At 52.3% G+C, this 68,105-nt stretch overlaps 6 protein-coding genes across 17 annotated transcripts; 1 reads left to right on the top strand and 5 right to left on the bottom strand.

Annotated features, from left to right (window-relative positions):
- Window positions 1-6,163: 6,163 nt before the first annotated feature.
- C7H6orf15 (chromosome 7 C6orf15 homolog) lies at window positions 6,164-7,443 on the bottom strand. The gene is given in 3 exon segments (XM_027601062.2): window positions 6,164-6,898; window positions 6,901-7,167; window positions 7,374-7,443. Coding segments are annotated over 3 exon segments (918 nt in total). The 3' UTR covers window positions 6,164-6,317.
- A 3,022-nt stretch (window positions 7,444-10,465) lies between these two features.
- Window positions 10,466-14,306, bottom strand: CDSN (corneodesmosin). Its single transcript, XM_027603498.1, has 2 exons — window positions 14,222-14,306; window positions 10,466-12,343 (listed from the first exon to the last, which is right to left on the bottom strand). Exons 1-2 carry the CDS (start codon window positions 14,304-14,306, stop codon window positions 10,923-10,925), a joined length of 1,506 nt encoding a protein of 501 aa, XP_027459299.1. The 3' UTR covers window positions 10,466-10,922.
- Window positions 14,307-27,735: 13,429 nt separating this feature from the next.
- Window positions 27,736-29,947, bottom strand: PSORS1C2 (psoriasis susceptibility 1 candidate 2). Its single transcript, XM_027603395.2, is given in 3 exon segments — window positions 27,736-28,437; window positions 28,440-28,493; window positions 29,117-29,947. Coding segments are annotated over 3 exon segments (408 nt in total). The 5' UTR covers window positions 29,172-29,947; the 3' UTR covers window positions 27,736-28,138.
- Window positions 29,948-30,958: 1,011 nt separating this feature from the next.
- On the bottom strand, window positions 30,959-44,300 carry CCHCR1 (coiled-coil alpha-helical rod protein 1). 12 transcript variants are annotated; one of them, XM_027603397.2, is made up of 18 exons: window positions 43,365-44,031; window positions 43,061-43,127; window positions 42,769-42,982; window positions 41,211-41,514; window positions 38,450-38,613; window positions 38,211-38,346; window positions 37,911-38,021; window positions 37,560-37,709; window positions 36,900-37,010; window positions 36,680-36,786; window positions 34,268-34,380; window positions 34,051-34,096; window positions 33,775-33,911; window positions 33,462-33,650; window positions 33,257-33,358; window positions 31,746-31,897; window positions 31,465-31,594; window positions 30,959-31,221 (listed from the first exon to the last, which is right to left on the bottom strand). In XM_027603397.2, exons 1-18 carry the CDS (start codon window positions 43,605-43,607, stop codon window positions 31,109-31,111), a joined length of 2,589 nt encoding a protein of 862 aa, XP_027459198.1. In that variant the 5' UTR covers window positions 43,608-44,031; the 3' UTR covers window positions 30,959-31,108. The 12 variants fall into 12 exon arrangements, 9 of the variants coding, with proteins under 9 accessions (XP_027459198.1, XP_027459203.1, XP_027459200.1 ...); XM_027603402.1 differs by lacking the exon at window positions 43,365-44,031 and adding an exon at window positions 44,185-44,300 and having other exon boundaries at window positions 30,961-31,221; window positions 31,465-31,636; window positions 43,061-43,193; XM_027603399.1 differs by lacking the exon at window positions 43,365-44,031 and adding an exon at window positions 44,185-44,299 and having other exon boundaries at window positions 30,961-31,221; window positions 31,465-31,636.
- A 202-nt stretch (window positions 44,301-44,502) lies between these two features.
- On the top strand, window positions 44,503-48,673 carry TCF19 (transcription factor 19). The gene is made up of 4 exons (XM_027600842.2): window positions 44,503-44,752; window positions 45,163-45,779; window positions 47,054-47,612; window positions 47,894-48,673. The coding sequence occupies exons 2-4, from the start codon at window positions 45,542-45,544 to the stop codon at window positions 48,132-48,134; spliced, it is 1,038 nt and encodes a 345-aa protein (XP_027456643.1). The 5' UTR covers window positions 44,503-44,752; window positions 45,163-45,541; the 3' UTR covers window positions 48,135-48,673.
- Window positions 48,674-49,886: 1,213 nt separating this feature from the next.
- Window positions 49,887-54,909, bottom strand: POU5F1 (POU class 5 homeobox 1). Its single transcript, XM_035728617.1, has 5 exons — window positions 54,505-54,909; window positions 51,523-51,643; window positions 51,066-51,196; window positions 50,579-50,737; window positions 49,887-50,395 (listed from the first exon to the last, which is right to left on the bottom strand). The coding sequence occupies exons 1-5, from the start codon at window positions 54,907-54,909 to the stop codon at window positions 50,129-50,131; spliced, it is 1,083 nt and encodes a 360-aa protein (XP_035584510.1). The 3' UTR covers window positions 49,887-50,128.
- Between the last annotated feature and the right edge of the window lie 13,196 nt (window positions 54,910-68,105).

Below are 68,105 nucleotides of genomic sequence, written 5' to 3'. Positions count from 1 at the left end.
GGGAAAACCGGACAGCAACATGCAAAAGAATAAAACTGGATCACTTTCTCACACCATGCACAAAAATAAGCAGAAAATGGAAGTGTAAAACTCCTGGAAGAAAATGTAGGCAGTAACCCAAAGAAAACGAAACCTCTAACTTGAAAAGATACATGTGCCCCTGTGTTTACCACAGCATTCTTTACAATAGCCAAGATATGGAAGCAACCTAAGTGTCCATCAGTAGATGAATGGTTAAAGAAGAGGCACACACACACACACACACACACACACACACACACACATGCAATGGAATGTCAGCCATAAAAAACATTGAAGTCTTGCATTTGTAATAACATGGATGGATCTAGAGGGTATAATGCTTAGTGAAATAAGTCAGAGACAAATACTGTATGATTTCACTCATATGTGGAATTTAAGAAACAAAACAAATGAGTAAACAGAAAAATAGAGGACAAACCAAGAGAAAGACTCTTAACTATAGAGAACAAATTGATGGTTACCAGAGGGCAAGGGGGTGGGGGGATGGGTGAAACAAGTGAAGGGGATTAAGAGTACACTTGTCATGATGAGTACTAATGTATGGAATTGTTGAATCACTATATTTTACACCTGAAACTAGTATAACACTATGTTAATTATACTTGAATTTTTAAAAGAGGTTAAATAAATAAATAGAAAGGACAAAGGAGCCAGCTTTGTCCTGAAGACTTTCCACCTGAAGACAGTTGAACATGAGAAGAGAGAGGATGAGGGGAAGAATGATAATTAGGGTTCGTTGAAGTAAATGAGGCTGTAGAAGGCCATGAGATCATTACAATACTCAAAGGATAAAAGTTAATATAAAGTGCACAAAAGATGGCTTGTAATAGAAACGAATGATGTTCTTAAAAATTTATTTTAATAAAAAGGGAATTGTTCATTTTGTTTCTTCTGTCAATTATGTGTCTGCTTATGAAGCAGAGAGAGGTGTGCTTTCATCTATGTAAGTAGAAAAGAATTCTCAGAAAGCCAAGAAGCCCCACTGTAAATATGGGCTTTAGCAGAAATGAGAAAGTATGACAAGGGGCGAGGTCAGACGCAACAATGAAAGAGAAGGTGGTTTCAGTAGGAGATACAAAGACAATAATTTAACCAAAACATCACTGAAAAAGAGAGCTAATAAAGTCAACCCAGATAGTTCCTCATCTCCTAGAAGATTCTAGATTGCCCTACTAATTATAATAAAACATAAGTAAGGATTGCATCAGATTTAATAATGCTAATAGATCTAGTCAGTATGTCATAATGAGAGAAAATGTATTATGCGACACTGGGCAAGAGGGATTTTTTGAGTATGTTATGTTAAGGGGACAAAATGGGTTGCAAAATTCTAAAATCTATGCCCTTTAAAAGTTTTATTCTCCAGTGAGATACAATTTCACATCCACAGTCCTGGCTATATAAAGTAATACCAAGTGCTGACAAGAACACGGAAAACTTGGAGGCTTCATACACAGCTGGGGGAACGCGAAACAGTGCAGCGGGTTTGCAGGACATCAGGCAGCTCCTCAGGAGGGGAAGGAGGCGAGCAGAAAGAGTAGCAGCTCATGCGGGTCACTAGCAGCCCAGATTTGAATTGTAAACTATGCAGCCAGCCTCACTTCCAGCCCAAACTCAGGTGGCCCAAATGCAGATCCTAAGATTACTGAAACCTCAGGATGGTATACAAATAAAACATACTGACATCCTAGAAAGGGAGCCCAACAGTGGAAGACGAAAGAGGAGAAGAATGAAGAAGTTTAAATCCATGAAACTAGCTTTCTGATTTTTAGTGGAAATGAAGTGATCAGTTTTATAATCGTTATAACTTGTGCATTTGTTTGTCTCGTTGGGGGTTTAAGATGTTTAAGAGCATCTTGCATATCAGACTTGTGATCGTCATTAAATGCATAAATTAGTCTAAATGTGAACCAATATTTAATGTTTGCATAAATTTGGTTTATTAAACCCATAAGTTTTTTACAGTAGTTGTGTAAGTAGTATGTAAATAGAGGAATGTTGGTTTAATGCTTAAATGTTAATTGTTTAATAAATTCATAAGGATAACAAACTTTAAACAGAAGTGCCTTACAGTCCTTTAGACAAGGGCAGTCCCAAGAGAGGAGAACCTAAGTTTGAAGGCTGGGACACAGGCAGCTAAGGGTCCACTAACATAGTAGATTGGTTTTATCTTTCTAAATTCATCACCTTTGCCCCTGTCCATCACGAACAGAGTTTAGCTCTTCTGAGTTCCGCATATTACAACGTCACAGTGAACGGGGAGCCCCAAAGCACTGGGTATAAGGAGAGGGGGGCAGGGGTGGGGTGAGGCAAGGGGCAAAGCCCAGCACATGGGACGGGCGGTCAGATGCAGCCAGAGGCGAACACCGACGGGTGGTCCTGGGTAGCCAGGGAGTGGTTCGAGCACAGGAAAGGAGACAGTGAGGCAACAGGAAAGATGGTACAGAAAACAGCTTCCACTCCATCAGTAATGACTGCCATGCTGAGGCCAAGAAGGACTAAATGGCCTGGAAACTATTTCACAATTTGTTTCTCCCACATTTCCCCGGGGGGCTTGCCTAGATGGGCCATCTGAGATCAAAACGTATTGCACATTGGCCCAATCTGCTCCTTTAGAACAAACAACACCTATATCCCCAGCTTAACTACCAGCCTGGGATAAACCACATCCACCCTCTTGATCTCTGTCTCCGCGGGGCCCTGGATCAACCCGTAGAGCACCATTGCTGCTGGCAGGATGCAGACGGCTGTCCCTGAGCGGCCGCGGCCACCCCTCTCCTCCCACGACCCCTTCCCTGGACTGTACCGGCCTCCATGACCAGGATGCTCTGCACATGGAAAGCCGGCTGTGACCATATTCCTGACGGTCCGTGTGCTCACTCTCACGTGTGACAATATGGGTTAGTAAGGGTGTCTCCAGGGTGTGTGCACCAGTCTCCTGACAGCAAAAGGGAAATGCTGACCTAGAAAGAGGTAGGGGAAAGACAACAGGGGACATTTTTCCAACTGAGTAAGGGGAACCCAAGAGGTAAGGATTTGGTCCAGAGAGAGAAAGAAAACCAGAACCTGACTTCTGGTCTTCAGTGGATTTGTTGGCGAAAGGACCGAAGGTGGCCGTGAAGCTGTGGGGGCTGCAGCATCTCTCACCTGCTCTGCGCAGTCTGCCCAGCCATGTTCGCAGTTTCCAAATGGTACCATAACCAAGCTCCACTGCCTACGGGCTGTGTGGCCTTGGGCAAATTACCTACCCTTGCTGAGCCTCGGGTTCTTTGTCCGAAAGATGGAAATAAAACCTTACTTTTTATGTACTTATTTATCTAAGTACATCCTGGAATTTTTGGAATGGAAATAACCCTGTAACACATTCCGTCTGTGGTAAATACACGAAAAAGACGTTACCACCAAAGGTATGTGTGTAAGTAAAGAACATCTGACTGAACACAGTTTGGGGAATGAAATACTTAAATGAGAAGCCAACTCTGCTTTCCGGATCTTGGAATAATTCTCCAGTGTAATTCCTATTGGGGAGCATCATGGGAGCATCACGCCAGCCTCAGCAGTCACCCGTGAAGTCAACTACGGCCAGAGCAGCCTCCTGCTGGGGGCTCAGAACCATCCTTCTGTGTGGCCCCGCCTGACTGCCTTGGGGGGACCCCGTACTGCATTGTCATCAATCCCTTGCAGGGCTTGGAGTTTTTCAGCCTCTAATGCGCTTTGTCCTGGTCTTAATTAAACTGTGAGACAGACAGGATATCTGCTTTCATCCCATTTTACAGATGAGAAAACTCAGGTCCACAGAGGTAGGTGACTAGCTCACACTGGCACAGCAGAGAGGCCATGTGGGCACACGGAAGGGAACCCCGGCCTTCTGACTCTCGACGAGTGCGCTTCGTACCCTCCCTGACACCTTCCCTCCTAGGAGCAGAGAAATGACTCCTGCTACCCCAGCCACCACTTCCACCGAAGAACCACTAAGAGACACAGAAGAATCAGTACACCAGCAGCACATGCCCCCGAAAACCTTGGGACCTTTATCATGTCGCCAATCACTGACCTATCCCTGCTTCGTTGTTTGTTTGGGTGGTTTTTTTTTTAGCAACACCTGACCTTAAGGCGGAGACCGCTCTGGTGGGGCTGGCCACAGGTACCCAGGACCCTCCATCAGCAGCTAGTGCCTGATGAATTTCACTCCCTTGGCTCGGTGTTACCTCTGTGCAAGCCTTGACTCACTTCCCTCTCTGGGCCTCAGTATCTCCACCTCTATAGTGGGTCCAGCAGTGCCGACCTGATGGAATTGTAGGGATTAGCTGGAAGGGTGGTGTGTGTGAGAGCACCCTATCCAGAGTCTGACACATAGTAAGTAGGTACTCAGTAAAAATTAGGTGGGTTTCTGTTAATTGCATATTGTACTTGAACACTGCCCGCACAGATAATGAGAAAAATTTGGTTTGAGTCACTGACTCTGTCACTTGTTAGCTATGTAGCCTTGTGTAAATTGCTGAAGCTCTCTGGGCCTCAGTTTCTTCATCTTATGATACCTTCCTCACAGGTAGTAATGAGGGTAAAATGATGGAGTATTCAGAGCATTTTATGAGCTGAGAAGGGCTGTGTGGGGTTTGTAAGAAAATGTCAGTGAGGCTCCGGGAAGCCCAGAAAGGAATACCGATTAGACTCAGTGTGCAGTCGTGTGGCTCAGGAATAAGGTAGAAGAAGAGAGAGAACAGGGAGTCAGAGAGGGTTCCTTGATCCGACCTTGGTCCAGACTTGCTGCTAGGGGTGCGACAGTGAACAAAATAGACACTTGGTGCTTACACTCTAGGGAGTATGGGAGCAGAAGAGGAGGGTGCTGACTTGGAAGTTAGAAGTGCAAATTGTCAACCATAAAGAGGGACAGAGAACTGAGACCCCAAGCCCGAGAGAATGAACTTGGGCTTGTGGGAGAGACAGGTGCTGAAAGCAGAACCACCTGCCCCAGAACAGGGAAAAACCAAGAGTCCAAGGTGGGAAAGAAATCGGGGAGCGAGGTTGAGGTGATACAGAAAGGAGTGTGGTTGGTGATTGGAAGGTGTCCTAAGAAGGAATTCTTGGCGTAGGGTGGAGTTTTGTGGCAGACACTGGGACGGGAGAAGTATCTCTGAGAACACCCACCTCACGGGCAGGGGGCTCCCGTCCCTCCAATTCTGATGTTTAGTCTTCTCCTACTTCCTCCGCACAACCTAACCAACTCCTAGAACTTGCGGTGATTCCCATGCTCTCTGACGGTACACAGGCCTGGATCACTCTGTGAAGTACACACATGGTACCGGGAAAGACACAGCATGGCCACCAGGATTGTGCCCTTCTGGAAACCCCGTCACCCCCAGCTGGCTCCTGCTAACTTCCATCTGCACTTCCTACAATGACCCTCCCCACTTCACTCCAACTTTGTGCAGGATGCTGAACTCCAGGGAAACCAAAGGGCGGCAGAGAGACAACTGCGTGACCAAAACAAGAGACTGTGCCATCGCTTGGGAATAAAGTGGCAAAGCAGCTGCAGGTGAGATTGTTGACTCCAAGGTTTTTCTTTCCCTTTTCTTTCTCCCTTTACTTTCTTTCCTCATTGAGGTCTACTATTCATTCGGCAAATGTTCAAAGTCTTGGTTCTCTAGGGCACAATGTGCCAAGTGATGCGTGTAAGGGAGGAGATCAACGCATTCCCCCTCTGTTTCCAAGGAGCTTGCATTTTGGGGAAGAAAAGAGAAGCAGAAACAAAATGACTTTCTCTGACTCTCCGTTTCTCTATGAATCAAAGGGTATTCATTGCCCACTTGGCCCTGGTACTAACTTCTTGGATCTCATCCTTCCCTCTTGCCACAGGTGCCGTCTCTATTGGTCCTGCTGCCCCTCCTCCCCCTTCAGATTTCAGGACAATTCTGGAACCAGCTCTCCCACCTGGCTAGGGTGAGACCATGAAGCTCCACCCTCAAACACCTGGGCTTTGATCTTTTGCAAAGGATAGGGGACAGTAAGAGAGCATCTAGAGACCCTAGAGAGACACGGGGCTGGCTAGAGAATGAGGATGGACAAAACTCACTTCACTTTGCACCCAGAAACAAAGACACTGCAAAGGAGCAAATTTAATAACTCCTTGTGTTTTATTGGAGATCGGCATGGGAGGAGCAGGAGAGGCCGTGAAAAGTAGAGAGAATGCTAGAAAACACACTCATCGAGTCTTCATTCAGCTAACATGCCATTCTTTTGACTTCCAACTTAGGGCTTTCCCCTCTGTCATTCTCCTAACCCCACTGTGACCCAGGGTTTGGAGGACTGGGGAGGCCAGCTGGAATGTTCCAAGAAGAGCCAGTAGGACGGAGAACTCTGGAAGGAAATTGATTATTAATACCTGGTCGTAGGTGAATATTCCCCCAGCTGCCTCCTGGATACCGGTTAATATCCCCCCAGCTAGTACTTGGGTATTGATTATTGATACCCCAGATTCCCACAGGGTGTGGCATGGGCCTCATTCCCCATCCAGTTCCAGGACCTCCACCTCCCCAGGACACTCCTGGATTCAGGGTTCCCCAGGGGTGTCCAGGCAGAAGTGGCTGCCGAATCCTGTTAATAAAAGAGGGTGGGTATTGGACAAGGATGTCTCTCTGGGCTCCCAGCACATTAGAATGAGGCGACCGTCTAGACTTGGAGTCCTGGTAAAGGGGTGCAGCCTCAGGTATGGGGCTTGTGGATCGTGCAGAGGGCCCTGCAGGCAAAGGACTGCTGCCCAGAGGGAGGGCGACAACACCAGAAAGGTAAGACCACTTTTCAGGCAGCACATCCCCCACGTGGTCCTCAGCGGCAGCAGCCATCATCTGCCATTCCCAGAGGCCCAGGAATCCAGGGAGGGCAGCCCCTCAGTTGGGGGCCATCTCTGAGCCCCAGAACCACCTGCAGGTTGGAAGCCAGCTGATGGAGAAGCATTGGGCTTCAAAGGAACCCTTGTTAAATCATTTGGCCCAGGGTCCGGTTTGGGCTGAGGAAGTTCAGAGTTGGAGTGGCTGGGCAAGGAAGGTTGTTCAAGCAGAGGCAAGTTGGCGCCCAAGTGTTGGAGAACTTTCCCCTCCACGGCACCAATGCTTCGGGCAAAGAAGGCTGAGGAAAAGGAAAGATGAGGCAGCAAATGGACTGGATATTTTGTTCCAATGCCTGCCTTCCCTGATTCCCTGATGCTCTTTGCTCCAAGTCCCTTCATTTTCCCCAGGGACCCAAGGGACCCTCCTGCCTCTACCCCTTCCCTGAATCCCAGTTCCCCTGGGGCCCCAGTCTACCTGTGCAAAGGTTGAGCACAACCTCCATACCTGGGAGATGAAGACAGATCAGAAGAAGCAGACCCAGAGGAACCCTGCTCCCCACCGTGCAGCCCTGCATCTTGCTCAGCTCTAACATCTCTCTCTGCCCCAAGACAGCCAGCCCTTTATCCTCTTGGTGGGGTGGGGGACAGCAGAAACAAGCTGAACCAGTGGTTGTGCAGATAAGTCTGTACATTCCACTCTCATTCCTAATTCAGGCTGTGGCAACAGGTGGCACTTGAATGTCCCAGGGAAGCTGGGTGTTTCCGTCCCTGGTTCCTTTCCTAAAGTTCCCCACCCCTTCCTGACCCAGGTGTCCTGGTTCACAGCTCGTCACTGATTGCCAGTCCTGCCCTGCCCTGGCTCCCTACACCAAGCATAGGAGGACCTTCGCCCTTGGGGTCCCAATCTCTTCATTGCCTTCTCAGCAATAGAAACACTCACTTCTCTTCACTTTCTCTTTGGGATCCTGATCATTCTCTTCCAGCACCCTTCATGCACCCCCATAGCTCCTTTACCTTGACCACAACCTATAGGAGTTCCGGAGTGCAGAAGTGCCCCCATTGAAGAGGCTGCTCCTAGATGAGACCTTTTATGTAAGGAAATAGACCTGGTTCCCATCCTTAAAAGATGACGGTGTATTAATTTCCCACCACTGCTGTAATAAAAATAGTCACAAACTTAGTAGCTTACAACAATACAAGTTTATTATCTTACAGTTTTGAAGATCAGAAGTCCGACATAGTTCTCACTGGGTTAAAATCCCGAGTCACCAGGGTTGTGTTTCTTTCTAGAGGCTCTAGTGGAGAATCCATTTACTTGCGTTTTCCAGCTTCTAGAGGCCTAGAGGCCACCTGCCTTCCTTGGCAGTGGTCCCCTTCCTCCATGTTCAAAGCCAGAAACCAAGGATCTTCTTAGTTACATCACTCTGACCTTTTCTTCTTTTTCCCTCTTCCACATTTAAAGACCCTTATGATTACACGTTGACCCACCCAAACAATTCAGGATAATCTCTCTACTTTAAGGTCAGCTAACAACCTTAATTCCATCTGCAACCTTAATTTCCCTTCACTATGTAACCTAACATATTCACAGTTTCCAGGGATGATGTGGACATCTTTGGAGGTGATGGGGAGGACAGCATTCAGTCTACCACAGAGGGTCAAACGGGTCCACAGAATATAAGAAATACTGAGAGGGAGTAGATGTTCCCAACTAACAGCAGAGGAGGGTGTTTAAATGCTGTTGTCAAATGGCCATGAATTGATAATTTTTGAAGCTGAGTTGTGGGGGCACAGGGATTCATTAATTCTTTTGTCCACTCTTAAATATGTTGGAAATTTTTACAATAAAGAGTGTTTAAATGCCTTCATTTTTTTCTGTTGCTTCCAGGAGGTACCCAGACTAGGCGTCCCTGGTTACATGAAGTCTAAAATAAGCTGTTAGATTTTTCTTTTCCATCCTCATCCTCAGCGCCTGATCACTAGCTACTGGATGAGTGGGGAGCTCCTCTTTGGAACTGGCCAGTGGAGGGCAGCGTCCTTTTTGAATGACATCCACCACATTTACAAAAGCTTTTGACCTTGACCATACCACAGCCTAGAGGAGTCCTCACATCAGAGTCTGTATCCCTCCTGCATTTGTGGTGTGTGGAACCTCTAAGAGACTTGATGCCTGTCATTGGCTGCAGTCCAGGGCCAGATGCTGGGCCAAGTGTGACTCACCAATGATGACAAAAACAGGACTATTCTGCAGCCTTTCTCTGCCTTCAGTCAACCCCGCAGGTTGGCTCAGCTGCCAGGTCATTTCTGATCAACAATAGCCCTAAAATTGGGACCAATTAACACCATCCAATAGGAAGGAATGGATTAGATCCTAGGGTAGGGATAAATTCCTTTGTAGTCAAGCAGAGGTTCTGAGAGGTGACCTGTGCTTTGGGGTGAGGCCCTTCCTAAAGGGACAAGCATAGCCCACTCTCCCCTTCTTGGGCTTTGAGAACTTCCTTGGCCACAGCCTCAGTCTCCAGAATGCAGTTGTCTGGCCCTCCCCACACTCTGCTTTCTCTCACCCATGGAGGCAACTCCCCTCCTCCACTATAGTGCTCTGCTCTCTCACCTCCCATAGAGCTCTCTCTAGAACTGCAGCAGAGGTGGCTAGAATGTGGAGGTGGAGAGGACACTTGGCTCTGTTCTGCCATGGGCTGGGGCATTTTTATGTAGGCTAGTGAGTCACTATGCTTGGCGGCGCTCCTTGTCATGCTCCCATCCTCTCTTTTACTCTCTCCACCCCTAGTTCCCAGAACAACACCCACCTGGGCTCCCACTCAGTCACCAGGAATCTGATCTAGTTGTTGTATTCCAGCCTTCCCAAGGTCCCAAATGTCCCAGAAACCCAGGAAATCAATGCTCAGATTCCTAGAGAGGATGGCATCTAGTAAATGAGGCAAACTAATGGTAGAGAAGAAGGAGCCTGCATGGGGTGGGGAAGGGAAAAATTAGGGCCCCATACAGGGAGAGGTGAAGACCCCAGGTGAATGGGGAGTAGCGAGAGATTTCCTGGAGCAGTGAGAGAGGAAAGAAATGGGAGGAAGAATCTTGGAGACCAACCTCTGCTTTCAGTTCAACAAATATTTATTGTTTTCCTCCTTTGCGGGAGGAGCTATAAAGTAGAGAAATACTGTTCCAACTTATGAGTGAAAATGGGGGACATAGGGATCTCTAGAGGTATAGGAGAGCACCACGCAGGTCCTAAGAGGAGACCCAGCAAGCCAAGATGGCAAAAGTTTGCATCTAGTTCACACAGTTTATTGAATCATCTGTCCAGGGTGCAGAGAGAGCAGGGAAACTACTCTCGTGTCCGGGGGCACCCTGGTGTCTCCCTCACACAGGGAAGCATCTGAGCATTGAGGGAAGTGGCAGCCAGGAAGGGGGACTGAGAAGAGACCTTGAGAGGCAAAAAGGAATGTTGGGAACTCACAGAGGGTGTGGTGAGCTCTATAGCGGAGGGTGGAAGTGGAATTGGGAGTGTGAGAAACCCATGGCGTGTCATGGTGGTTGACCAGATGGCAAAGAAGGTCAGTGAAAAGTGGTCATTGCTTTCAGGCAACAGTTTGGACAATGCTTTATTTGACAAATAGGGAAAAGGGGAGATGACTTGTCCAGGAACCAGAGTTACTATGGGACATTTCAGGGGTTTCCCAGTCAAGAATCTGAATAGGTAGGGTTAGCTAATGGATTGTACCATCTCAAAGAAATGACAGAGGAAATTTTAGGGAATGGTTATCTGGCAGGGAGGGCACTGCAGTACAAGGCGAATCTAAGCAGGAGAGAATGAGGAAAGGAATTTGGAGTCTACAATTTGGGGAGATGAAGAAAAAAGAGGTGATAAGGGGAGTCTGCCATATTGGAGCAATGGAGGAAACAGATCAGCTCTCTTGGGAAGGAAGAGGGAAACTGAGCTAACGCCATACCTGGGCCTCTGGACTTCTCCCAAATGAGAGATGGTGTGTGTGTGTGTGTACATGTATATGTCCACACATGCACTTATGCAAAAGCGCACTTATGGACTGTCAAGTGACTCTCCCTGGGGTAGGAAAACTTCAGGGTCAGCTAGCTGGGGCCCCAGAGGCTTTACTTGGGTCAGGATGTCCCGGATGGAGCGGCAGGGGAGCTTTCCGGAGCTGTTGGAGCCACAAGGCCTGGCACCAGCTGAAGGATCAGGTTGGGGAGAGCCATCAGGACCCCCACTCAATGTGGAGGAGGAGACAGAAATGCAACGGTGACCAGAAGAGCTGGACTTGCTACCACAAGGCTGAAGGATGATTTTGCCGCTGGCTTGGGAGCTGGAGGTGCCGCTGAAGGAGCCAGTGCCCGGTGGGGAACAGGGCCCCTGTGAAACACCACCACAGGGATGGAAGGATGAACTACTGGAGATGCTAGAACTGCTGTGGGCTCCAGAACTCGAGAGGGAGCAGGGCCCCTTAGAGCCAACTCCGCAGGGCTGGACCCCACCAGAGCCCACTGGCTGGAACACAATGGCTGAGGAAGCTCCCGACTGGTAGATGTTGGAACTAGAAGAGCTGTGGCTGGGGATGATGGGGTTGCTGGAGAAGTATTTGCCCTCCGAGATGGGGGGCCCAGCTGCAAAGGAAGGGACACCTGGAGAGCCTTTGACAGGGTTATCTTTGGTGAAGTAGCCCACAGGGTAGATTTTGCCCCCACTGTAGGTCATGCCTGGGACCAGATAACTGTCAGAAGAGCCACCCACCACTTCATAGCTGCCATAGGACTTGTCTACAGAGGTGATGGGGGGGCAGGGCTTGCCTAGAAGGCCACCACTTCTACAGGGGGCACCCTGAACCCCTCCAGGGCCGCCAGAGCCATGCTGCTCCACCACCACCACCACTGGCCTTTGACCTCCCGACACGGAATGGGAGCTGGAGATGTAGGAGCCAGAGTGGGAGACAACAGGCCCCCCACTGCAGGGAGAGTCAGAGACATCTGAACTACAGGGGTGTAAGTTAGAGTTGACCCTTTGGCCACTGCTGCTGGATATCCAAGAGCTTTGGGAAACAGATGAGCTCGAGCCGCCTCGAGACCGGGAAGAGCTTAATTGGGAAGAATCATCACTGGTTGGTAGAGCTGAATCAGATCCTGGTTGGGAGCTGCTGCTGCCCGACTGAGAGGAGATGGATCCGGAGGAGTAGCTGATCTGGGAATACCCTGTTCCTGGCTTAGATAACGAAGATCCTGAAGAACCACCCTGGGCGACACTGGAGCCACCAGAACCACTGGGGCCACCAGCAGAGCCACCAGCAGAGCCACTGGAACTGGAAATGGAGCTGCTGGAACTGCTGGAGCCACTGTGGCCGCTGAAGCTACTGGAACCACTCTTCCCAGTGAGACAGGGGTCTCCGGGGGAGGTGATACGCGCGTCCTTGCAGGGGTCTGAGAAGGTCCCGATGCTCTTAGCCAAGGCCCCTGGGGAAGAAGGAGTGGTTAGGAAGGGCCAGAGTGGCTTGGCTTCCTCCCTCAGCTTCCAAGCCCATCTCGGTCATCTGCTTCTGATTTCTCCCGAGAAGGCCTAGGGAGAGTCTGGGACGAAAGGGAAGGAGAACTGGCTGTTGTCTGTAAAGGAAAATGAGGTGGCAGAGGAAGGGCAGTTTCGGTGCTGGGAGGGGGCAGGGACAGAGAAAATGAGACTCCAAAGGAGGGGGTGTTAGAAGAGGAGAAGAAGGGACGGAGGAGTAGCAGGAGCTCATGGGTCCAAAAGGAAGGACCCCGAAGAGACAGAGCATGGGGGAGACGTCCTTGCGATGGGGCATACACTGTGAGGGGGGAAATCCCAGGTGCGACTGAGGGGCCAAATGGAAGGAGGAGACAAGACAGGACAGTAACTGACCGGGGAGGAAAGGAAAAGTAGCAAAAGAGACTCAGAAAAGAAGAAGCCGGTGGCAGAGGGACTGAGGTAAGGGCGCGGGTCCTTGAGGACTAAGACCCGTCACCAGCCTCCTGGGAGAGTCCAGGCTTGGGTAGCGGGTGGGAGTTCTCTTTCCATTTAATGCTGCCCATGCCAGGAAAGCTGGGTGGGGGCCAGGATGTGGGGGCACACGGTCGCTTCAGAACCTGCTGGTACAGCGTGACAGGACACCGCACCCTGACCAGCCCCGCTGTCCTGGCCCAGCCCAGGGACAGGAGGGTGAAACCCGCCTCCGAGGCTCACGGCCATTATCAGCTTCCCCCTCTCCCCACCCAGCCATCGGCTGTGCCTGCCTGCCCCCGCCCCCCAGGCTCCTGCCTTTACATCCCTGGCAGATGCGGGACCACTTCTGTCCTTAACCAAAGCTTTGCTTCTAACCCCAGGCTCACCTTCCACCCATTCTTCCTCCGCTCCCTGCCTCACGGCCTTCAGGTCCTAAGCAGTGTGCGGCGAGCTTCATGCCAGCAAATTACTAAACCTCTCTGAGCGTTACTTTATACATTCGGAGAGGCCCAGTCTGTCTCCCAACAAGCTGTTTCTCCTCAGTCTGTGATGTCCCCATTCTCTCCTCAAAGAGAAGTTCTCTGTGGCCCCCTCCATACCAAACCCCAACTCTGCCCGCACCCCCCCTCACCCGGCCGGTCACACTCATCACGGAGAATTCAAGCCACACAGCCCGCTCTCTTCCCTCTGGGCCCGTGGGCAGGATCTCCGCAAATACCTGTTGGCCCACAGCACAGCCCCGGTTTGGATCCCGGGTTTACTGCTTTCTCAGTCGTGATCCTGAGCCGGTTTCTTACCCTGGCCCAGCCTCCATGTCCTCCCCGGTACAGTGGAAATAACAAATCTCTCATACAGTTCTTCTAACGATCAGAAGTGCTAATGGAGAGTGCTAGAATAGTGTCCGGCACACAAAAAGCGCTCTATAGATGGTAACAATTAAAATTCCTGTTAAATATCCAGTCTTCATCTTCTACTGCTCTAATAATTGATAAGAGCAATAACAATGACAACCAACATCTATATAACCCTCTGGAATTTCCAAAGCACTTGTCACATACATTATTTAATTTGAGGCTCAGAGAGACTAGAGCTAGGTGTTACCATTAACCCGGTTTTAGAGTTCCAGAAACTGTGGCTCGGGAAGTTCAAGTAACCTGCCTGGAGTGACAAGGCAGTGAGGAGCAGCCCTCAGGCTCCAGAGCCCCTGCCCTTCCCCCTCGCCGGGGGCTCTCCTGGCTTCGCCCCCCACGGCAAATCCTCCCACCTCTGCGCACCCGCACTGCTGGATTCCTCGAGGCTTCTCTGACCTGGTATCTGCCTCCTTCCTCCCCACCTCTCCCCTCTTCCCTCCACTCCCGGGGCCCCCAGCCCCTTACCTGGCAGGAGGAGAGCGGCCAGCAGCAGGGCCAACGTTCCTCGCCCTCCCACACGCCCCGTCCGGGATGCCCGCGAGGAGCCCATCTTGGACTGTGCAGCCTTCTGACTGACAGCAGCTCGTGGACACCCAGGGCCTTTATGCCAGGGCTGGACATTCTCTGGGCAGGAGTCACCGTGGGGAGGGGTGGGGAGGTGGAGGGCAGGTTCCCCGGGGCAACTTGGTGTGGCCGGGAGGAGCTGAAGTAATCGGGGCATCTGCCTACTCAGCGACAGAGGTGGCCTCTGTGTGGGGAACCCCTGACCACGGGGCCCTTAACGATTCCGGCCTTCCAGCCAGCTGAGCGGCCTACGCATGGCTCTTCCCTGCTTCACCTGGAACCGGGCCCTCTGCCCACTCAGGCAGCCGCTCTCACCACAGGCCCCAGTCACGGGCTCCTTCGCTGTCCTGCCGCCCCTGGGGTTGGCCTGTCTCATTCCCATCCTCCTTCCATGCACAGACGTGGACATTTCAACTTTCCCGTGCATAGCAAGGTACCTGCTCTGGCCCCCCACCCCTGCCACCTGGTTTCTCATCCACAGCCCCTGCGTCTGCCCCTTTCCTGGGGATCCATCACTCAGCCCCCACTTTTCTCCTGCAGATCAAAGGGTCTGCACTGCACCCCCAGAGCCCCCCTGTTGTCACTGCCCAAGTTCATGCCTGCCACACACCTATCACGTGTTTCATCCATGAATGAGCCTTTTCCCTCTTACCAGCTGGGAATCTGCACTCCAGCTCCCTGACCTCTCCCTTCTGGGGGCTCCTGGGGTAGTCCGAGGGGCGCTAGGTGCCAGGGACTCAGCCTGGGGAGAGGCCTGGGCTGGGAACCCTGTCATAGCTGGGTCTGAGGTTACTCACAGGCCACTTGCGGCCCCTCCCCCACAGCTGGTGACCCTGACTCCAGTGGGTGTCAGAGCCAGAGGCTAATGAGGCTAATTGGGAAGGTGGTGGCCCTGCAGTCCATCAGCTGGCTCCCCGGCCTGGATGAGGGGGCAGGACACAGCCAGCTCTCGTCTGAGTGGGGTAAAGGAGGCCAGGCAGACGTCAGCGCCCCCGAAGGATGAAAGGCAGGACTGGCAGATCAGAGTCCTGACTTCAGCCAGGAGGGAGGCAGGTCCTCCTGCATCCCATTCCCTCCCTCCTGCTTTGGTCCTGGCCCCACCCCAGCCAATTAATTGCTCACTAGTATTGCCCAGAGTATCAGTATCGGAGGGAGAGGCCCGGGAGTCAGGTCAAGCTGCCTCTCCTCCTCCCCACCCTGCTCCCCTCGTCCAGGCTTCTCATCGCCATACTTCCCCACAGAGGCAGCCTCTGCCGCAGCCCTTGGCTGCCCTCCCCCATTCCCTCTCCTTCCTGTTCTGCCTTTCCCTCCAGCTCAGTACTGCCCACGGGACTTTCTCTGATGATAGGAATGGTCCGCATCTACGCTGCCAAATACAGTAGCCACATGTGGCTAGTAAGCACTTGAAATGGGGCTAGTATGACCAACTTGAGGAACTGAATTTTTAATTTTACTTAATTTTCATGTAAATGTTAATAGCCATGTGCAGCTAGTGGCTACCATCGAGTCTAGCCGTTGACTCCGCCAGCACTCAAACTGGGACTGGGAAGGAAGAGGGGCCGGGAGCTATGGCGGGAGGAGGTAATGGGACAGTGTTCCCTGAAGAGGGTTGATGCAGCGGGAGAAAAACACAAACACTAGCTTTAGAATCAGGCTGGCCTGGGCTCGAGTCCCAGCTAACTTCTTGGCTTCAGTCAAGTCTCCAAACTTTTCTGACCTTCAGCATCCGCCTCTGTAAAATGGAGGTATTTTAAATCATGCCTACCTTACAGGGGAGTTGTGAGGATCAAACGGGAAATTATCAGAAAGATTAAATGGGACTGAGGGCCTAGCCCTCCTGCCACAGGCGCTCAGCAGATGGAGCCCCCCCCCCCCCCCGGCCCCAGAGGCCTGTCTGGGTCCTCCTGGGGAACGGCAAGCAGGACGGGCTCTCAGTGTCCCCAGCAGCCATCTCCCGGGCCGCTGGGCCAGCGCTGGTCTCCCGGAGGCGGAGGGGAGGCCGTCGGGCAGGGAGCAGGGAGGGGAGTGCCCGAGAGAAGAGGCACCGGGAGCCTGGTGGGCGGGGAGAAGGGGAGGAACTGCAAGGCCTGCGGAAGACTCTCCTCCAGCCCAAGCAGAGGTGGGAACGTCTGTCCTCCCAGACGGAGGAACGTCATTCCTCCCAGATGCTGTCAGACCTTGGCCTGGACAGCCAGCGCTGGAGGAGGCACAATCTCTCTCAGCCTCTCTCTAGACCTCCCCCCACACCGCCCGCTGTGCAGCACAGTCCTCCCCCTGTCCGCTCTGTCCGCCGCCTGCCACCGGATCCCACCACACACATCTGCCCACACGTGGGCCCTCGCAGCTCCTCTCCGCTCTCCCCGTGTCTTACCGGAATCCACTCTGCTCTGCTGTGTTTTACTCTGCTATGTCCCTTGGACTCATCATTCACCCTTCTCACAGTTGAGGCAGTGAAACACTGAAGCTAATGGGGCTGAGGAGGGCAGGGAAGGGACACTGGCTGGGGGCCTGCCAGGCCAGGGCCGTCACGTGGGCCAGCCGTCGATGAGACAATGCCCACGGAGGGGCGGGTAGGTCTGCTGTGTTCCCCAGCGGCAAGGGCCCTGCCCAACACATGGACTGGGTAAGAGAGCAGGGGCGGCCTGGGGCCACCCCACACACCCGAGGAAATCATTCTTAAAGCACGGGCCCTCCAAGGGCAGGAGACTGGGAGCCCATGACCCACATTTATGAGAAGGCAGGTTGCGTCGGCTTCCGGCCGCCCGGCGCTGCTTGGGGCCGCGTGGGCCGCTGGTTCAGCTTGCACGGCCCACGCCATGCTCCCCACAACGTGCTCCGGAAGGCGCCACAAGGAGGAAGATGAACTGTCCTTGCCCTTGAGGCGCTGAAGTCCAGCTGGGAACAGACAGCCTAGAGAGAAGCCTAGCAGGGAGAAAAGAGTCTTCAGGATGTTCCCTGGGCCCTGGGGAATGATGGGAGCAGGCAGCCCAGACTCGGGGCCCTGGCGGCCCCGGAGGTGTGTTTAGAACAAGCGTCAGGCTTGGGAAGTATACACAGAGGAGCAGTGGGCTGTTGGGACAGAGGAGTAGAAAGGCGACTTGGACCAGCATCATAGGTGATGTGTAGCAGCAGGCTCAGGGAGGGCTGCGGTCCGTGCAGCCGGATGCAGGGAACAGAGGGTTCTGAATGGGGGGGACAGCACGGTCAGAGAGCAGGCGTGGCGTAGAGGACCACGGTGTCCTGGTGGCCGACTGCGGGCCACCTCCTGTCCCAGGTGCGCCCCTCGTGCTCTGGTGCTTAGGCCTCACGACAGCCCTACAGGGTAAGAGTTTTTTCTCCCCTGTTTCACAGATGAGGAAACTGAGTTCAAATTGGTTGCTCAAACCAGCTGGTAGGTTGCACAAGAGTTTGGAAAGGAAGCACCCAAGCCCGCTGGACTCCAGAGCCCATGTAGGTCCCATTTTCCAGCGGACACCAGGCCCTACATTAATGGCAGTGGTCCATGGACAGACCTCAGAGGTTCCTTAGACCCTGGAAGGGTGTGTGCAAAATTCCTTGTGTGTCATCAAAGTCTCAAAGTTGAGAGGTCCTAAGTGAGAAGGTCAACAGCACATGCTGTCCCTCCCACTCAATCTTGTCTCCTCTGCTTTTTATCCAGGATAGGAGTTCTAGAACAAGTGTTCCATGCAGGGGTGTTTGATAGACCTAGGGCTTCCGCTTGAGAGAAGGAACAGGGGAGTGAAAACACAGGAGGAGGGGCGCCTGGGTGGCTCAGTCATTAAGCGGCTGCCTTCGGCTCTGGTCATGATCCCAGGGTCCTGGGATCAAGTCCCACATCGGGCTCCCTGCTCGGCGGGAAACCTGCTTCTCCCTCTCCCACTCCCCCTGCTTGTGTTCCCTCTCTCGCTGTGTCTCTCTCTGTCAAATAAATAATAAAATCTTAAAGAAAGAAAGAAAGAAAGAAAGAAAGAAAGAAAGAAAGAAAGAAAAGAAAGAAAGAAAGAAAGAAAGAAAGAAAGAAAGAAAGAAAGAAAAGAAGAAAGAAAGAAAAAAAAAGAAAAAAGAAAAAAGAAAGAAAGAAAGAAAGAAAAAGAAAGAAAGAAAAAGAAAAGAAAGAAAGAAAGAAAGAAAGAAGAAAGAAAGAAAAGAAAACACAGGAAGAGAAGAAGCCCAAGAGAGGAGCTTGTTTTGTGGGGGCAGAGGGGAAGAGGCCGCTCTGCACCCCAGGACCTGAGGTGTCCTCCCTCCTCTGAGCCTCTCCGCTCTGCTCCAGCCAAAGGCACTTTCTTCTCCTGCTCTCCCTTCCTCCGTCGCACTTGCTCTACCTGTGGTGGGCTCCTCTCTCCAGCAGTCACGGTTCCCTGCACACAGGCTGACACCTGTGGCCTATTCCCAGGAGGGTCTCCCTGTTTCCCTGTAGTGGGGATGGGGGCCCCCGAGTCATCCACACTCTCCACCTGGTCGCTCTTGTGGCTGAGGACATGGGTCCAGGAAGGAGAGGGCGGATTTGTACATGGGACTTCCGACCCGGCCTGTGCCCTCAGCCCAGCTCTGCCCCTGGGACCCCTAACCTTCCCTCAGTTGTAGTCTCTCTTCTCCACCTGCCTCTGTGGTTTCTTCCCTGTGGGAGATGATCAAGCACAGAATCCACATTCCACGTGGCCTGACTCCTTTGCCCTCTGCTCAGATAGATTCGGCGGCACGTTGTGTGTGCGGTGCCCCCACAGCCATTGGCCCTGGACTGCGGGCTCCAGGATGGGTCACTGAATTCCGAGCACTTCCCGGTCGTAGGCTCTTGGTGATTCTTCCCCTCCTACCTTACTTACCCTGGAATGCTTCTCCTTCCTCTCTGCTCTCAGTGCCCTCCACGCCCGCCAACCACATCGTACGCGGCGCACTCTAGGTGCCCGGTGGGATGCAACAGTGGCCAAGGCCTGGCCTCCAGGAGCACGCGGCCTGTCCCGGCAGAGAGAGCAGCAGGCACGTGAACTTGGCTCCGACACAAAATGACTCTCCCGGGCTCTCTCGTGGGCCCCTCTGTCCCACCCTCATTCCTCACGGGTGACTGTCTCCCCTGAGCCACTCTTCTCTCCACTGGATGATCTCTTTGCTCTGAGGGGTGCAGCACACCTCCAAGAACAAGGAGCAGAGCTCACGCGGCACCGTGACGAGGTCCGGGATGTCCCCCTGCACCCAGCAGGGACCTGAAACCTGGGGTGGAGCAGGACAGGGCTGGGCACTTTAAGAATCCCTTAGGGGATTCTTGTTGGGAATCTCACCCAAGATACCATGATGCCCTTAGCTAGGAATCACTGCTCTGGGGAGCAGTCTACACCTCATCAAAATATATTCTGCTCCCTCAAAACCTATTCAGTGGTGTGGTCTATACTCTGCTCTACCTTTTCCTCCTCCATCAGCTCCCCAGTCCATCCACCCCTCCTCTAGGACTCCCCTCCTGGAATCTGGCTTGGTCAGCTTCCACTTCTGCGCTTCGCATGCCCTGTCCTCTCAGCAGCCTGCTGGTACCCTCCACGGGACCCAGGGCACCGCAGCTGGGACGCGGGAGTGAGGACTGGAGCCCGAGACAGGGGCATCTTCAGGCAGTGAGTCCTGAAGACAAAGAATTCAGCAGGTGGGGGCTCTGGCCACCAGGCTCTCTGCTCACCCTTCCTTCCCTTCCCCACTTCCTGCAAGCCGCAGGGAGTCAGCTGAGTGCCGGTCACGCTCCCTGGGCCCAAGACTGCTGGGTTCAAGTCACATCTGATTTGGCCACCACCTCTCTTGTCTTGTGAGGAGGTGACTGCAGGAGGTTGTGATTAGGTCACAGAGCAACAATAATATTTTTCCTCTTCTCTGTTCTGTGGAGTGAGTGCCAGGGAAACCAGCACTCATTGTCTGCTCATTATGCTCACCTTTAAAACAGTCATTCTTTCCACTCTAGCTATCAATGCTTTTTATTGTTATTGGTCCCCCAGAATTAGTGACCCAGCCTCCTCCCCAGCCCAGAGGACGGAGCCAGGGAGGGTGAAAGGGAAGGCCGGGGTCTGAAGGAGCTTTCGAGAGCGCCTGGAAGGGCCTGTACCAAGAGGGACTCCCAGGCCAGGTGTGGCTCTCAGAGCTGCTGGGCGTGGATCGCGTGGGCCCATCTTCTCTCCTTCTGGCCGGGAGCTCCACTCAGGCGGGGAGCTTCTCCTGTGTCTGTCCCTGGCACCTGATGTATCACCCACACACACAGGTGGCCAGAAAAGACAGAGTCCTGTTGGAGAGGCCGGCATCCCCAGTCCAGCTCTGTTCTCCCGGATGCCCTTTAGTACTTGTCCTTCGGCGCTGCAGACACAAGTCCAGGGAGTTAAGGCGATGCCTAGCCCCGTGGCTGGGGCTTCCCCGGCAGCCCGGATGCTATGCCCTGCACGCTGCGCCCAGCTGCTCTCTCCTCTTCCTGGGTGTTCCCATGACTCCCTCCCTCATTTCATTCACTTCTTGTCACCTGCCATCTCCTCCAAAGGCCCCCCTCTGTCTTCTATTTAAAATCGCTCCCCAGGGACGCCTGGGTGGCTCAGTCGGTTAAGCGTCTGCCTTCGGCTCAGGTCATGATCCCGGGGTCCTGGGATCGAGCCCCGCGTCGGGCTCCCCGTTGAATGCGGAGTCTGCTTCTCCCTCTCCCTCCGCCCCTCTCCCCACTCATGCTCATTCTCTCTCTCTCTGTCTTTCTCAAATCAATAAATAAAATCTTTTAAAAATATAGTAAAACAAAATAGCACCCCGACCCCACATATGGGCCACCATGCTCCATTTCCTTCCTCTGCCTGAATTTTCTTTCCTGTTTTTTTTTTTTAAGATTTTATGTATTTATTTGTCAGAGAGAGAGAGAGCACATTAGCAGGGGGTGCGGCAGCCAGAGGGCGAAGCAGGCTCCCCGCTGAGCAAGGAGCCCGATGTGGGGGCTCGATCCCAGGACCCCTGGGATTATGACCTGAGGCGAATCTGCCTGAATTTTCTTCAGAGCACTTATCACAGCGGGACACCCGATTACACACTTCCTGTATACCTCGGTGTGTTGCTCCCTTCCCCCACTACAAGGTGAGCCCCCTGAGGGTAGGGCCCTCCTCTCTTTGACTCAACAATGAATCCACTGCCCGGAGCACTGCCCGGCTCATGGAAGGAACTCGGTACATAAGGAGAGAAAGAAGAAATAATGAGTATGTGAGCCACTTAACCAAGCAGCCTGTGCCCGAATTTTCCTGAGGGCCCCAGAGCCTGCCTCATCTCACCTCATGTGCCTGACTCACCTTAGAGGGGTCACCTTGGCGACCAAGAGGGTACTAGTGAGGCCTGGCTGAGGCCTGGGCAGTGGATGACGTTAGAGGCAAAGAACAAGGAAGACTCTGGAGGGAAATATTTTGGAGGAGCCTCTAGACCACCCTCTGGTGGAAGAGCGTAGAATACCCAACACAAGGAATTAGGCTCGTAGCATTGGGTGGAAATTTAGAGATTATTAAAGAAATCCCCTCAAGTCACATCCCAAGGTCACACAGAGAATAGATAGCGGAGTAGGGACAAAGACTTGGGTCACAATCGGATGCTCTCACCACTATGCCATCCTGTCTTCCCCCATCACAGGAGTTGAGACAAAAGGAAGCCTAAGGATATTTGGGGATATGGAAGGGGGGGGAGAGCTTGGAAGGTGGATTTGGTTTAATTCAACAAGTTTTTTGAGCCAGTGCCAGGCACCCAGTGGGCACTTAATTGAAGATCAGAGAAAGAAAATGTATAGCAAGAGAGCTTAAATTTATACCAAAGCAAGTTTTCAAATGAATTTGAAACATGGAATTAGGAGAGGAGTTAGGTCTTCCCCTCCTCAGCACCTACCTCAGGGTGTGCCCCTCTGTGATTTAACTTCTATCACATTTTATTGCCATGATTTACATGTTTGTTTCCTCCCCGGACACAGAGCTCCTTGAGGGCAGGGAGGTCTGACACTACTTCCTGGGATCGCCACCACAGCCTAGCACCCCACACAGTAAATGCTCAATAAATGATTGTTGTATGGGCAAATGGATGAACAAATGAGTGGTTGGAGTTTCCCTGCCGAGAGATCTTCAAAGAAGAGCAGACAAACATCTCTTCTGTCCAGTCCAAAGACATGATTGGCCTGCCCAAAGGCTGAGGGCTGTGCCTGATGCCTTCTCAAGTTAACTCAGCTTCTATAATTAGATTATGCCATGATACAAGCTTAGGTTCTTTTCCTTCATTGGTCAAGCATTTATTTGACTACTTGCCGTGTCCAAGATACTGAGCTATTGTTCTCTAAATCTGTGATCCTATTCTATTATTTAATTCTCCGACTCCATGTTGACATAAGAAGCAACACTGTCCCTACAGCATTCGCTCCTAGATGAGGTCAGCCAAAGTCGATGGGAAGGAAGCCGTATTGTCTAACCTGAACGGATGAGCTAGCACAGTGGGCTCCCCTGTGTTCATACTCCATACCCTTCAGTCCCACTCAGTTTCCTTCCCTGCTAATAAACATACCGTGTTTGGGTGTCAATACCTTCTGCCTATTAATAGCTATTAAAATCTCCAATTACCTCATGCCTCCCCCTTCTCTCTCCCACTCACCCACTTGTTGTGTCAAACTGGGAAGAACTGGTTTGGAGCCATGCCGTCCTGCACTGTCTTGACTTTGGCACTTGGGTGATGTCTTAGACAGATGAGTTACCTCTCTCAGAGTAGCTTCCTCATCTGTGAAATGGAGCTAATGATTTGCTTTATTAAACACCTTCTGGCCAAGGACTAGGAGGAGAAGTAAGGCATAAAACACAGCCAAGACACAGTTTCTGCCCTCAAGAACCTCATACTTTACAAGAGGAGGAACACATGAAAACCACAATAATGTTGTGCAAATTAAATAAGACAGCATGATGTAAAGAGCCCTAGAACTACTTGCCTGGGCCACACCAAGAACGCAGTTCCTTTCCCTCACTTTTTCTCTCCTCTAAGTATTCTTTTCTCTTTGTTTTCCCCATGAACTTCATCTCACTGGCTTGGGGGGTTGCTACAGGTCAGTTTGAGGGGTCCAGATTTCTTTCCTTCCCTCCCATACCTCCCTGCCACAGCACACCCAGGCATGTGTGTGAGCCTCCCCACCCCTGGGCACAATTCTATCAGAGGAGAAAGACTTTTGATATAAGCTCCCAAGCCTGGCTTCCCTAATTTCCCCCCAACTCACTTGTCCAACAATATCCCCCACTTTTCCAGGTTATAAGCCCTTCACTCTAACCATTGCAGTCTACTCTCTGTTGCCCAAACTTGCCATTTATTTTTTTTAAGATTTTATTTATTTATTTGAGGAGAGTGAGAGAGAGAAAGAGAGAGAACGAGCAAACACACATGAGCGGGGGGTGGGGGGTGAGGGAGAGGGAGAAGCAGACTCCCCCCACTGAGCAAGGAGCCCCATGCAGGGCTACATCCCAGGACCCCAGGATTATGACCTGAGCCGAAGGCAGACGCTTAACCGACTGAGCCACCCAGGCGCCCCACAAACTTGCCATTTACTAGTGAATTCAGCCATTTATAAAACATGTATGCAGGGCGCCTGGGTGGCTCAGCTGGTTAAGCGACTGCCTTCGGCTCAGGTCATGATCCTGGAGTCCCGGGATCGAGTCCCACATTGGGCTCCCTGCTCAGCAGGGAGTCTGCTTCTCCCTCTGACTCTCCTCCCTCTCATGCTGTCTCTCATTCTCTAGCTCTCAAATAAATAAATAAAATCTTTAAAAAAAAAAATTAAAAAAACATGTATGCAATGGTTAATTTAATGTGTCAACTCGACTTTGCTAAGGGATGCCCAGATAGCTGGTAAAGCATTGTTTCTGGGTGCATCTGTGAGGTTGTTTCTTGGAAGAGATTAGCATTTGAATGGTGAACTGAGGGAAGAAGCTTGCTGTCACCAGTGTGGGTGGGCATCATCCAACCTGTGAGGGCTTAATTGAACAAACAGGAAGAGGGTGAATTTGCTCTGTTTGAGCTGGGACATGCGTGTTCTCCTGGCCTCAGACATCATTGGCACTCCTGGTTCTCAGGCCTTTTGACCAGGACTGGGACCTACACCATCTGCTCCCCTGGTTCTCAGGCCTTTGGAATTACTCCACAGGCCTGTCCTTGAGTATGGACACATGACATTACTCATGTCCTGGGTGTCCAGCTTGTAGATGGCAGACTGTGGGAATTCTCAGCCTCCACAATCTCAAGGGCCAATTCCTATAATAAACCTCCATATATGTTCTATTGGTTCTGTATCTCTGGAGAACCCTAATATAACCTATTAAGGCACTGTATTCAGTGTCAGGGTTACACCGATGAATAAAGGCGTGGGAAACTATAGTGGTTAAAATCAGAGACATTGGCATAGGATAGACGGGAGTTGAAATCCCAGCCTTGCCATTTGTGTCTCCTTGTATGCGAGTCACTACCTCTCCGGATCCAAAACGGCCGTAAGGATAGGGTTAGTGTGCTAATTAGGCGAGAGGTTAATCTGGAGAGCGTTTGACAAGAGCGCCCACACAGCACACGCGCAGTCATAAGTAGCTTAGGTGCTTTGTAGTAAACCATACTTTGTGTCTTAGGCTGGGTTGCCCAGAAGTAGATCCTGAGACAAAGATTCAAGCAAAGGGGATATATTCTTTAAAAGGTGGTGGTGGGGGGGGTAATGGAAGGAGACCAAGCAAAGTCTCAGGGAGGGCAACTGGGGCTCAGAGGACTAGAGTGTTGATACCCCCATATTTGTGGGTCATCTTTGAAGGGCTGGGGGGCGCGGCGCGGTGCAGGAGCGAGGATGTGAGGGAAACCATCTACAGGTTCTTCCAGCACTCCAGTGTCCCAGAAGTCCGAGGCACAGGAGGGGCTGCTGGGAGAGGCAAAGCACCGAAATGGTGACGAGGTCCCAGAAGAAACGTTCGGGCCGCCTCTGCCCGCAAGAGGCTGGAGGCCAAGGAGGGGAGAACAGACGGAAAAAAATCATTTCCCGTGCGAGTTTTGTTCCAGGCACCGCCGCGCCCGCACACCGCGGTGGCGCAGGGTGGGGGTGCAGGTGAGAGGGGAGCTGCGTCACTGAAGAGGATGTCCGGCGGCTGTGGAGCAGAAGGCCTTCCCAGCGCGCCTGGGTGGCTCAGTCGTTAAGCGTCTGCCTTCGGCTCAGGTCATAATCCCGGAGTCCTGGGATCGAGCCCCGCGTTGGGCTCCCTGCTTGGCGGGAAGCCTGCTTCTCCCTCTCCTACTCCCCCTGCTTGTGTTCCCTCTCTCGCTGTGTCTCTCTGTCAAAAAATAAATAAAAATCTTAAAAAAACAAAAACAAAACAAAACAGAAGGCCTTCCCAGACAGCGCGAGCAGCAGGAGCCGGCGACACCCGCCCGCCCCCGCCTTACGGGCGCAGAGGCAGGTTCTGCCCGGAGTGGGCGGTGGGCAGCTTAGCGCCTGCGCCTTCCCGGGAGCCCCACAGCCCCCTCACCGCGTCCGCCCCCTCCCGGCCGGACGCCCAGCCGCAGGGCTCCGGCCCTTCCTCCTGGAAGCCTCCCCTGACTACTGCAGCTCCCCGTGACTCGTTCTGAACTCACGGCGTTTATTGCCAAGGCTCTTTGGTGCTTACTCATGTAATTATTTAGGTACATGCATCCTTACTGTGTGTGACACTGTTATTTAACTTTTCATGCAAATCCTTTCTTCCCCAACTGAATGTTAAGCTTCCTGGGAACGGGAACTGTATGTTTTTTTATTTTCTATATTCCCCATGGCACCTGGCATTGATGGACATATTAAGGGAGTAAATTTCGTGAACTTAGTCCACTTCGGGGCCTGTTAAATTCTACTACAATTCTTATATGTTCTAGGATTATTCTAACTCTAAAATTAGGTTTGGTGGGGCACCTGGGTGGCTCAGTCGTTAAGCGTCTGCCTTTGGCTCAGGTCCTGATCCCAGAGTCCTGGGATCGAGCCCCGCCAAGGGCTCCCTGCTTGGCGGGAAGCCTGCTTCTCCCTCTCCCGCTCCCCCTGCTTGTGTTCCCTCTCTCGCTGTGTCTCTGTCAAAAAAATAAAATCTTTTAAAATAAAAGAAAATAAAATTAGGTTTGGTTTGGTTTGGTTTTCAAACTGATCACATACAGATTCTGATGGGATTGCCACATAAACAAATTGGGTCCTAAGTGGTGAACACTCAATTGCTTTTAACCCCTCTTCAGCCCCCATCTCAGTAAGCCACTTGATTGACCTTAGGCCACTGAGATCTCTGGGCTCCTGACTTTTGAACTTTCCTGCTCTAATATTCCCTTAAAGAATTTTTTAAAATTATGTATGCCTTACACATTTTTAAGTCAACAGCTAACATTTTTAATCATAAGTTTAAATATTGCAAAGAGTATACTTTCCAGGGAATTGTACATACTCACCTGTTAAAAGTCACATCACTCTTTCAAATGTAGCAGATGGAATTTAATATGCCATAACCTTTTTGTATCCACAATGCCTTTTTAATAAGTGAGCAAGCCCTTTAAACAATCAGCAAATTTAACTTATATTTCTGTTTAGTTTTTTCATCCCACTCTCCCTACAGTTTTATCCTAATGAAATACATTTCCATTGTATCACTTTTTTTTGGTATTTTGTTGTATTTGGGGGACGTCCTTTTGTATATCTCCGTAACAAAAATATGTATATAAATTGAAATTTATTTCCTGTGACTATAAGACCCTAAGTGTTAAAAACACAGGGGTTTTATTATTACAAGACACAATTTGTCAAAACTATAAATATTGACGGTAATGATTAAACAGAAAAGTAAGTTCTTATTTAAGATGCATCTCTTAAGTGAGATGGAAAGGGTTGATCTGTTCCCCACTAACTTATTTGGCGACTCCAGGAAGAGCACTCCGGTCCTGTTCAGGGTGAGCGAGAGAGCTGGGCCTTTCTCCATCTAGAGGGAGAAGTGCAGTTAGTGGAGGGAAGTGGAAAAGGAAAACACAGTACAGTTCTCAGGCAGGTTCATTTTAGGAAGGGATACATACACTTCTGGAAATTGATCCTTTAGAACTTAGTCCTGCCCACATGCCTTTAAGAAAGTTTTCATGTTCAGCCAGGAGTGTGCAAACCATAAGCTATTAAAAAGAGCCTTAATTTGGTTTCTCATTGTCCAAAATAGGGGTCTCCAGAATGGGAGAAAATGTGGGTCTGAATGTCCTTGTTACTCTGATAGTTACATTTCCAACTTCCTCCTGCTGAGCTCCACATCCTTATGCATATGGACAAGACAGGAACTCAGATTACTTCCAGATCTCTGTAGGTTTGTGCTCTGAGGAGGATATCTCAATATTCAAAGACCTAATTGTTGGCAAAGCAGCAGCCAAGATTCAAATTAAGAAAACACAGATTTTATTTTTTCCATTTCATGGAATAGTACCATCATGGTCTCCCTGATAGTTCCCAGCTGTAGGCCACCATGTGGCAGCAGAGAACACGGCGCCACCAGCCTGGCCTCAGGAGCCCCAGGGGTGGGGAAGAGGGAGGAGGTAGGAAGTAGAGGGGAGAGGACTGGACATGAGGTAGGGGTGTATGCTTTAGCTGTCAGAGAAAAAAGGAGAGGAAATGTGGGGCGGATCTCAAGAGTGGACAGAAAATATTGAGAATGACACTTTCAGAGCTCAGAATAAATTGAAAGGAGGAGGAAGGAAATTGAGGCTGATGGGAAGGAATTGAAGAGGAATCAGAAGGGTACAGATGGGCTTGAGGGGCACTCCGCCTGGAGGCCCAAGATGCCCTCTGGGGGAATCCCTTTATCTGTACTCTTCCCGGGGTGGGTCAAGGTCTGGGTCCTCTTGAGATCCATGGTCCACTTCAGGGGCAGGTGGCCAGGGGTTTTCTGGAGGCTGGGGTCCTGCTGGCCAGGGGTCATCAGGTCGGGGAGGTTGAGGGGGATCAGTTCTCGGGGGCTCAGGAGGCCAGACTCCAGATTCCGGCAGGTCTCTCCAGGGACGACTGGGGCCTGGAGGGGGAGGGTCCTCAAAGAGAGGGGGTGCCCCTGGCCAGGGACACCAGGGATTGGGGGTCCCCGGAGGCAATGTTGGGGAGCCTCCTCCTCTCCAGCCTCTGTGGGTGGGGGTGGAGGGTGCTCTCCGCTGCCTGAGATGCCTGTGGAGGAAGGAGGAGAAAGGGAAAAGGTGGTGAGGGCCAGGTCCCTCCTCCCCCGGCTACAGACTCCAGGAGCAGAGCCTCTCTGGGGTGGACCACAGCCTGAGCTGACACCACAAACAAACCTGAAAGGTAACTCTCAAAGAGCTCTCCACACATTTACAAAATACCCAAGTGATCTTAAAATGACATAAAAACCTTGACCGGAATCATTAACTTGACCAACTTTTAAACCGACAGGAGCTGACATAAGCTCCATCCAACCACGGTTGGGACTCCTACTGGCATGGCCTCTGTGCTGGTCTACACCTCCAAAGCCATCCCCACCTTGGGCCATGTGGCAGCCAGACCCCACCCTCTGCAAACACATCACCCTCCACACAGTCCTCAGCTGTGATGAATACTCACCCACACACCTGGATTCTGATCTAAATTGCCACATGTACCTACTCTTGAACCAGCAAAAACATTGAGCTAAGATGCACTTTTCTGCATCACCTTCAACCTCTTAACTCTTCCACTCATGCGAAAACCCAGAATCTTCTGGAATCTCCTCCATCCCTATGCATCCAATTCACCCTTGCCTCACTTGACATTGCAACGCCGGCCTGTTCCCAGCTTACCTCCGGCATACAGGTAAAGGACCAGGATCCCCAGCAGCTTCCAGTTGAGCATCATGGCTGTCTCCTGGCCCCCAAAGTTGGGGGTGGGCTGAGTCTAGGTGCCTGGGAACCCCAAGAGGCTTTATAGGGGAGGAGTGAGAGGAGGTGTCCAACCTCTGGGGAGGGGTCAGCCCGGTGACACAAGGAATCCCATCAGAACCTAACTGGTCAAACCTGTTTGCAAGGCCATGGCTAATGCGTAACCTCTGACTGCAGCGTCCCTCATTTTGGGACCCAGCCACCCCAGCCCTATCAATGACCTAGACCTTGGTCGCGCCACCCATGTTCACATCCTCCTCCACACGCACCCTGCAGGAATCAATACCCACCTGTCATCTCTATAATCACAAGGACTTCCACCTTTCATCCCTTGAAGCCATTGGAAGCCAAGGAATGGGAGCAAACCATGCGTGGGGAAGCAGTGTAATTACAGGGGCCAGGAGGCAGGACGCCGGGGCAGGAGCAGGGACAGGTGCTCCTTTTAAACACACAGGATGCAGCTAGAATGGCCTCAGCCAGTACCCCGAGCCTCCCCCTTGGGACTCGGTTTTGTCCTTGGAACTTCCACTCCCCTCAGGACTGGGCCCAACGTGGTGCTGCTTTCTAGCATGTGCCTCCGTCAGGCACCCAGGGGGCCTCCCAAGTGGTGACATTCAAAGAATTTCATCCAGGAGCCACCTGGGGTAATGGCAAGTGAGGAAGTATGAGGACATCCTGATTCCTAAGCCCCACCCCAGAGCAGGTTCCAACAGTCACAGCCCAGCGGCTCAGGGGGAAGCCGCCTCTGCTTCCTGTCCATCTCCGTCTCTTCCTCCCCCCTCTGGGATCCTGCTCCGCGCTGGCTACTGCCCTGGTCCTTGGTGCCGGCTCTCTGTGCCCTCCCCACCCCCGTCCTTCAGACCTCAGCCCCAGTCTTGTCTAAATCTCTCAGAGACCCCCTGGAACCTCTTCCTCAGGAAGGCCTCCTCTGGTCTGGAGGTCTAGTGCGCCTCTCAGAAGTAATGCCTCCCAAACAGAACTCCCTTCCTCCCCAGGCTCTGCTCCACCCGGTCTGCCCCCTCTGTGGCTCACTTCGAAGCCTTCATTCTGCTCCTTTCCTCCACCCCCCCACCCCCCACCCCGAGGCAAGCCCAGTCCCTAGCCCCACTCTGGAGCCCATCTCTCCCCAGCCTCCCCAGCACCCTCCTAACTGGTCCCCCCCTTCCCTCCCTCCCCCACCCACACCCCATCCTCCATAGCCAGCGAATCTAGCTCTTAAACATGTCAGCCTCATTGCGTGGCCGCTTCTGTTTGATAGGTACTCCAAGGGCTTTCTACTGACTTAGAATAAACCCCCCGCGCTACCAGCTCCCCCACCCCAGGCCTCTGCCCGCACCACGGGCTCCTCACGGCAGGCAGGTCTCCACACATCCCCTCCTCAGGGAGGCCTTTCCTGTCCCCTCACCTAGCCCCTCCCCCCCCCAGCCAGGTTCTATCCCATCACTGTAGCTTTTCTCTTCATGGCAACGCTTGCCTGGTCAAGCCCACCACTGTGGCCCCTGAGCAAGGTCACTGGCTGGCTCAGATTCCCAGCGAATGAATGAACGATGTTTTATATTCCTCCCTCCTGGCACTGATCATCTTCCAGAGGTAAAGAGTTTTCAAACAAAAGTTGACAGTAAAGAAAACTGGAGCTTCTCAAAAAACTTCCCAAGCAGCCTGGGAAAGGGGTTTTAAAAAAGGTACCACCACCTAGAGAAATAGTTGCATGGGACCACTTCTCGCATTTTCCAGACAGAGATGGCCGCAGGGCGAATTCCCTTCCATTCCCAGAGAGAACATGGCACCTACTGTAGTCATCTTTATTAAGCCACAGGATTCACAGGCATTTGGTGGCTGGTGTCCATGAGGGCAGCTGGCTGACCTCCCTGCCCCCACCCCCCTTGAGCCCCCAGCTGCGCAGTGTCTGGCTGCTCAGCGGCAGACTGGAGCAGGACAGTTCTGGTTGTCTCCTTGAGAGATCGCTTCCTCTTTGGAAATGGCCTCACTCAGGCCCTGCAGATCGTCGAGCAGGACAGAGAGGGATCCTGGGAAAGAAGACCCCAAGGGATAGCAGCCGGACCAGAGAAGGCTGTGGCAGCTCTGGTGCAGAGAACGGGGCTGCCATCAGATGGGGGGTTATGGGGAGGGTTCTCTGGCCCAAGGCGGGCATGGATGAGAGAGGCTGTGGGCCTCGAAGGGTCACAGAGAACGATGCTCATGCATTAAGAGTGCCTAGAGGAGAGATTCCTAAAGTCCCACACATTTGTCCCTTCCTACATGGACCATACCTTTTATGGACTCCCTGGTGGGGGGTGCTGCTGATGGAGGTGCAGGTGCTGAAGACCCTGGGGCCCGGGGGCTGGACTCCACAGACTTCCCCTTATCCAGCAGGGAAGGAAAAACTGCCAACAGTCGCTGCTGCTTGTAACGGGAGAGGAGACCCTCCTGCTGCAAGGTGGCCTGGGAAGGAGAGAGTTAAACGCCACCTAGCCCAGGCAGAGCCGCCCCTCCTCCTTCTCCCCTCCACTCCCCAGCCAGCTCAAGGGCCCTGGCCTCTGCTCTCCCCTACCAGCATAAAGTTCTTGTCCCTCTCTAGCTCCTGCAGGCGCTGGGTCAGCCGCAGCCCCTCCTCCTTCCGGGCCTCATCTTGCAGGCGCCTGAGCTCCTGGTTCCGCTCCTTCTCCCGGGTGGCTTTGCGCTGCATCTGGCGCAGGGAGACCACTATGTGGAAGCCAGGGCACAGAGGGCACAGGTGTGGGGCAGCCCAGAGGCAGTAAGGCACCATGAGGACAGGACTGGAATCGGGCAGGAACACTGGGCCCTGAGCTCTACGGCTCAAGGAAGCCATTTAATGCTCCAGGGCTGTCTCCTCTGTATGGTGGGAGCAGTGGCTGATGCTCTACAACCCTCTGACTCCATGAACCCAAAGTACCTTCCCCATCCCTGAGCCTTCCTGGAGCCGCTCAGGGGAAATCTGAATATGAACTGGATATTCGATTTTGTGCAATTAATGTTTCCTTAATGTGTGACAATGACACGGAGGTTATATAAGAAAATTTCCTCTACATCGAAGTTATATCCTCTTTGTAGGAGATGCAGCTCGGTGATCATGATGTTTGTAACTTACTTTAAGTGATTCCCCCCAAAAATGCACGTATCAGTGTATATGTATATATGGATAGAGCAAATATGGCCAAAGATTAATAACTGCCGGGTGCCCGGCTGGCTCAGTCAGGGGAGCACATGACTCTTGATCTCGGGGTTGTGGGCTCCAGCCCCACGGTGGGTGTAGAGGTTACTTAAAGAAATAAAATCTTAAAAAAAAATTGGTTAATAACTGTTCCATCTAATCAGAGGAAGTACACAAGTGGGCATTATGTGGCTCTTGTAATCTGTCCGGGTATTTGAACTTTTTCCTAAAAAAACGGGGAGGAGGACCTGGCTGACTCAGTCGGTAGAGCATATGACTTGATCTTAGGTTTGTGCGTTTAAGCCCCATGTTGGGTGTAAATATTACTTAAAAATAAAATCTTAAAAAAAAAATTGGGGGTAGACACGCACAGCAGAGAACACCATGTAAAGATGGAAACGGAAGGGAGTGATGTGCCTACTAACCAAGGGATGCCACAGATTACCAGCAACCACTGGAAGGGAGGAGAGAATCATCAAACATAGATTGTCTCTCAGAACCTCTAGCAGGCAACCAACCCTGTCAGCATCTTAGTTCAGACTTCTAGCTTCCAGCTTCCAGTACTGTGAGAGAATAAATTTCTATTGTTTTAGGGGAAAAAAAAAAAGAAAGAAAGAAAAAATCTGGAGGTAATGGTTGGTGTGAGGTTGGGATGGCCGTTGCCTTTGTGGAGGGGAGTGGCTGGGTGGGACTCAGGGGGCTCCAGGGCCGGTCACATGCTGGTGCTGGATATGGGTGCCAGCTACAGGAGTGTGTTCACCGCCTGAGTATTGATCTGTACCGTTTCTTGATAACTTCATTATTTGCAGCTTTAAAACAGCTTTAAAAGAAACCTTGTGTCCACCACTTCCTTCTCCCCGGATGCCCATGCCCATCCCAACAAATCTCACCTGCCTTGCCATGCTCCCTCCGAGCCTCATTCAATCTCCTCTCTGTTTCTAAGAGCTGTTCCCGCAGCCTAGTTTCCACTTCAGCCACCTTCTCTTGCAGAGCTGGGGGGAAGGTGCAGATGGGGTGTGTTTGGGGGAGCGTGGCTTCTCGCCCCCCCACCCCGCCCCAGCCCTCCACGGTATACCCATTGCCCCTGCTGCACACCTTGCCCGTACATCTCCTGCTGCTGGGTCAGTTCCTGCCGGAGACTGGCAGCCTCCTCCGTGCTCTCCTGCTGGCCCTGGCGAGCGGCTTCCAGCTGCAGCCCCACACCAGCCAGGGACTCCTGGGTCCGCCGCAGCTCCTGCTCCAGCTGCTGGGCGACCTCGCTCAGTTGCTGCCGCTCCGCCTCCCCTGTGAAAAGGTGGTGCTCACAGGCCTCTCGGTGCCCCAGGCCCCAGCTTTCCCCTCCTCTCCATCCCCAGCACCCCCAACTCTGGCCCCCGCTCCAGCTCAGTGACTCCAGGACCAGGCGTACCCTGCTCGCGGGCCCGGCCCACCTCCTGCTGGATGATGTGGGCACTCAGCTGCAGTTCTGCATCCAGGCGGTCCCGTTCTTCCCGCAGCTGCTCCAACTCAAGGCTCACATCTGTGGCCGTCAGGGGTGGGGGACAGCTGGGCCGGGGAAGAGAAAGTCAGGAAATCACCCAGCCTGATCCCGAAGCCCCCATCCCTCTTCAGTCCTCACTGTTTGGGGTCCCAGCAAACAACACCTAACCCCCTCCCATCCACCTCACAGGGCCCCAAACTTCACCTCTCCTGGCGCAGCCGAGCAAGGGCCAGTTTTCGAGCCATCAGGCCTGGGCGAGAAAAGGCAGAAAGCAACAAGGAGGAGTTTGAGGAGGAGAAAAGGGAAGGGGGGAGTAAGGGGACGGATGCCCAGACTGGTGACAAATAGGCATGAGGATGGATGTGCGGGGCGAGAGCCGGAGGGGCAGGAGTACAGAGTGGCCGTCAGTCGCCCTACCTACCCTGAATGGTGTGGACCCTGCGGATGGCATAACTGATTCGGCTGCTGAGGCAGGGCAGCTGGGCTGTGGCGCGTTCCACTTCAGCCACAGTGCTCTGGAGCCAGGTCTGAAAGCTGGAGGAGGCACAAGGTCACTGACCCTTCAACCCCACCTCGTTCCCTAAAGGACTTGATGTGACTTGTCGGGACAACTCCTTCTATCCTATATTGCTAAGTATGTGGAGAGCAAGGAAGGGAAAATCCTAGCAGGGAAAAGAAGCTGAAGCCAAGGGTTGGGGCCAGTCATGTCTGAGCTTTCTCAGCCGATGAAGAAGAAAACCTGAGAGCTTAAGCCCTTTAGTGTTTGTTAGATAAAAATAATCCCGTTACTCATAACAGACAGCACAGTTATGCCTAGTCCCAAAACCTAGGGTAAGCTTCTCATCTGGGTCCTAGCAAACAGTGTCTTCAATAAGAGCAGTAAAAACAAGAACGAACTTCAAGGGGTCATACCTGATCTGGACCCAGAGCGCATAACACAGCAGCGGTCAGTACAAACGATTCTGCAGGGGCTAAAACGAGTGCCATAAAGCTGGCTCATCTCTAGCTGATTTGGACTTTTCTGCCTGCAGGCCCCTGGACATGTCTCCTGGCTCTGGAAATCTGCTGGTGCTGTATGCCACGTTTGGGTGTATGAACTTAGGTGCATTTTCCTCAAGAACAAAGGGCACAGCTTCCATCAGTTTTCTAAGGAGCCCTTACCCCAAGAAGGCATTACATGGCGGTGTATCTTTTCAAGCAACCTGCAAAGTTTATTTCTCATAATCTATTTTTTGATCACTAATAGGCATCAGAGATCAAAGCTATCCTCTAACAATTTCCCGATGACAGTGAAGGCCAGATCCGTGTGCTTTATCAGCTGGCTGTGCCCAAAGCGGGACCAGCATGGCTTGTAAAAGCTGAGAAGCTTATACAGGCCCTGGGGGGAGGGCCAAGGCAGCATCTCGGGGCAAGGACGGAACTCTCCAGGAGAGTCCAAGTCTGTATCAACTGAAAAACAAGCAGACGACAAAGGCTGACAGCTGTATCCCTAGCAGCACAGCAGAGATCCTTTACCTAAAAATTGTCTGAGCAGGTGTTTCCAACACCTCTTGTGGCTCTTACAAACCCATTTTCTGATAAAATCTCCAGGCCATCTAGACACACACAAACCTGACAACAATCTGAGTGTGGGTTGTTTTAAGCCTCGTGGATTTTTTGGCCATCAATCATTAGCAAGAACCACTTCAGTGATGTCCTAGTGCCAAAGTAAAACCCTGTGCACAGTGTACCTTCCTGTTCTCCTGGAAACAGGGGGCACGCACAATGAGTAGAATCTGGGTGGTTCATTACAGCTAGTCTAATTCGGTGCAAAGTGGAAATTTTTCGTAATTTTTTAAGTGAAATTAGTCCTCAAGGTACTAACCCAATAGAAAGTGATGGTGGAGGGGCGCCTGGATGGCTCAGTTGGTTAAGCGTCTGCCTTCGGCTCAGGTCATGATCCCAGAGTCCTGGGATCAAGTCCCACATCAGGCTCCCTGCTCAGTGGGGAGTCTACTTCTCCCTCACCCTCTCCCTCTGCTCCTCCCCCCCGCTTGTGCTTGCACTCTCCCTCTCTCTCTCAAATAAATAAAATCTTAAAAAAAAAAAAGTGATGGTGGGCAAGGACCTATCCGGCACCACAATTTTGCTACACCAATAATTCTTCTGTGATCCGTCCAGAACAGCCTCATGGTAACAGTAAACATTTAGAGTCAGATGACACGCCAGGCACTGTGCTGGAGGCCTACGAGGACCGAGTCAGTATCCCCAAGTCCAAAGCTGAGGAGGGGTGTTACCAGCACAAAGAAGTGTGTGTTCCTCCTCAGATGTCTTTCTAAAGGTCATAAAACAGGTGTCGAGAAGTAAACACCCAGGAAGTGGGTATGAGAGACACAGGCTGGCAAATGATGAAGACAGAAACCGGCATACATTTTAGATAGACCATCTAGTAAACCACAGGTGCACAGCTTTAGAATATAGGTTAAATTTGGTTGGAACAAAACAGGGCGTACCTGCAATATTTTAAAGAAAGAAAGATGGGAGTAGCCACACTCTCCATGCTCGAACGACCCTGAAGGTGGTGATCTTCCCAGGTGAACCCAACTATAGGAGGAAGCGTGGCCTCACCTCCAACCAAACATGCACACGAGGCCTAACAAGCAACCCTCCTGCGAACGTGGAGCGGGCTGCCCCAGGGAAAAACAAGCACGGGGACTCTTATGGGGCCAGACACCTCTCGCCCTGCACCCTCCAACGGCCAGCTTCCCAGCCCCTCTTGCCTGGGCTCTTAAACACGGTGCCCAGGAAGCCGGGGAAGCAGAAATGCTACTGCGCGCCCCTCCGTCCCAGATACCTGCTCACAGAGTTGGCCACCAGCTTCAGCTGCTCCTCGGCCGTGGCCGCGTGCTGCTGCTTCCGGCGCTGGGTCTCTTGAGCACGGCTCAGCTCCAGCTGCAGGGCCTGGGAGGGATGCAGTGAGGAGAGGGGTCCCCTCGCCGCAGGGGTTGTGGGGGCAAGTGGTGGGAGGGATCCCTGACCCGCCCCCTTAGCCTCTGCCTGGCTCAGCCACAGACCTTGGCGCCCATCCGCTCCACCTCCACCTCTGCGGCTTTGTCCTGTAGGGAGCGGTGCAGGATGGCCTGCTCCTGGCTCTGGGCCACAGCTCTTTCCTGGAGCTCTGCCACCTGGGGGGGGGGGGGGTGGGCAGGACAAGGCACAGCTAGAGCGGAAAGCTGCAGGGGGGCACTGGGGATGGAGGCGCTGGTGCCAAAGTCTCTGAAAGAACATCATGCAGGGAGACAAGCTTGGGTTCCTGAGAAGGGAGTCTGAGTCCAGGTTTCCTTCCAGAAGCATGTTCCATGTGCCCACACCTTGAGGAAGCTCGCTGTGACATACCCACAAAGACTGGCCGCCTCTGCCCATGCCACCCATGCTTGGCCATTTGTCACCTCCTCAGAGAAGCCGTTCCTGAGCATCCTGCCTAAAGCCGGCCCACCCCATGGTCTCTTTCTGTCACACTTTTACACTTTTCTTGAAAACACACATAATTACTTGACATCATCTAAGTGCTTGCTCCAGAATGTAAGCTCCACGACAGCAGTACTTGCCTCTGTCCCGGGCTGTGTTCCCAGCACATGGTAACCACTCAATAAATCTTTGTTGGATAAGTACCATCCCTACGTAAGGAGCCAGGAGCCGGGAGGGGAGAATTCGGGGAGAAAGAGTCAAGTGACCTGTCCCTTCAGCTGCTCCACGCAGCCTCTGTGCTCCAGCTCCTGGGCCTTTAGCTGCACCATAAGGGCAAACACCTTCTCCCGCCAGCGCTTCAGCAGGGACTGGAACTTCCTGGTGAACTCGGGCTCCAGGGCATCTGAAGGCTGAACCTGCGGGGTGGAGGAGGGGTGGCAGTGTGGGCTCCTGGGGGAGCAGAGCAAGGAGGCTTGTTTTGGGCCTTTTTTTCTGTCCGGCCCAAGCAACAAGAGCCACAGCAAAAAGAGGTGTTCACCGAAAAGAAGATCCCAGCAGGTTCTGGCAGCACGCCGACAGCTGGTACCCACAGGAGCCACTGGGGGCGAGGGGCCTACCTTCCTGGTCAGCTCCTCCTCCTGGATGGTGAGGATGTGCGTGAGGCTCTGCACGCGCACCTGCAGCAGCTCCGCTGTGGTGTGCAGGCCGTCCCGGTCCTCCTGCAAGTGCTGCGGGTGGGAGAGGAGGGGACAGCAGTGGCCTCCGTGGGACCTTCACTCAGGCCCACAAGCGGCCTCCGGACGCTGTCCCTTGTCAGCACTGCCTTCTCTCCTGGCCACCCCTCTCCCAGGATCTGATCCCTGAGCCCCCCCACCCTACCTCCAGCCCCCAACCAGATGCACCCTATACTCTCTCACTTGCACAGTTTCTAGAAGCTCCTGTCGCTCCGATTCCCAGGTCTGGCTGTGGACCTCAGGAGGGACTTGCTCCCCCACATATCTCCTTAAATTCTCAACCAAGGTCACCTGTGCCTCTAAGTCTTCTTGGGTCTTGCTAGGGTTGGGGTGGGAACAGGGCAGCCATCAGTGAGGCACCTGGGAGACCCACGCATCCACCACCTGCCAGGTCCCCTTTTAGCTGCCCACCCCCACTTTACCTCAGCTGCTTCTGTAGCACCTCGGCCTCCCTCTGGGCCACAGCCAGCTCCTTGGCTTCCCCTGCCCTCCTGGTTTCCAGACTACTCAGAGATTTCTCCAAGCCCTCAGCTTTGTTGGTCAAACTGGAAAGAGCCTCCTGGTGAGCCTGTGTCAAGGAGGAGAGCTGTGGAGAGAAGAGAGGGCACAGCAGGGGCCAGCTCACTCCCACATCTGGACTTTCCAAATCTGCTCCTGCTCGGGCCTTGTGCCCGCACTCCCATCTTCTGTAACCTCAGACAACAACCCAGCAAATGGCCCAGCAGCACGTGGCAAAATGGAGACAGAGCTCGCTGCCTCACTGCCCTCCATCCACCTGCCAGTCCATCAGCAGTTCCTGCCGGCTCTCCCCACTAAACAGATCTTCACTTCCGTCTCCACAGCCACCAGACCGGGCAAGCCATCCTCATCTCTGCACCACAGCAACAAACTCCTGACCAGTCTTTAAAAGCCTTCAAGGCAGGGGGACACATGGGGGGCTCAGCCGGTTAAGCGTCTGACTTTGGCTCAGGTCATGATCTTGGGGCCTAAGACAGGCCCCGGGCGCAGCGGGGAGTCTGCCTGTCCCTCTCCCTCTGCCCCTCCTCCCATTTATGCACGCGCTCTCTCTCTCTAACAAATAGAAGAAAAAAGTTTAAATAAATAAACAAAGCCTTCAGTGGCTTATCCCGGCACTCACAACAAAGCCCAGCTTCTGCCCTCTGCCTGCAAAGCCAGACATGCCTTGGCCTCTGCCACTTCTCTGAGTTCAGCTCCTACCACTTGGCTTCTCCCAACTACTCAGACCTCGGGCGACGTCACCTCCTCAGAAGGCCTCACTGGGCCCTCCACCAGCGGCTCCATCCTACCACCTGTTCCCCGTCCTTTCAGCTCTTACCGTCATCGGGAATGACCTCCTCCACAGCTTAGCGTCTGCCACACTGTTCCAAAGGAAGCTCTAGGAACCTTGTCCTTTCCTCACTACGGCTCCAACAGTGGTGAGGATGTGGGGGGCACGGCAGGAGTGGAGGGACGGCTGGTCAAAGGAGGAGAGAGGCTGCCCTCTAGCCCTAGCTTTACACCCTGGTCCTTTGAGAATGAAACCACAAAACTGGTCTGTCTATCTATCCATCCATCCATCCATCTATCATCCATCCATCCATCCATCCACCTAAAGTAAGCTCTACACCCAACGTGGGGCTTAAACTCACCGAATGAGCCAGCCAGGAACTCCACAAAACTGGCCTTTTTAGACATAAAATACAAATCTCATCATGTCTTTTCCCTATTTAATACTTTTCAACAGCTGCTCATTGCTCTCAAGGTGAAGTACAAAGTTCTGAACAGGCCCCGAGGCGTCCCCGTGCACACACCATCCAGGGCCCCTCTCACCTCCTCACCCCCCACGCGCTGTGAAGTGTCGCCAGCTCCCATCACCTCCCCACACGCCAGCTCCCCAGCCAAGTCCTATTCGGCTCAAATGATAATTTCTTATCATGAAGCATCTTTCATAAATCTAAAGGCCATTTATATTTTTCTTTGAACTATCTCCTGTGTCCATTTTCTGGCTAGATTGCTATCGCTCCCTTATCAACTTCTAGGCACACAGTGTATGTTAGGGACATCAGTCTTTTCCTGTGATATGAACTGTAAATATTTTTTATCATCTGTTCTTTAATTTTACTTTTGTCATTTCTAAATTTAGTATCATAAAGCCAGTGTATCAATCTTTCCTTTTTAACACCTCTGGATTTTGATTCATAGGTAGAAAAGCCTTCACCAATCTGAGGTTATAAAGGAATTCACCCAGGGGCACCCGGCTGGCTCGGTCAGTAGAGCATACAACTCTTGATCTCGGGGTCATGAGTTCAAGCCCCATGTAGGGGTGTGGAGATTACTTAAAAAAATAAAATCTCAGGGGCGCCTCGGTGGCTCAGTCATTAAGCGTCTGCCTTCGGCTCAGGTCATGGTCCCAGGGTCCTGGGATCAAGCCCCACATAAGCCTGCTTCTCCCTCTCCCACTCCCCCTGCTTGTGTTCCCTCTCTGGCTGTGTCTCTCTCTGTCAAATAAATAAAATCTTAAAAAAAATAAAATAAAAGGAATTCACCCACGTTTTCTTCCGGTATCTTTATGCTTTCATTTCCTAACATGTCAACTGACTAACCTTTCTAACCCTCCTGTCCATATTAGGGCTCCCTGTCCTCCTCCTGCATGGCATTTCTCCCAATTCCAATTAATTAATTAGGATTAAAATAGGTGTTGAATGTGCATGTCCCCCACTAGGCTGTCAGCTCCACCCACAAGGACTCAGGGTGATTTGCCCACCCCAGGGTCCTGGTTTCTATCTCAGAGACGGTAAAGAGTAAGCACTGATAAATGCTTCCTGAATGAGTCATCTCCCTTCCCCAGTCCACCCTCTCGCATCCTCCTCACCACCCCCACAACGCTCCCACATGAAGTGAGTACCCAGAGGGAAGTAGGAAGACAAAATACTTCCTACTGGAAGGGAAAGGAGGGCTTCAAGTGGTGGGAGCCCACCTGAGTCCTGGGAGAAAAAGTACAACCTTTATTCAAAGACCAAAACACCCAAATCCATCTTTCCAGGTCCTCCGATCTCCAGCCTTCACCAAACATCTCATCACTCCACTGCTCACGGGGCCTTTTCTGTGGAAGCTGCCCTTTCTGGGAAGCTGCTGCCCAGTTCATCCACTGTGAAGCTAAGCCCTTCTCACCCCCACATTCACCTGCTCCTGGTGCAGCCTCTTAACCTCCTCCAGTTCCCGCTGGCTCCCCTCTTCCAGGTTCTTTCGGACAACCTCGGCCCCAGCCAAGGCAGCACGAAGGCCCTCAGCCTCCGCTCGGCCGGCCTTCTCCGCCCGTGCCAGGGCCTCCAGCTCCATGGCCTGGGCCTCCAGCCTCAGCTTCTGCTGCAGCGAGGTCTCCCGCAGGACTCGGACCTCCTCCTCAAGCCGCCGCAGCTCTTGCAGCTGCCGAGAGATCAGCTCAGCCTGCTGGCTCAGGGCATGTGACCCCTCCAGCTCCACAGACCTTCAAAAACAGGGTAGCACAGGTGAGACCTGTCTCTGGTGCTGGGAGGGTGGCGGAGGGCACAACGGGACACAGCAGAAGGAGAGGAGGATCCCTCTGCCATTGTGTGTGAAGACGGTGGGGATGAAGTTGGGCCAGGGGGGTCTCTGCATCTGTACCACCGCTGTCATGTATCATGGCCCTACTAAGCATATTAGGTCCACTATCTGGGCTCACAGGACTTAACGGCTAGCTGAGATCATGGAACACGATCTCTGCTGAGCTACGTACAGGCAGATGCATTAAACATCAAATGTGCACATCATTAGGCCCCACATTCTAAAATGGAGGGGTTGGAAGACACCCAGAGACTTCTGAATTCTGATTTAAGGGCAAGGAAAAGTTGGCGGCAGTTTCAGAGAAAGAGAGGTCATGGCTTCCAGTATCAATACAGTGAGACCAGATGCTAGTTAAAAGCATTTATTGAGTGTTAGATATCCTGTATGAGGAGTCGACAGCACATCAATAAATTACATAGTCTACTGGTGTCCTATAAAGTTTAAACCAGCTTATGATAACATGGCTCTTGACATAACTCCCTCACTGAGGCCCAGAACCACTCCTTTTTTCTTTTAAAACGGTGGGGATCTACAGCCTAGAGATACTAGTTGACTGGCCCAAGGACTCTCGTTGGTAGCCAAACTAGCATCAGAGTCTCTGTCTCCTGACACCCACTCCAGGGCTCCCCTTCTTGTCATCATGCCCCTTCCTCTTGGACAGGGTTCAAGGTAGACCCATGTGCAATCCCACTCCAGAGCAAAACAGCAGAATGACATTCCAGTACATTTAGGAAAAGACACACGACGAAACATCAAGAATAAGAATCAGAACTTTTACAGACAAAACATCAACAAATAGCATGGCCAGCTCTAATGGCAAGCACTCCGTCAGAATGAATCCAACACTACCACAGTACAGTCTACACTCCTAGTTTGCACTTCATTATCTTGCTTATTACTGTCAGCTGTTGGTCAATCTACCTCTTCCCTTAGGATTTTTACTTCACTGATATCAGGATCTCATTCATTTTTGTTACCCCCATTCCTAGCATCTAGCCCACTGCCTTAGTACTTATACATTGTAAGTTCCAGTAACTGCTTCCGCAAAAATGCACAAATTAGGGAACTAAAGGCTGAAACGGGGTAAGGAATCTATTTCAGTGAAGAAGGGTCACTGGCAAGCAAGCCTGAGAAAAGAGCAACAATGAATCCCTACCTGCCTCTCCGCCCCGCCTCCGGCCCATTGCCACAAACATCCTGTTCCCACATGATCACTTGAGGTCTCTGGTTGTCTGGCCGCCTCTCTGAGACATCTGGATGGGTTCGGGGTTGGACCAGGGGAATGTCTGAAACCCAGGTGGGAGCCATTCTTGGTACAGTTGGAAGGGGACGAGCTTGGAAGTGGGATGGGGGAATCAGCCCAGTGGAACCTGAGGAAGCACAAGGACAAAGATGGTCAGTTTCCTAAGGAAAGACAATCACCAGTCCCCTTGCCTGGTCCCACTGACCTGAAGGTCGAAACATCTCCACATCATTTGAAGTCTCTAGATTCTGTGTCCAGCCATCTATGTTTCCCTGGACAATAGGAGAAACAAGGACACCCCGGTTCAATTTTCAGGCCACCTTCCAACGAGAAAGCCCCTACAGTAATAAAAGTCATAATCCTTTAGTAACTTCCCAAGAGAAGCAGGAAATACCCAAGGATCTCTTGCTTGACCCAACCTCGTTCCTGATAGAACTATGGCAATAACCATGAGATGAAAGGAATTCACTGAGACAGGCTGAGAGGGAGCTCTTGGGCTTTACTCATACTTTTAGAATTCCGGGCAGAGCCTCTACCCTCCTCCTTAAGTTTCTACAGTCTCTGCAGTTCCTTGTCAGAGGTGAGAAAGGAGGTGTGCGGTGCAGGGGCTGTGCACCCAGTCTCCAGAGTTCTCTCCATGGCCCAGCAAGGCCTTCCGGAAGCCCATCCAGACACCACCAAGCCATGACTCCTGGCTCCTTCCCTATTAAAGCACTGGCCCAAGGCCTGGCCCCAGATGAATGTGGCCACATGAAGGGCAGGACACCTCCACAGGTCCCCTGGGAATCCAGGCAGCCTAGACCCGTTGGCAGAAAAACCAGCTTCCTCACATCTCATCCAAACCCTTCCAGCAACTTTCCTCAGTTTCTCTCTACTATGCCCTCAGCTGTCATTCCTGTCGCCTCCCCTTCTCTCCAGAGTCCTAGAGCACAAGAGAGGTCTCTTCAAGGTCTCCCTACCCTCCCACCAGAATTCACCTATTCCCCCCCCCATCTGGGATTCCTATCACCCTCCCTCACAAGCTCATCTGCTTTTCTCCCCCGAAGGAAATTATTCTGGTCCCTCACTCCCCCCTCATCTCCCAACTGCCTGCTCGAGCTTCCCTTCACTCTAGCAGGCTCTCACTTCTCCTTCCACCCCACCTCCTCTCCCCCAGAAACCCGAGTCTTCACCCAGCTGGACCTGGGCTCTAAGGCTATTCGGACCACCTCATCTGTTCCTTTACCTGGTCCCTGTAACCCCTCGTCCCCTATCAACCCCTGAACCCACCCCCGTACCCCATCTCGGCCCCTTCCCGCCCCCAACCGACTCTTCCCGAATGCCCCTTACCCAGCGCGAGAACCCCCTCTGCCCTCTAGCCACAACCCCTACACCTCGCTCCCAGGCGCGGCCTCCGCCCCTGACCGCGCCTGCGCACAGCGGGCAGCTTGGCGGGCCCCTCTTCCTGTTTCATCCGGGGAGGAGGGAGGAGGTGCACGCAGGCGCAGTAGTGTCTAAAGCCGGGCCCAATTGCGGCGTTGAGGTACGTCTCCGCGCCCTGGCGGCTCCTCCCAACTCCGGGAACCCGGGAAAACTTGTGAACTAATCAGAAAAAGCGGAAGGCGGGAGGTCAGAGACACTCCCAGAGCGCCGCCCAATGGAGCGGAGGGGGATAAATGAGCTGGCCAATCAGGAGTGGGAAGGGGGTCGGGTTCGCTCTGCGCGGAGTTCGGACCCGGGAATTCCGAAGGCGGGGCGGGCGCTGCCCGCGCGCGGAGACCGCGCCCCTCTCGACCCCGGCTTCCTCGCTGTCAAACAGCCGCGGCAGCGCCAGCTGAGGCCCAAGCTGGAGGGGTCCCGGGGCCACCGCACCCTCTGGCACTGCCTGGAGAGGAGACTACTTGGAGACTGAACCGCGGTAGATCGGAAACGGGGCTCGCAGGGGAGGGAAAAGGCTGGGTTTGCCTTGCGTGATCTCGGGGAGCTCTTTCCCCTGTTTTTTCCCACCTGGAGAAGCTGGGAAGTCAGGGTTTAGATCTGCTTTGTCAGAGAACGTAGGGACCATTTTCACTGCCTTTTGGGGGATGACAGTGGATTCCTTTCCCACTGGGGTTAAAGATAACTAGTTATGAGTGAGGGATTGGCCCGAAGGGCGAGGCGTGAGCGAGCAGGAGGGTTGCTCTGTTTGGATAAGTGAGTCTGACAGGAAGCTTCTCTCCAAATTACACTGAGGCGACAAGTTAGTATTGTACAGAAGCAGAAATCCCTATACACACATCTAGTTTGCATTTCCCTGGAAGCTGCCTAATATATTGTTGCCTTGCACAGATTGAGTCTCCCTGAATACTTTGTGGCCTGAGGATCCGGTTCAACTAAAGTGCCATAGGACGTGTTCGTTTTTGCACTGCACCTGGGACCTTCCCTGAATTTTTCAGTTGCAAAACTGCTTGACAGACAGTTTTGCTTGCAGCGCATGCCTAGGCTCCTTGCACTCTGAATTTGCACTGCTCAGGCCTGGGTTCTCATCTGAGCTTTGCCACTGAACCCTGGTGAAAACTCAGGCCTGTGCTCAAAGTTGAAATTGCACAAAGCACAGCTCAAATTTGCGTCAGACAGAAAGTGAACTCAGGCCAGCGTGCATGGCTTAGGTGTGGGAAAGGTGATGGACTCCTGAAGTGGAAGAGGTGGTGCAGAGGGGGCACCGCCCATGCTGCCCTGCTTCCAGCTGCTGCGCATAGGGGGAGGCAGGGGTGGTGATCTCTACACCTTCCACCCCCCTAGCGGGGCTGGCTGCACCTACCGCTTGGGCCGTAGGGCCGACCTGTGTGATGTGGCTCTGCAGCCCCAGCGGGAGCCTGGCCTCATCTCTGGAGTCCATGCAGAGCTGCATGCAGAGCGCCGGGGTGATGACTGGAGGGTCAGCCTGGAGGACCATAGCAGCCAAGGTGAGCAGTGAGCAAGGAGGCCTTGCGCCTGGGCAGTTGCAGTTCTGGGCTGGAGTAAATTAAGGGGCTCCACAGGGACCCTGCCTGCCTCCCAAACTCCCTGTCAGGTTGGATGGACAGTTGTAGTCCAGACCTGCATCTTCCCACTAAAGGTGTGCAGTGTTGGAAGCTGTCTGTGGGGCTGACCCCTGATGGTCCCTGCCTAGCTGGAACCATCTAAACAAGGGCTTTGAGGTAGATCCAGGGCCTGGGCCATCATCAGGAAAGCATCACAGTGGGGGTATTCTGGAGCCATTGGGGGCCAAGCTCAGATGACTCAGTTTCCAAATTTGCTGACGCACCTTGTTCTTGTCTGAAGGCAGTTATGATATGTTGGATTATGGGTGTTTTTTTTTTTTTATTTGAGAAAGAGAGTGAGCGAGAGAGAAAAGGGGCAGGGGGAGGAGGAGGGAGAGGGAGAAGCAGACTCCCCGCTGAGCAGGAAGCCTGATGTGGGCCGGTTCCCGGAACTCTAGGATCATGACCTCAGCCCAAGGCAGACGCTTAACCGACTGAGCCATCGAGGTGCCCCTTGGATTATGTTTTAATGATCAAGGCATATGTCTTACTCCCTGACTTGCAGGCATTTGCAGTCAGCCTCAGAAGGCCTGGGTTTGCCACTGTCCCCAGGTGAAACCTCAGGCCTGTCCCTTCACCTCTCTGGGTCTCAATTTCCTCATAGGTAAAATGTAAGGCTTTGTAAAGTTTGTTTTGGGAATGTTGTGGAGATTAAATAATTAGAGTAGCCCACATTCGTTTAGTGCTTACTGAATGAGCCAGATACTGTTTTAAGTGCATTGAATGTAGGTGAGCACTAATATCATTCCCATTTTATAGACTAGGCAAATGAGGCACAAGGTTAACTTGTCCAGGTAACATAGCTGGTAAGGGTGGGGCCAAGATCTCAACCCAGATAGTCTAAGGTATGCCAATAACTGTTTCTGCACTGGAGCTGGGTCAGAGTGTGTCTGAGAATGGGACCTCAGCAATGAGGGAAGGAGTCCATTCCTCCCATGTGCCCTGTGGGAGGGCATAAAAAATAAACTTGTTCCCAAATCACAAGGAGCTTAATATCTGATACCACCTGCTCAGGGACTTCAAAGTGAGAATTTGATGACAGGTGTCACGTTCTCATGTTCCCTAGAAAATCAAAGGAGGCCAGATTTCTTCACTCCTGACTGGTCATTTCTGTTTTTGTCATTCTCTGTATCTGTCTGGTGCCCTGCCATCAACAGGGACTCTGGTCAATAATGTCCGACTCCCAAGGGGTCACAGGCTGGAGTTGAGTGATGGGGACCTTGTGACTTTTGGCCCTGAAGGGCCCCCAGGAACCAGCCCTTCGGAGTTCTACTTCATGTTTCAGCAAGTCCGAGTCAAACCTCAAGATTTTGCAGCCATTACCATCCCAAGGTCTAGTGGTGAAGAGGGAACCAGGGCTGGCTTCCGGCCTATGCTGCCCCCCCAGGGGGCCCCACAGCGCCCCCTCAGCACCCTTTCCCCTGCCCCGAAAGCCACATTGATCCTCAATTCCATCGGTAGTCTCAGCAAGCTCAGACCTCTGCCCCTCACCTTCTCCAGGGGTGGGGGTGAGCCACAGAGCCTGCCTGTTCCCACTCCTCCTAGGGAGGTGGGGACCACCCCTTCTGCCCCACCCCCAAGAAATCGGAGGAAATCGGCTCACCGAGTGTTGGCAGAGCTGGATGATGAGGGCGAGACTCCTGAGGGCCCCCCACCAGTCTTTATGGAGCCCAGGAAGAAACTCCGTGTAGAGACAACCCCACGGACACCTGGTGGGTAAGTGGAGAGATCTTTCTCAATTTTTAACTCCTTTTTGATTCCTTATTAGAGCCCCAGGCTGGGAGGTGGCCCTCTGCTCTGGGGATAGGAATGGGAATGGGACTGGGAAGTGGACAGAGCTGGAAAAGATTTGGATTGGCAAAACCTGGGTTAATTCTACTCTTGTGTTTCAACACTAGTCTAGTGAGTCTATCGAGGTTCACTCTAGAATTATCCAGGGCAAAGTTCTAGGCTTCTTCAGGTTTGCAGTGACCTGGTTTTTGTGTCACTTTCTTCAGAAATCGACGTGGACGTCCTCGGAAGCACCCAGTGAGCACTCCCAGGGCTCCCCCTGCAGTTGGGGGTGGGGAGCCCTGTGCAGCCCCTTGTTGCTACCTACCCGAAGAAGAAACAGTTGCCTGGGTTCAGTGTGATGGTTGTGACGTCTGGTTCCATGTGGCCTGTGTTGGCTATAACATCCAGGCTGCCAGGGAGTCTGACTTCCAGTGCCCAGGGTGTCGTGTAGGCATCCAGACCTAAGGCCCCCCACCAGGGCACCAGAAGACAGAGAACTGGCACCTCCAGGCCACAGGTGGACACAGTGGGGCTCCAATGGACCTCCTAAGAAATGCCCCCCTTTTCCCTTGCCTCCCTGGGGGGGGAATGACTATAGGGGAAGTGTCCACAGCTATGGATATTGACTCAAGGCCTGAAGAAGGCCCTCATGGCCAAGGTGACAGAAGAGATGGTTTCCTGCCAAAGATACTGCTGCCTCCGGGAAGTTGCCAGCAAGCTGGGAATTCCGTTACAAGCTGTAGTTCCTTGTCATAGGCACTAGAATGTCTGTGGTCAGAGCACACATCAATTGCAGAGGCTGTGCCTGGGCGGATAGAAGCCTCAGTCTAGGAACAAACAAGTGCTTAATGATCTTGGATGGCATCACTAAGGCACTCTGGGAAAACCCAAGGCATGGCCTCAAAACTTTTACATTGTGGCTAAACCACTGCCACTGGCCGTGATCATGACCTTGTTTTTTAGAGCTTTGCTTCTATTTCCAAATAAAGAACAAGCAGCTTCATTCACTCCTAGGTATTCTTTTTCCAGGCCTGGTACTCCTTGCTTTCTGGTTATGGTCTGGAAAGCTTAATTGACTCTTAGGGGAAGAGATGAGCAAAGCACAGAGGAGTATGAACCTGCTCACTTGATACAGAATGGGCTGGAGGTGGGAGACTGGAGAAAAGGTAATTAAGGTTCTTAGTTTAAAGGAAAAACAGATCCACGGCCATTAAAATAAAGTAGATGGAGTTTGGTCAAGTTCATAAGGATGGCAGAACCTCTGGAAAAGGTACTACCAGGGGAAAAGAGACCGGTACACCAGCTAGAGCAGATGCTCACCTGGTCTAGTGTGGATCAGCCTTGTACAGTACACGGACTCTCTTCTGTGAGCCTTACACCAAGCCAACAGTGTCAAAACGGTATTTCTGTACCTCTCATTAGGAAAGCCTTATCCTGACCTATTGCTATCTTTAGGTCCATTGCCTTTTATCCCTACTTGACTTACCGACCCAAGTGCCCTCCCCATCAAGGACAAGGGCTCCAATTAAGTAATAGCAGAACCAGGACAAAAACATGGGTGTTTGTTGAGTCACTCATGGACAGAGTAGGCCAAACCCTTAAGTGGAAACCAAATGGACTTTGGTATCAACAAAGCACAAGATGGAGTTTCTAAGTTGGGACAATATGCAGAAGCATAGCATCTAAAGATGATTCCTTAGTATAAAGCCATTAAGGACACTTCCAGAGTTGAGTGGGGAAAGCACAAAGTCCGCTCCTTAATAGGGAATGGGCTATAAAAATAAGGCATTCCAGGGGCGCCTGGGTGGCTCAGTTGAGTGACTCTTGGTTTCAGCTCAGGTTGTGATCTCAGGGGCCTCGGATGGAGCCATGCCTGGGGTCTGCTTCTCTTTCTCTGCCCCACCCCACCCCTCTCCGCTCATATTCTCTCTCCTAAGTAAAATCTTTAAAAAATAAAAATAAGGCACTCCACTTAAATTTCCCCAAAATTCGAAGTCACAGGCTCCGAGGGAACTAGCTCACACCTATAGGGGCCTTCTACAAATCAGTGGGTTCCAATACCGGCTCTCCCTCTGACATTGTATGACTGAGCAGTTTAAATGGCACCTTGGTTTCAGGGTCACTGGGTTCTAAGAGCTATTAATATCTAACTATTGGGTATCCCCATCCCCTCTTCAGTAACCAAAGGAGGACAAACCAAAGACAAAAGTATCTACCTACTGTGTCCCAGGCTTCTTTATTTAAGACAGTGATGTGGGGATTAAAAACAAGAGCATCCTTGAACTTCACCTTCCCTCCAATCAGTCCCCCCAAACTCCCTGCCCCCACACCCTTTGTGTTCCCAAATCCTTTCCTAGTGAATGAAGAACTTAATCCCAAAGCCCTGGTACAAACCCCAGGTTCTCTTTCCCTCGCTCTCCCCCTTCCTCGGGCCCCCACTCCTGGGAAGGGCCGGCATCTCAGTTTGAATGCATGGGAGAGCCCAGAGTGGTGACAGACACAGAGGGAAAGCCTTCACCCTCAGGGAAAGGGACTGAGGAGTACAGCGTGGTGAAGTGAGGGCCCCCATAGCCTGGGGTACCAAAATGGGGCCCTGGTGCCAGAGGAAAGGACACTGGTGCCCCTGAGAAAGGGGCCCCAGCAGCCTCAAAATCCTCTCGTTGTGAATAGTCACTGCTTGATCGTTTGCCCTTCTGCCGACGATTGCAGAACCACACTCGGACCACCTGGGATGGAAGACACAACGTAGAGTGACACTTGATCCTAAGCTCCGGGAAGTGAGGCTGGCTTTGCTTAGTCATTTGGCCCAAAGCCGACAGATCTAGAGCGGTTGGAGGGCAAGAGGCAGAGCCAGGGAAAGGGCGGCGGTGACCGGGAAGGAGGGGGGCACAGAGGGACGGGGCACTCACGTCCTTCTCAAGGCCGAGCTGCTGGGCAATGTGGCTGATCTGCTGCAGGGTGGGCTTCGGGCACTGCAGGAACATGTTCTCCAGGTTGCCCCTCACACGGTTCTCGATACTCGTTCGCTTTCTCTTTCGGGCCTGCACGAGGGTCTCTGCTTTGCATATCTGGTGAGGTAGGGAGGGAGGGAGTGGCAAGGGAGGAAAATGGAATGGCAGGCTTTGAACGTGCTGGGCACCATGAGGGTAGTGACTCAAGAGCAAATTGCTAAGGGGGCACTGCCCGGAGGGGTCACCCGCACCAGATGGTGTGAGAAAGAAGAATCCTGGAAGGGTGGGTCTAGACAGACGGTTCCGGAGAATCCTGAGGAATTCTACTCCATCCCATTGAGGTAAGAGTATGGCCCCCAGGAAGGAGAGCAGCAAACCAGGGAAGGAAGCGTCGACAACTGGGCTAAGACTCGGCAGATCCCTGAGCCTCCCTCCCCACCCTCACCTCCTGTAGATTTTCGTTGTTGTCGGCTTCCTCCACCCACTTCTGCAGCAGGGGCCGCAGCTTACACATGTTCTTGAAACTGAGCTGCAGAGCCTCAAAACGGCAGATGGTCGTTTGGCTGAACACCTTCCCTGCGGAGGCCAGGTGAAGGAGAAGCAAGGTGAGGCAGAAGGCAATCCCTTCATGACCCCAAGACCCAGGGCCTCTTCATTGTTTCCTGCCTTCCCAAGATCCCACACCGGGTTCCCACTTCCTCCCAGAGGGAACTCAAGGTCCAAGTATGTTTTCCCCCTCCCTCTCTACCCTCTTTCATATGGGGGGGTGGGTGAAGCCTGCCCCTGAAACACCCTTCCCTTGCTCCCCTGGTGGGAAGAAAAGCCCCAAGTCCAGGCATGTTCTTCCAGGGGAGATGTGGTCCCTGTGTTCTGTGGGGCAGGACATGGTGAGGGAGACCCACCAAAGAGAACCCCCAGGGTGAGCCCCACATCGGCCTGGGTATATCCCAGGGTGATCCTCTTCTGCTTAAGGAGCTTGGCAAATTGTTCCAGGTCTTTCTGCAGAGCTTTGATGTCTTGGGACTGCAGTCAAAAAGGCAGAGGACATGTAAGAACACGAACGCATCAGCTGTCAACCCCCCTTCCCATCTGGGCCCCAAGGAATGGTCTGTGGGAGTATCTGCACCCAGACTGCCCACCAAATATGGAGTAATAACCTATCTACCAAAGTCATTCACCCCAGAAAGCAACACATCCAGCAGATGCAAAGCACCACGCATGCACAGACGGAAAGGCAGGCCCTGCCTCCACGAGAATGAACACCTGTCAGCTTATGAAGGGAGCTGCTGCCTCTTTGCTCATTAATACTTACAAAAGATTTCTAACTCAAATATTACCCCAATTTGGGGCAGTTCTGAGACCAGAAACGTAAAGGGCACCATGCCTCTAATTCTCATTTCCATATACTCTCCCCCAGTTTGCTTCCAGAGGATGACACGGCATGTATACGCAAACACACTACAAAACAGATGTCCAAAAAGGGATGAATTAAGTGAAGGGTATACAGTTGGTGCTCATTTTTAAAATTGGGTTATTCCTTATTTTTACTGTATCTTTTTGCAACACATAGGCATTCTCCTTGATTAATTCAACAGATGTATTGCCCTTTCTATAAGCCAGCAGCTATGCAAACTGGACAGAAAGCCCTGGCTTCAGGGGGCTTCCATTCTAACAGGGAGAGACAATTATCCAGTACGTTACTATGTTAGAAGCACTATGGACAAAAGCGAAGCAGGGTGGAGGACTACAGAGTACAGCAGTGGAGGGCATGATGGGGATGGGGAGAGTTTTAAGTAAGATAGAGAAAGTGATGCTTGAGCAAAGGGTGGAAAGGGCCCGCGGTGGGTGGAGCAGGGTGAAAAGACTGAGGAGGGAAGGGATGAGGTGAGGAGCTCACGAAGTCAGGGGGCGCAGGGCAGGTATCTTGTGGATGCTGCAGTGCATGAGACGGGGAGCTGCTGGATGGATGTGTGGAGTAAAATGATCCGATTTTAAAATGTTCACTCCAGGGGCGCCTGGGTGGCCCAGTCGTTAAGCGTCTGCCTTTGGCTCAGGTCATGATCCCAGGGTCCTGGGATCGCGCCCCGCATCGGGCTCCTGGCTCAGCAGGAAGCCTGCTTCTCCCTCTCCCACTCCCCCTGCTTGTGTTCCCTCTCGCTGTGTCTCTGTCAAATAAATAAAATCTTAAAAAAAAAAGTTCACTCCTGTCGACGTGTTTACAACAGACTAAGGAGGCAACTGCAGTCCGCCCACCCCACCCCCCCATAGACGGGGCGGCTGGGACCAGGGCGGTAGTGATTGCTTCAGGGTGTATTTCCAAGACCAAGATAGCTGGGTTTCCAAAAGATGGGATGTAGAATGTGAAAGCAATGAGGATGACTGGTTGGGGCCTTGAGCAACTGGGTGATGGTCGGGGTGGAGCAGTTCATGAGCCATCCCAGCTGGAGACAAAAAAATGTGGTAGTCCTGTCTACAAGGGCAGATGAGAGGAAGGGAGGAAGGAAAGGTAGAACAGAGGGTGATGGACTTAGCCCTGGGGCACTCCCATGAGGGCGGGTGGCCAAAGGGACCAGAAAAGCAGCGAAACCTATGTGCAGTCCTGGAAGCTTTGAGGGAAGGATTCCAAGGGTGGTCGATCACACCAAATTCCATAGGCCAACTTCGGCTCAGTCAAGGCTTCAGAACGCTAAATGTCCTTCGCTCCCCATCATGGCTTGTCCAAATCCTACTTACAGGATTTGAAATAAGGTAACCCCAGCTCAGATCCTAACTTCATCATTTGGTAGTTAGGACCCGTGAAATAGGCTGATAATACCTCCCTGGGAGATTTTGTGCCGGTTAATGAGATAATGATGTAGGCACTGAGCACACAGCCAGGCACTTAGGAAATGGACCACAATTGGCAGCCATTATCATTCAAGGCTCAGTCGCCTCCTACAAAGTCTAGGGCCACTGGGTCAGCTGAAGCGCTCGCACCTCCTTCTGTGAGGTCTAAGGGCTTAGTACTTGATCTCTAATTGCTTACACTTGTCTCTTTGGAGGACTGGAAGACACATCCATAAGAGTTCTTTGGCAGGGCTGAACGCAGAAGTCTCTCAGTGCCTCAGCAGACCCTATGTTTGGGGAATGGCCTGGAGAGGAGTTCTTCCACCACTTTGGTTTTTGTCTTGTCCACAACTTACGGAATTAAGGCTGAAATCGGTAAAGTTCTCTACAAGTGGGGGCCAGGGTGTGCACTTTGCATAATGGTGACTCACTAGCCCCAAGGCAGAGGTCAAGGGAAGACAAGCCCTAAACTTGACGGGAGGTAAACCCAAACCCACATGTCCGCACACACAGCCCAAACAGGAGCTTCTATCAGAAATCAGTCCCACCCTAGACTTTCAGGAACAATAACCCTGGGATAAGCACTGTTTTTACCCTCAGGCCACACTCAACCCTAAGGCCAAGATCCTGAACCTGGTGGTAAGGATCAAATTTTCAAGAAGGGCTAAGGGTGGGAGAAGGGGCTCAAACCCAAAGCTGGGTCTGGTGCTGGGCTGGTATTAAGTGAGGGATCGGACCTGGCTCAGGCCAGGCCTAAAAGTGGAAAGCAGCTACTTGACAAGGGTCAGGCGGGAAGAAGGCCACCATGGGGCAGCTTCCGACTCCCCCCAGGGCTGCCCCAGGCCTCACCTGCCCGTTCTCTCAGAATTCCGGCTTCTGGTTCCCACCTTGCCCTTGCTCTCAAGCCACACAGTCCTCTCTGCCCGGGGCGCCGCCCCAGCCTGCTCCCCTCTTGCGTTCCAGGCCTAGGCAGCTGTAGGCAACCACCTCCCCCTCCCGTGGCCGCCCCCTGCCAAGCCCGGCCACCTCCCCCACCAGCCCCATTTCAGCTCACTCGCCTCCTCGGGGTTTTGCTCCAGCTTCTCCTTGTCCGGCTTCACAGCCGCAGGTGGGGCAGCGCAGGGCTCAGGGGAGGCCCCCTCGGAGTTGCTCTCCACCCCGGCTCCCCGCTCGCCCTCCGGCTGAGAGGTCTCCAGGCCGCCTTGGGGCACCAGCCCCACTCCAACCTGAGGTCCACAGTAGGCCATCCCTCCGCAGAAGTCGTAGGGCGGGGGGCACGGGGGAATCCCCCACACCTCCGCGCCCGGCCCAACCCCCGGCCCGATTCCCGACCCGCCGGGAGGGCCTGGGAAGCTCAGCCAGGTCCGAGGGTCAACCCAGCCGGGCTCCGGCCCTCCCGGCCCATCGCCTCCACCGCCCGGCGGGGGCGAGAAGGCCAAGTCGGAAGACAGGTGTCCCGCCATGGGGAACGGAGGCGCCCCAAGCCGGGGGCCTGGAAAAATGAGGGCTCTCCAAAGAACTGCTCAACACCTCTCTCCCTCCCCAATCCCACCCACTAGCCTTGACCTCTGGCCCCGCCCCCTGGATGGGTGGAGGAGAGGGCGGTCGGGGTGGGAGAAACTGAGGCGAAGGGTGTTTGCCGGATGGTGGCGGTGGTTCGTCGCCAGGGCGGAAAGCCGGGGACCTCCAGCTGGGTGCCTCTCCAGGCCCTAGACTCTTGATGCAGGCCCCCCCATTCGGACCTTCACTTCCAACTCCCAACAGGCTGCCCACCCTTCTCTGGGGCTCTGCACACCTTAGAACTGTCTGGGGTCGCTTGGACACCTCCTCCCCGATGTTCAGGAGCCCAGGTGCTTGACCCCTCTCCAAAGACCCTGGGCCCATCTCCTGACTGGGACCTCGCCACCCTCTCAGCCCCGAAACATTTCTGAGTGTGCATGTCCCAGGACTGCTGTAGCTACCCCTCAATTCCTTAACAGCCACCCTCTGCTGTCCTCCCTCATTCCCAATCCCTTCCCCCACTCCCCCACCGGGACTTTGGCATTCCCATCCCAATTACTGGCCAGGTTCAGTTACCCCAAAGCCACAGATGCCCTGTGCCCATCAGCCCAGCTCTCTGACTTCCACCCCATCTCCAAGGGCTGACTGCCAGACAAGGCCTCTCTTCCAGGCCTCAAGTCTTTCGCTCCAGAGCCCTTTACCTACCAGACCCAGGGTCTGACCTCCCCTTCCCCTTCTAAGGGCCAGACTCTGGACTGACTGGGCCCGCGTTCTCTAACCTTTGTCTGGCCGCAGGGATCAGACACATCTACCCCACAGGCCCCCCACTGGGAGACCCCCACCTCAGCTTCCTTGTCCCCCATCAGCGACCCGAACATCTGGCCCTATCGTTGGCTGTTCCCAGCCCAGGCCTCCAGCCCTAGGCCCTGGGTGGGGAAAGCCAAAGCAGAGAGCTGGGCAGAAAAACATATCTGACTTCAGGTTCAAAGAAGCTCGGAAGGGACTGGGGGAAGGGGACCGGACAATGGCCTTGGCTGGACAATCCCAGTCCCCAGAGGGGGCAGCTCTAACCCTAAACAAGTGCTCAACCCTTGAATGGGCCTGGATGGCTCCCCTGGGGACTGCTTCCTGCCCCCCAACCCCCAGCCCCAATCCCCCACACAGAATCCCGCTCAGAGCAGCTAAAAGAACTCCAGCAACACCACCCCCCCCAACCCCCTCAAAGCCTGAGCCTCAGACAGGGCCCCCCACTGGGACCTAGGTATCCCGCTCCCCTTCCTCTGGAAGACTGGGGCGTCCAGCCTTGTCAACCACCCCTCCCCCAGACCCCCAAGCCAAGGGATGCACTTTGTTTAGTGGGGCTGGTGGAAGGATGCAGAAGAGGTGGAGAGCGATTTGGGGAGGGGGTGCAGGAAGCCTGTCCTAAGCTCTCTCCCACCAGGGTCTATTTTTCTAGGCTTCCCTGACTGTCCACACTGTTGGCCTACTACTTGATTCTGTTTGCAAGAGAATAGCCCTCAGAGATCCCGTCTATGAAGGATGATGTTTGCTCCCCAAACTTACCCTAAATGGAGGCTCTAGGGCAAATTGGGGGCTGGATCAGAGTTCCCCGCAGCTCGAAAGGTCAGAACCCTGAGCCTAGGGACACTGACCTCTGCCTACGTGAAGGCAGCTCTTCAGCTCGGCCCTGTCTGCGGTTGTTTACTGGGGTCAGTGGCTCAGTGTCTGGTTTCTGAGGGGCTGGGTGTCCTGGTGGGGGCCCTCCTGACTGTGGCCTGCTGTCTTTACCTTGGTATCAGTGAGTTTTTTGAGGCTGGTTTTTTTTTTTTCTTCTGAGTCTGTATAACACAGCCCTGTTCGTGTGCCCATCTGTATGCACTTTTTGGACAACTAACTGTATGCATGCATTTCAATACTTCACAGAGGACTGCTGAAAGATCCACGGGGCAGTGGGGCGGGAACTGTATTCACCTCTAAGCCACTAACTGCCCAAAAGGCAGATAGATTAAGAGGCCTGGTGGGGGTGGAGAGACGTTCTTTAGAACAGGAGGGGGCCCCTCCCCCGCCATCTCCCCCACCCCCAGGACAGGGCCATCACGGCACCTTTGTCATGCATCTATCTGCTGTCTGCCAAGAAGACAGCCTCCTGGAGGAGGGGGAGGGGCAGGCCCAGGACTTGGCTGAAATCCCCCACACCAGTGCTTCTCAGCTCGCCACGCTCTACCTTCCCAGAAACCTCTCTCCCCGTGCCAGTCCCGAGAGCCCCTGCTGCCCATCTTCCCAGCGACTCCTCAAACACCTTCCCATTTCCCCACTAACACCACCCTTTCATTTTTTAGATTACAATTTGCAGTTGCTGTAGGTGGTGTTTCTGGTCTGGGCAAGAAGCCCATTCCACGGGAGAGAACCAGAAGAGGGGCGGGCGCTAGGATCCCTGGTTGGCTTGTGGTGGGACCCCCGCGCCAGGTCAGCCCTGTGCTTACCTGGAGTCCGACCCAGAACCTTAATGACAAGTGAAGTTTGGAGCCCAGGCCAGCCCCTCCTGGGGTTCTCAGGGCTGACCCAGGCTGAGACAAGCTCCCCTCCTCACCCCCACCCTCCTGTTGAGCCTGAAGTCTAGGGGGCTGTCTGCAGGGCAGCTCAAGGTTGTTGGCCTTGAGGAGACTAGAAGTGAGGTTGAGTCACCAGACCTGGCTCGACTTTCCTGGGTCTTATAGACTCACTAAAAAACTTCAAGTCCCAAAGCCAATTCAGAAATGGGCTCACAAACTCTCCACATACACGTTTACTGTAGTGCACTGTCAAGGCCTTCACAGAAACATGGGAATAGTGCCAGGAGACCGAGTGAGGGCAGGTGAGGGCCGGCACTCCCCAGGTGTAGCCGGCTGGCGTGGCTGCGAAGAGGTGTCAGGCCATCCATCCCCTTGCTGGGGCATCGGGGTGCTGTTTGGTTGGGAAAACCAGCGGAAAGGGCTCAGATGGAGACCAGTGGAGATGCTCTACACCAGCGTAGCAAACCACTTATTTTGATTTCTATTGATCTGTAGGCAGAAGAAAGCAAGGAGGGCAGAGGAGAGAAGGGTTCAAGCTTTGCCTCCTCTGGGAGATTTTCTCAATTTCAACATACACATGTTCCACTGCTCCCTGGAAGCCACCAGCTCCCCTTCTCACAGCGATCGATCCTCCCATCTCTCCCCCCAGATCTGCAAACTGAAGTCTTCCTTTGCCCAGTCCAGACACTCTTACCTCAGACAGAGGAGCCAGCTCTCTGGTTGTAGTCCAACAGGAAAGTGTGAGGGGTGGGAGGTCCGGGAGCAGTAGTCGGGAGTAAACTAAATGTCTGTAGAGCAGGATTCTTGGCCCTGCTCTGACTCCCCAGCCAATGGCCCCTCCCCCATCTGTGCCTCAGTTTCCTCACCTAACAAGGAGGAATTGGACTAAAAGGGCTCTACCTTTCCTTCCAGCCCCAACATAAAATTGCTGCCCCGCTCCCATACACCCTTTGATCTACCTGGGTCACATCCTTGCCATGGGAATATAGATTTCTCTCTGCACACTTGTGAGGAGAAACTGCGGTTGGAGGGGTGGGGGAGGAACTCAGTGAGAGGCTGGCACACGCCTTTCTGCCCGCGCTGCCCCCCCCCCCGCCCCCCCAGCAGCCCTCCTGGGAGATCGCAGGTATTCCCACCAAGTCTCACCAAGTTATGTACGAGGATTTTGAGAGGCCGGTTTGAACTAGGTTTTCAGGGCTTGGGAGGTTACAAGAAACACGCTTCAGGAGGTAAAACTCGTCATGGAAAACAGAGCTGAGGTGTGTGTGTACGTGCATGTGTGTATACTGGGAGGGAGACACCCAGGCCAGAAGCTAGAGAGGAAACACAAATCCTAACCTACTCCCTCCTCTTCTCCTATTCCTTCAGTTGCTCTCTTTAAATCCCTGCCTCGGGCGCCTGGGTGGCCCAGTCGGTTAAGCGACTGCCTTCGGCTCAGGTCATGATCCTGGAGTCCCGGGATCGAGTCCCGCATCGGGCTCCCTGCTCAGCAGGAAGTCTGCCTCTCCCTCTGACCTCCTTCCCTCTCAGGCTCTCTCTCTACCATTCTCTCTCTCTCTCTCTCAATAAATAAATAAAAATAAATAAAATAAAAAAAATAAATCCCTGCCTCAGCATCCTAGAGAGAGGGATGCCAGAAGATCACTCCCAGCTCTAAAATTCTGAGCATCTCTGCTGTCCCGCCCTTCTTCCAGAGAAAGGTGTACTGCAGCGCCCACAATGATCACCGTGGAAGGCAGGAGCTCACAGAAGATCCAGACTGTGTGTGTGTTGGAGGGGTGCTTAGAACAAGGAGGTTCTGAAAGGTGAGGGCATGTGGCCCCCTGACAGACCAGGTGGACTCCCCCCTCTCCCACCTTTCCCTGGGCCACCCTGGCTGCTCATCTGAGGTCCTGCCGAGACCCCCAGCATTGGCCTGGTGCTCCCCAAGACAGGGGGGCTTCTGCTCCTGTCAAAGGGCATCTCAGTGGACTGCTGGCTGCAAGCAGTCCCATCCCCTGGGGATTAGGTGGCTTGAGGTCCCCAGGATTCAGGGTTCAGAGGCAGCCTGTCCCTCAGCTAGGTTAGCTGGAATACTACTGGAGGACAGAAGCCAAGGGCCCCACATGCTGGGATGGGCTTCCTTCCAGGGGTTTTATGGAGAGCCACACACACTAGTGGGACAGGGAGCTGTGTGGCAAAGGAGACCAAAAGACCTGGACCAGGGAACTTGTTGTCCCTGGTCTTGCCCAACTGTCATGCATCCATACCAGGTCATGCCCTATCCTGAGTGCTTGTGGGTGCTAAGCCCTGCATCAGAACTTGAAGACCAAGTGGAGAAAAGGTTCACCGAGTACATACGAGAGAAGGCAAGCAAAATGGCTAGGCGGCTCAGCAATAGAACTATGCTCACAAAGGGCACAGGTAATCTGATGGAAGTAATGAAGTCATGGTTGGCTGAGAGGCCTGCTCTCCCCCTCTCCCCCCTCCCCCCCCCACACTGATCAGTCCACACCTATCACTTCTATCCCCGGCCAGGGCCCCGCCCCAGCTTCCAGGTATTTCTGGAGAGAGTAGATGCAGCTCTGGGTCAGGAAGGTTGCTCTTTTCCCTTCTCCCCACATGCAGTTCTGCTTGTTCCTCGGCTTGCTTTTGCTGGAGTGGAAGGACTCCACCGTGCTGAGAAGGAAGTCCTGGCCAGTGTTCTCAGCTGCCCTGGTTCCCTAGCAACTCACAAATGACCATTATCTAGAGGATGTGTGACTCTGAAATGCCAAAGCTCCTGAACTCCAAAGTTACAGGAGAGCAAAACAGTGGCTTTCTCCACCTCTACTCCCACCACTTCCCAAAATGCCTGGAATTCCCTTCTCCAACTGATTAACCTTCACTCATTCTCCGAGACAGAGCTTCTCCCTCATGCATGCCCCCCTCTGTCTCCTGCCTCCTGTGTTCCCTGAAGGCACTGCTCATGCCACAGTTACGGCATTGACGACCTTGAGTCTCCTTAGCTCTGCACCTAACCACACTGAGACCCACTGAGGGCAGAAACCCACGCACTGGGCCCAGCACAGCATCCTGCTGAAATTCCAGATCTAAAAGCTACTACTGCCCCTGTTGCCCACATGGCACATGTAAATGAGCCTCTCTCTAAGCCCTACTTTGCTCATCCGGGAATTGGAGATAATAATAGTCCTTACCTTACAAGTAAAGATCCAGTGAGCGATGCATGCCAGTGTTCATGTAAAATCCGCCAATAAGAATTCAAGAACTAGCAGCTGCTACTGTAATGTTTTATATTGGTGATGCACAATGAACAGCACTTAGTAGACCCTCAGATGTTCTCCAGATGAAAAAAAGAAAAGAAGGTATAAGTTAGAAGTGTACTTCACTTCAGACCCTGACCAGTCTCCAGAGTTTCTATAAACTACTGGTGGGGGTAGGGAGGTGACTGTCAGAAAAAGGCCAGTTATTTCCCAGACTTTGGATTTGAAAAAGTTGAAATTTTTTTTTTTCACCTGAAGAGAAGGGTGGAGAGCCCAGAGGCAATGGGGAGTTCTCTAGCCCTATTCCTTGGCTGGGATAAGGGCGGGGGTGTTATACTCGGGTCCTACATTTGCCAACACTCAACGCCTAATATCCAGTCTTATTGGCACCACTGGGCATTTAATAGGGTTTGGAGTCAGGGATATGATCCCTCAGATGGAAGGAGGAGATAATATCAAATCTCAGTGAAGGGTACTGTATCTAGAGTGCCTGGCATGTTTTTTTCAGTGCCCGAACTGATTCAGTAGTTGAACGATAATGAACGCGTGGCTCCGTATCTTTAGGACTGTACTGAGTCTTTCACCACAACCGCCCCCTCCCCACCCCACCACCACCACCCCACCGTTGCCCCCCAACCACCTTTGTTCTAGTTGTTCTGCTTCATTGTGCTCCTTGGGATGATGACAAGGTGCTGGGCTCTGACCTTCAGTCTGAGAATCAACTTCTCCCAAGCCCCAGGACCCTGGCCTGAGACCTGGAAGCTGGGGGTTCTGCCCCATGCTCACAAGAAAGGCTGGTCATCTAAGTAGCTTGGGAATTCCTAAGGGGCTTGCCCAGGTATGAACTGGGAAAGAGCAAGGAAGTTCTATTGTAGAGAGTACATCGCTGAAAAGAAATGGTGGGAAGGGTTTATCTCTCACAGGCATCGACATGGAGATGGCCCCCCAAGGTTCCCATGAAAAGGTGAGGCTGTATGACTATTTTTAGGGCACCAAAAGAGGGGATAAAGGGAATGGGGGGTGAACAGTGGGAAGGAAAACCCTTAAAAAAAAAAAAAAAGATTTTATTTATTTATTTATTTATTTATTTATTTATTTATTTATTTGACAGAGAGAGCACAAGCAGGGGGAGCAGCAGGCAAAGGCAGAGGGAAAAGCAGGCTTCCCACTGAGTGGGGATCCCAATGTGGGGCTCCATCCCAGGACCCCAGGATCATGACCTGAGCTGAAGGCAAATGCTTAACCAACTGAGCCACCCAGGCGCCCCAAGGAGTTATCTGGGAAAACTTGTTCCTCCATGGGACCTCATCCAAGCACATTGCTTTATTTATTTATTTTTTTTTAAGATTTTTTTTTTTTTTTTTAATTTGACAGAGAGAGACACAGCGAGAGCAGGAACACAAGCAGGGGAGTGGGAGAGGGAGAAGCAGGCTTCCCGCGGAGCAGGGAGCCTGACGTGGGGCTCGATCCCAGGACCCTGGGATCATGACCTGAGCCGAAGGCAGACGCTTAACGACTGAGCCACCCAGGCGCCCAAGCACATTGCTTTAAATAGTAATGACTACCAATATCTAAGTCCCTGCACTTCATATCAGTATATCCAATCACCTGTTGGCCATCTTGACCTAAAGTCCTACATTTGCCTCAAACTCAACACATCTATACTGAATATATCCTTAGCCCCCACCAAAGAACAGCCTGACCCTCATCCTATATTCCTGGTAGGTGGCATCACCATCCAGTCTACCCACTTACTCAAGTCAGAGCTGGGTTGGGGTGTGGGGAATTCTCCTGATGCCATGGGGGGCTGCTGGTGCAGTACCAAGAAGCTATCCCAGAGGTCACAGAATAAAAAGGCTCACAGACCAGGGCACCTGGCGGGCTGTCAGTAGAGCATGAGATCATGAGTTCGAGGCCCACATTGGGTGTAGAGATTACTACAAATAAAATAAACTTCAAAAAAAAAGGCTCACAGACCAAATCAAGATGCTTGACTCACATGGTGTATTGGATAAATGTAGAACACACAGTGAGGCGTAAGGGGAAAGAAATGGGCTACAAGTTGGATGGGAAGGATTGTACAGCCTGAATTCTAGGTTATTCGATGTGCATCTGTCCTGTCAAACTGAGGCCTCCTGAATATCAAATGCCTCAGAGGTCTCATATATTTCGGGTATCATGAATATCATAAGTGCCTGCTTGGCCTTCTCTCCCTTTCTTTCACTTTCTTTCTTTCTTTTAGATTTTACTTATTTATTTGAGAGAGAGAGCACAAGCAGGGGGAGGGGCAGAAGGAGAGGGAGAAGGAGAAGGAGGTTCCCCACTGAGCACAGATCCTGACGCAGGGGCTTGATCTCAGGACCCCGAGATCATGACCTGAGCCGAAGGTAGATGCTTAAACCAACTGAGTCACCCAGGCGCCCTGGCCTTCCCTCCCTTTCTGTCTCACTTCACACAAACATACTCTAACGTGTCTCACGGATTACTAATTTACTTATCCTCATGCCACACTTCTGATAAATTCCATCCATCCCCTTTGTTTTCCTGTCTTCTACAGCAGAACTGGGTGTTCCCAAACAATCAGCAAGTGTACTTTACATGGGTACTTATTCTAGATTGCTGCCTCCCTCAACACCTCCCAATTTCAAATAATTACCAAGCCTTGCCAATTTTTCTCTTCCTATTTCTTGAATCTGGACATTCTTCTCTAGTCCCATCAAACCAACCCAAAGCATGGCTTGTTTGGATTGTAACCAGAGTCTTTCCAGTTGGTCTCCCTCTCTCCAGTCTTTTTTCTCCCCCGTCTCCAGTCTTAACCATTTAAAATGTCCTCCTGATACAATCAGTGATCTATCTGGAAACACATATCTTACTGCATACCACTCTGCTGCTCCTTCAAGGATTCCCTTTTGTCCTCAGGATGACTTCCAAGCTCCTTAACAGGCTAAACAAGGCCCCTCAAAGGCTGACTTCCCTACCCTCATCACCAACTAACTACTCCCTGCCTTCGCTGGACCATCTTGGAACAGGAATGTTTGAGCATCTCAGTAGTCCTGCTGATGTTCCCTGTTCCAGAGTCTTCCTGAGACTGTCCACTGTCAAGGGAAGCCATATTAAACCTTACCCTGCCCTCAAACCATCTACTATGCTGCAGCAGCCCTTTATTTCAGAGATGAGCTCTCTGACTCAGAGGTCAGTGGCTAATCCACAATATATACCCCTCCACACTCCTCCATGGCTGTACTTCCTTAAGGGGCCATCCTTTTTCTTGTTCAAAGTTAACTCCTTGACCTCGCTTTGATCTCTTGGTTATGTCCTTCCATCCAGCAGGGAAAGACTCTCCTGATGCCAGCTCTTGAGAGAGGTGGAAGGGTACAGTGCAGTGCTCCCCAAGCTTGCCAGAGTCTAAGAGTCACCTGGGTTATTTGTTTTCCAGGCTTTTCCTCTCCAGAGCCTGACTCAAGAGATTTGGAGGAAGCCCAAGAATCTATTTTTAACAAGCACCCCATTGATAATTCTTAGGAGATGTACTGCCTTGGACAAGGTTTTAACTCACCAAACCTTACTCTCCTTGTGTGTAAAAATGAGGAAAGAATGCCTTAGACGATTCGAGATAATACTCCCCACCCCTCAAAAAGCACCTAGTAAAGTATTTTAAAATATTTTTAATCAAACGTAGCTGCTGTTATCATTGGCTCCTTTTTCAGAAATATCTGCCTTTGACTTACTCTTTCTTTTCCCAAGAAGCTTCCAGAATAAATTGTCTTTCTCTACTTCCCTAGCCTCCACTTGCTTTTAGTTCACAAAATATTTTTTTTTAAATATTTTATTTATTTATTTGAGAGGGAGAGAATGAGAGACAGAGAGCACAAGAGGGAAGAGGGTCAGAGGGAGAGGCAGACTCCCCGCCAAGCAGGGAGCCCGATGCGGGACACGATCCCGGGACTCCAGGATCATGACCCGAGCCGAAGGCAGTCGCCCAACCAACTGAGCCACCCAGGCGCCCCACAAAATATTTTAATTGATTTTTTTTCTGCTAAAAAAGTAACATCAACTATCTCAATATCACGAAGAAAGTAATAGGCCCTCCAACACCCTTCCTCCCAAGACAACCACTGTTGTCAGTTTGGTGAATGTTCTTCCAGGTTACTGTTTTGTTTTGTTTTGTTTTGTTTTAAGATTTTATTTATTTATTTGACAGAGAGAGACACAGCGAGAAAGGGAACACAAGGGGAGAGAGGGAGGGAGAAGCAGGCTTCCCGCTGAGCAGGGAGCCTGATGCGGGGCTCGATGCAGGGCTTGATCCCAGGACCCTGGGATCATGACCTGAGCCGAAGGCAGACGCTTAACGACTGAGCCACCCAGGCGCCCCCCAGGTTACTGTTCATGAATATAGTAACCCGCTTTTTTAAACAAAACAATAAGATTCTACTCTAAACTTTTTTTCCACTTAGTGAATACATATCTCATCAAATCTTGCTTTTGCCTCCACCTCAGCATGATATGGCTAAGGTCACCAGTCACTTCCTAATTGCTAAATCCACCAACTCCTTGCAGCCCTAATCTGAGTTTATGACCCTGGATTTCTCTTTCTCTTGTCACTCTGCTGCTCGGGAGCTGACTCCTCTCCTCAAGCCTCCCTGACTGGCTTCAGCAGTGACATCAGGTTTTCTGAATCACTTCCTCAAGCCCTTACCCTCTGGGCATTTTACAAGTACCGCCTGGAGAAACCCATTCATCTCTGGACTTCTCTGGAAGCTCCAACCATCTCTTCTCTAGCAGCCGTTTTGTCAATACAAGTCTCTTCGTTTTACTGCCTTGCCTGAGATCCTTCAGTGAGACCCTCCCCCACTGCCTTCAAAAACACAATTTCTTGGCCTGACTCCTGTGGGGAACTGGGAATTGCCTAGGATTGGTAGTCAGAAAGTCCTGGATTGACATTCCTCACTCACTAACATACTAACAAGCGTGAATTTAGGAAATAACCTAACTTCCAAGCTTGCATCTCTCATCTGTAACCCAGGAAAATAAGACCTAAAGCTACATGGCTGAGATTCAAGAGTTTGTTAAGTGCCCAGACAGCAATGACAAGAGTGAGCGCTTTAACAATCCATCTGACTCAGCCTGTGACCCCTGTGTCCTCCCAGCCCCGGTCAAGTTTTCCATCTACCGGGGGTTCCCAGAACCCCACTCCGGTTGTCCAGTTGCCTACAGTGCTCTACACCCTCTGCCCTTGGTTTGTTGACCAGAGACCCTGCTCATCTCCAACAGTCAGTGTTAGCTGCCTCCTCTCAAGCCTTTCTGCGACTCCACAGGTGGAATTCACTCCTCCTTTGGGAAGCCTCCAGACCCTACACGTTCTGCTGTGATAGCATCCATGTCTATATTCCAGTCATCTGCTCACTAGTTTTCACCCGACTGACACCCTTTAAGACCAGACCTTATTCCTCTTTGCATCCCTCATGCCCAGCAGGAAATAATCAGTAAGTGGGGGGTGCAAAAATCAATTTGATATAAAATTCATTTTTTTCTCTTCATCTCCTGCCGTGCCCTAGGGCTAAGTGTAAGGGTTAAGTATAAGGTTCAAATGTGGGGGAGACGATTCGGGGTAATCTATGCGCGGCAATTAGTTTCAGAGGAAACCCTACCCCCTATGCCAGGCGTTATTGTCTCTCAGACTTGGCAACCTTCATCTCCCCAGCCCTCTCTGGGGGGGCTTGGTGGGGGGAGCTCCAGGAAGTGGTCCCAAAGGGCCTCATAAAGGCCCCAGTTTGGGGGAGGGTGTGGGTGGGGTGAAGGGGAGGGGTCTACAAAATGAGCCTCCTCACAACTCAGCGCCCAAGTGAGGCACTGTCAGTGGGAGTGAACCACTCGGCCTCAGTTTCCCAGGAGGTTAAGCCTCCGGCTGCGGGGCTGGGCGTTAGGGGGAAGGGCAGTCAGCAGGCTTGGAAAGCTGAACAGGGCCTCTCACGCTGGGCCTCCCGGCTCACTGGCCTGGATTCCGCATCGAGCCGCCCCCAACAAGCACTGTAGCAGGCCAAAGCGGGGAGCACAGGGCCCAGGGGCGCGCAGCAACCCCCCCCCCCAGTCCTTGGCGCCCTGGGCCCCGGAGGCCGAGCTCCGGGGTCGGGCGCTTTAGACCGGCGCGGACGCGGCCACAGGAGCACCACCCAGAAGGCTTCCATTGGGTGATATCTGCCCGAGAGGGAGACCTTCCCCTTTCCTTGTGTCCCATTGAACGAAATCCTGTCAGAGGCGGGATTCCATGCTCCGCAGGTGGGGAGACGTGCTTTGGCTCGCCTCTCCTTTGCAATTCTGGATTTAACCGCCTCGGTCCCTGTGGGGTTATGAGGGTTTTAATGTCTCCTCACCAATTAAATATCATGTTTTTTAAAAATTCACTTTCACTTCTGATTTCCTAGCCTCTGACCAGCCCCAATTTTCGTTCTCAGTCACAGGATCATTTGGAGATAGATACATCAGAAGTGTTTTTGGTTTTGTTTTTTAAATTGTGGTAAAATATACATAACATAAAAATTTACCATTTTTAACCATTTTTTAAAAGTAGGCTCCACGCCCAGCATGGAGCCTAATGTGGGCCCTGAACCCACGACTCAGATCAAGACCTGAGCTGAGATGGAGTCTGATGCTTCAAAGCATCCAGGCACCACCACCTCCAATTTTAACCATTTTTAAAAGTTTATGTATTTACCTAATCTCTACACTCAAAGTGGGGCTTGAATTCAGGACCCCAAGATCAAGAGCCACATGGTCGGAGTCAGCCAGGCGCCCTCCATTTTAACCACTTAACGTATACATGAAGTACGCTTAAGTGGCATAAGTATATTCACATTGTTGTGCAACCATCACCAAGAAGGTTTTGATGTATAGAGCATGAAATTCAAATTACAAAAGTAGTGCATGCTTGTCATTATAGTTGAACAATCCAAAACTTAATGAAAGAAAAGTTAACAAATGAGGGGCGCCTAGGTGGCTCAGTCGTTAGGCTTCTGCCTTCGGCTCGGGTCATGGTCCCGGGGTCCCGGGATCGAGCCCCACGTCAGGCTCCAGCCCCACGTCGGGCTCCCTGCTCCGCAGGGAAGCCTGCTTCTCCCTCTCCCACTCCCTCTGCTTGTGTTCCCTCTCTCGCTGTGTCTCTCTGTCAAAAAATAAATAAAATCTTAAAAAAAAAAGATTTAAAATAAAAAAATTTAAAAAAGTTAACAAATGCACTGTTTTCCACTACCAGGAGGTAATCACCCCTCCACATAGTTCTCTGATGACCATACAAGCAGATATCCACATATCTGAGGCTTTTACTTTGTGCTCTTGCAAAGATAGGATAATACTACTCATAAACTTACA

The sequence above is a fragment of the Zalophus californianus genome, chromosome 7 (genome assembly GCF_009762305.2).
Source record: "Zalophus californianus isolate mZalCal1 chromosome 7, mZalCal1.pri.v2, whole genome shotgun sequence".
Taxonomy (NCBI): Eukaryota; Metazoa; Chordata; class Mammalia; order Carnivora; family Otariidae; genus Zalophus; species Zalophus californianus.
Note: the sequence above shows the minus strand (reverse complement) of the source record. Positions and strands in the feature narration are given on the sequence as shown.

Coding starts and splice junctions, on each gene's coding strand:
- CDSN (XM_027603498.1), bottom strand. CDS start 14,306: ATGGGCTCCTCGCGGGCATCCCGGACGGGGCGTGTGGGAGGGCGAGGA. Junction 12,344..14,221: donor GGCCGCTCTCCTCCTGCCAG/GTAAGGGGCTGG, acceptor CTTCTTCCCCAG/GGGCCTTGGCTAAGAGCATC.
- CCHCR1 (XM_027603396.2), bottom strand. CDS start 43,607: ATGTGGCCACATTCATCTGGGGCCAGGCCTTGGGCCAGTGCTTTAATA. Junction 38,614..41,210: donor AGAGGCTGCACCAGGAGCAG/GTGAATGTGGGG, acceptor TTCTCTCCACAG/CTCTCCTCCTTGACACAGGC. Junction 38,347..38,449: donor GTGCTACAGAAGCAGCTGAG/GTAAAGTGGGGG, acceptor CCCCAACCCTAG/CAAGACCCAAGAAGACTTAG.
- TCF19 (XM_027600842.2), top strand. CDS start 45,542: ATGCTGCCCTGCTTCCAGCTGCTGCGCATAGGGGGAGGCAGGGGTGGT. Junction 45,780..47,053: donor GGAGGACCATAGCAGCCAAG/GTGAGCAGTGAG, acceptor TGCCATCAACAG/GGACTCTGGTCAATAATGTC. Junction 47,613..47,893: donor ACCCCACGGACACCTGGTGG/GTAAGTGGAGAG, acceptor CACTTTCTTCAG/AAATCGACGTGGACGTCCTC.
- POU5F1 (XM_035728617.1), bottom strand. CDS start 54,909: ATGGCGGGACACCTGTCTTCCGACTTGGCCTTCTCGCCCCCGCCGGGC. Junction 51,644..54,504: donor TGGAGCAAAACCCCGAGGAG/GCGAGTGAGCTG, acceptor TTTTGACTGCAG/TCCCAAGACATCAAAGCTCT. Junction 51,197..51,522: donor CACCCTGGGGGTTCTCTTTG/GTGGGTCTCCCT, acceptor TGGCCTCCGCAG/GGAAGGTGTTCAGCCAAACG.